General features: G+C 42.4%; 2 protein-coding genes across 2 annotated transcripts; both read left to right on the top strand.

Moving 5' to 3' along the window:
* Positions 1–33,086: 33,086 nt before the first annotated feature.
* On the top strand, positions 33,087–40,944 carry LOC115361906 (potassium voltage-gated channel subfamily A member 3). The gene is made up of 3 exons (XM_030055607.1): positions 33,087–36,132; positions 39,760–39,827; positions 39,965–40,944. Exon 1 carries the CDS (start codon positions 33,224–33,226, stop codon positions 34,799–34,801), a length of 1,578 nt encoding a protein of 525 aa, XP_029911467.1. The 5' UTR covers positions 33,087–33,223; the 3' UTR covers positions 34,802–36,132; positions 39,760–39,827; positions 39,965–40,944.
* An 8,882-nt stretch (positions 40,945–49,826) lies between these two features.
* On the top strand, positions 49,827–56,986 carry kcna2b (potassium voltage-gated channel, shaker-related subfamily, member 2b). The gene is made up of 2 exons (XM_030055608.1): positions 49,827–49,931; positions 50,990–56,986. The coding sequence occupies exon 2, from the start codon at positions 51,107–51,109 to the stop codon at positions 52,604–52,606; it is 1,500 nt and encodes a 499-aa protein (XP_029911468.1). The 5' UTR covers positions 49,827–49,931; positions 50,990–51,106; the 3' UTR covers positions 52,607–56,986.
* Positions 56,987–72,089: the final 15,103 nt, after the last annotated feature.

Genomic DNA, 72,089 nt, shown 5'->3' with positions numbered 1-72,089 from the left:
TTCCTTGTTCTTGGGGCTGTGGATAGTGTATGCCTGTATGCATGTGTGCATGTATGCGTTTTTTATCACCCCACCTTGTATGCAATGAGGGCCTCATTCAAAAAGACAGGGCCCTGGTCTTGTTGGTTGCAATCTGCAAACTGCCCGGGGATGTTTCATTTCAGTTTGAAGTGCTGTAAAAATCCTCCTGATCACACACTTAAAAGATCATGATTTCCTTTGCTGCACATCACAACATTGTACTTTGAGGCTAGACTTCAAAGGGCTTAAAAGTGTGGTTGTTAAATTATCTTGAACAATTATCGTAACTGAAACTGTAGGCTGTGTATTTAAGCTGGCATGACATAATAACCACATCCGTTATGGTCTGGTGTGTCAGAAAATGACAGGCGATTTTCGGTGGTAAAATTAAGGCACTGAAGAATGCATTTTGAAGGTGTTGAGAGGGGTTGGTTGGGAGGTTGCGTCATACATTGTCAAGTTCAACTCAGTGCTCCTTCCTGCTTTGCTAATCCCTCCATGAGCCTTTGTTCACCACACTAAAAACACAATGTTTTTAACCCCTGGCCCTGACTGATTGTGACCAGGTGGTCTTCATCGGCAGTCCACAGGAGGGAGCGTGTGTGTGTGTGTGTGTGTGCGTGTGTGTGTGTGTGGTTGCATATGGAGATGATTCACAGAAAATAATCACATGGAAAACCACCAACTCTCACTACATACACCCACACTGATAGAGCCAGATGTGATTTGAGCAGCTTAGAGGCAATATACAGTCCATATACAGTGCATGTACCGTATATATACGCGCGCATGTATGTGTGTGTGTGTGTGTGTGTGTGTGTGTGTGTGTGTTGGTAGGTGTGGACAAGGGTGTGTGTAGAGAAAGACAGAGAAAGAGGCCCAACATTGAAGTATTTACAGGTGTCTGCGGCAATTAACATGTTTATAGCCCTACCTCACACAAACTTATGGAAGTTTATTCCTGATGGATAGACAGCTATGGAAAATTACTGCAACAATGTTCCTGGATGGAGATCAGTTAAACACAGTCTAATAAGCGCTGTCATATACATCTAGAGTGATTAGTAACACTGAAATCAGAAATGTTGCCATACAGATCCACAGGTCCAGCACATTTCATTGTAGTATCGACCATATGTTATCCTACATATGACTCATTAACCAGACCTGGAAACTAAAAACTGGACAAATGTACAGCAGAACTGACAAAAAAATTGTTTCAGTGTAAACACATATTTGTCAAACATATTCCCATATTGACTGCATGGAAATTATTTTTTTATCAGCCAAGAACCCGAGGTGTTTATCCCTGAACTTGGGAGGATGGAGCGTTTGCACAGTTCTCCCCCTTGTTTCGTGTCTGGCCTGTTCGAAAGATGAAACTGGAACCACTGATTACAATTTAGATATGGTAATGGTTATAGTTATGTCAGAATGCCAGGCACGCTGGAGTCTTGAGAAGTGATTCAGCACGTACAGTATCCCTGTCTCTCTTGCTGAGGCCCTCGGGCCATGTCGTAAATTTGGAATTCCCCGTCTGACTGGCTGAAATGACATCAGTGTGGGCAATCCACACACGAGACCCCTTTGGCCCATTGGGTCTTGATTACGAACATCCTCATACAGAGCTCTGGGAGAATTTACAATACTGGGTTTTCCGATGCTCATCAGATATTCTGGTTGTAAAACACTGATTACTCCACAAGGAGATCTGCTGTCAAGGGATACAAGTTAAAGAGTCTGAGAAGGAGAAAGTAAAAGTGGAGTGAGGTGGCTGTGTGAGAGAGCGAGCGAGTGCAGCGAGAAAAGGGAGAAAATGGGACAAAAAGACAGAGGCAGTATACCTCTTAACTGTTGCAGAAACTTATGATGTCCTTATGGTTCGATAGTCAATTTCTTGACAGAGAATACATTGGGAGTGAATACATTTTCACGTAAATGCCCTTTTCACTGTCTGCATTCAACAAATGTGATATAAAATTAAGAATGTCTTTTTCTATTTGGATATATGTTTCTCTATCTTTCAAGTCAAAGGGCGTAAGTGCATTTTACAGCTGAAACATAAATGTAATGCAAACCACGAATGTAAACAGCACAGCAGGGCGCACAGTGATAATTTTATACTTCTGCACCGATATGCATGTCATTCAGTTCCTGTACATGGATACCTCCCTATGATCAACCAATCAGACTGTGCAATCTCTTGAAGACATGATGTGAAGTTGAGATTCTTGATCAGCTATGTGATACCTATACAGAGACCTTCTACAATCCCAAATACACATCAAATAGCGCTTTTTATGTACGGACCAATTTTCGTTGAAGAATAAATTGTGCTTTATTTAGCTAAACACAAGCTATACACTTTGGTGTAGATAAAATATTACCCGCTGCCAGAGTCTCTGTGTTAGTAATAGTAGGTCGAGTTCATCTGGCTAACGTGCAGCTTCTCTGTTATAATGACAGTTTCACTGGCTGATAAATCAGCATTTTTATGGATGATCAGAAAAGTATTGCAAGAGTGAAGAGTCAGAATCCTGTTAACATAAATGACATAAATGATCTTCATCCAAATGCTCAACTTGCCCCTAGCAACGTATTCGAAAATAACTGCTTTGACTTTTTAAAAAAAGTTTGAAAATGGTTACAGAAATAGAATAAACCAGTAACAGTAGGCAAGCATGTAGGTAAAAATGTTTAATGTTTGAAAACCTTGTGATAAACAGAGTTACTGATGCGATAATGTGAAATCCCATTCTCATTACGCATAGAGAAATATGATATGGAACCGTATGGCAATGCCTACATCGCGAAGGCTACAGGGACTACAGGGTCATGGCAAAAAGTAATATGGAGAAGCACACAGATCCCACCACACCCAGAGAGGTATATACCCACAGACAAACATCCATCAGAGTCGATTTTGAAGTGGATGGTGAGATAAACAAAGATCAGAGTTAATGTAACCCAGAAATTCCTCTCTGCCTAGATGTTTGGCCAGAGAGCACAGCTTTTACACCAAATGACTTCCTTTCTCAACTCAAGTCAGCTCACTGGAGGATTCCAGCCCTGATTACGCTGGTCAACATGTTGGTGAAGAATGTGCTTGTAAAGCACATTTATAGCCATGTTACATCTTGAATTAGTTTTATTTATATCTCTGGGAGGAGTGAGTATCAAATTTGAAAGCCTTCAGGTGATCTGCAAAATCTCCACGCCTATTCTGTTATCCTGTCAAGGGAAGCGTTATAATCTGCAGTCATAAATCGGAACAGTGTGTTTCAACCCAGACAGCACGCTGGTAGATGCAGATAGAGACTGCATGATAAATGGCTCCAATAAAATTGAACGTGCTTACTATAATTTGAATAAAATTGGTCTATATGGAGGAACCTCTGAACCACAAGGCCTGGCAGTGCACAGCGAGTGTGGCTGTGCTAGACAGACTCTAATAGGTGGTAATCGCCATGTTCCCCCCTTTATTTTTAATGATGTCAGGGTTATTACAAGAGAGCCATCCAAGCCTGGGGTTTTAGGTTGCATCACTGTGTCTCCGTGTTCAGATGAGTGTGACCGGGGGCAGTGACATGCGCTAAATAAAATATGCACATATGCACACAAACACAGTGATACACACACGCACATGAGGACATGGCAGCATGGTAGCACACACACAAACGCACACCCACACACACACACACCCACACATACACATAGGCACAAATGCACACACGCATGGACGGACACACACCCACTCACACCCACACCCCCACCCACACCCACACCCATACACACAGACGTCTATGAGTTTCTGCCACAGTAGACTGCCAAAGATCATCAGTCACGTTTGTAATAGGCTGTTGATTAGTGTTCCTTGCTGTTCCTTTAAACACACCAGGACATGCCCATATGACACACATATACACACGCGCGCACACACACACACACAACCACTTTGACACATGCTAAATAAAACATCAGACCCCAGTAAACTAATCCTGCCCACATATGCTGAGCACAGCATGGGCAGCGTGCGGCATTGTACTGCTATATGACATTCTAAGGGCTTGAGTTTCAATTTGGAAAACCATAACATAGGTCCTAGCGCAGAAGCGGACAGTGTTTTCCCAGCTAATCTAAATCACATGGAACACACATGGATTTTGTCGCCGCTGATTTTTGTGCCAGTGATGTTGCTGCTTGTGTTGAAAACCCCCTTTGACACAAGAAAGCCCATTTGGTGCAATCAGTCATTTGGCTTTGATAGCATGACTGAGTAGATGCTTTTGATATGCCAGGTGATGTGCTGCTGAGCTTGCATAAGAACTTGGAGTGCAGACTGAAGCACACCCTGTCCCATCTGGAGGAATGCAGCCAGAGATGAGGGGAGATGACAAGGGTTCAGAAGGCAGTATGGGAAATAAACAAGGCCTCTGCTGACAAATTATGAGTTTGTTTGTTTGAAGAGCAGCCCCGACCCTCCTCTTTGTTCTGCGTGGCCATGCAGTTACCTTTAATTGGGCAAACTGTTTATGAGGCATCATTATTCAACACCGTAAAACCCATAATGGAGACCAAGTGAGACGGATCGGTTTGTCCTTGTTGCTGCTCATTTTTTTTTAACCCTAAGTCACTCCAAGCAGCTTCAGTGAGCGCCCAGTCTGCCATGCGCTCACCTTTTGGCCTGTGTTCACGAGTAGCATGCAGTGAGTTTGTGGTGGCATTATAACACACTACACTGCTAATGACACAGAGGGGGTCTTGTAAAGCTACTGTTATGCCTGCTTAGCCGCAGCAACGCTATTAGTAAGCCACAGTGCTTGGCTAGTTGCAGGAATGTGAGGCCCTGTATTGTTAAACTGTGCAAAACCCAGCTGCTCCGTGGGTAATATACAAGAATCCAACAGTGGTGGAGCCTTACTGCTAAAACTGGGACATCCGAGCCCAGTATAAATTAGTATAATGCTAATGTAATTACTTGTAATGACAATATTGAAGTTGCTTGGTGTAGCAGATGAGGGTAATTGATGTAACATTATCCATATTTCCATTGTGTGAACCCTCTCACTGCATAATCACAGATAATTACCCATTTGTTTGAGAAGACATGCTACAAATGTGCAAGTGCATGTGTACGTGTATGTGTATGTGTATGTGTGTGTGTGTGTGTGTGCCTTTGTGTGCATGTGTGTGTTCACATGCATGCCCAGGTGGTGATAGTCTGCATGCATGTATGAGTGCATAAAGATGAAACAAAGGTCAAAAGATGAAAGAAGAGAGACCAAAGGTGCTAATTGCTGCTGACTAAACTCATGCGGTGTGAAAGCAAAGGTTTCACGAAATGAGCCAATCATTAATTTTCCTCATAAAGGAACAGGGAACAGACCACCATGAGTTTTGTAATTGAGCTTCACTGTGAGTCAGCTTCCTTTTGTAGTTAGCTCACTGAGCTGTTTATTGTACATTTCACATTCAAATGTGTGCAATTATTTTCTATACTTTTTTTTCCAGAATGTTATGAAGCCTGTAGAGCACTGTTCTGTTTGTTTTTGTGCTCTGTATTTTTATGTGGACTTAGGAACATTCAGTTTCTTTAGCAGGTATGACACTTTTTTGACTTTACAGCTGTGGATAGATTACAGACGCAGCTCCAGACACAGGTGTGTGTTTGGCGTCTCTGACTCTGTGACATAGTGGTGCAACCTGCCTCAGAGACACCTCTGGGTCTGACCCTGCACATGATTTACCACCCCAGCTAACACACACACACACACACACACACACACACACACACACATGCATGCATACACGGACATAGACACACACACACACACACACACACACACACACAGGCACAGACAGAGACGTAAAATCTTGCATCAGAGGTTTCCGTTGGATTACCGTCCAGATTTTTTATGAATGCCTGGTTGATTTAAGAGTCTAGAGGAAACATAGTGTCCCATATTTGCAATATCCCATTACATTCAGAGACCCAAATCCAAACACAGCACTTTAGCAATGGCCGTAATGGCCTCGTAGAGCAGTAACCTAGTCTATCATATGGCTCAATATATCATTTAGATGTGCATAGCATGCTTTGCTGTCTCTATCCTGATAGTTATGGGAGACAGTCTGTTTCTTTCATGTGTACTACAGAGAGCTAGATACTTGGACAGCAGAGATTAAGCTCTTCAGGATTTTTAGGACTCTTCATGCTCTTTTTAGGACTGTCGTCACGCCTACAAAGAAGATAGTTTATTAGAGACATAGTTTACTAGAATGGTAAACTATGCTCCACTGGCCTGGCCTTCAACATTACACCAAGTCACTGGCCTTCACCATTGCTTTATAAGGCCTGACAAGACAAGTTCAAGCCTTGTTACAGTAATGCTTTCAGCTTAGTGGTTGAGTGGGGGTACTAATAAATTCAGTGGAAATGCTTCCAAAATGTGTCTGAGATAAACTTGTTGAAGACCTAGAGAAACATTACCGCTCAAACAAGACTATTTCCCATTAGTTTTATTTGTAACATTGGGTTCCTGTGAAGTAAACAGCCCAATGACCTTTGAAACTGAGCCAACTTTTTTAAAATACATTGCAAAATTCTTCATATTTTTGATGTCATTGTCAAAATCAGCCAGTTCTTCTTCTGATGAGTTGTGCAATGCTGTCTGCACTGCACAACATTTTCGCTGTATGCTTGTGCACAATTTATGTTTGTGTCTGAATAGCGTTAATCATCTGTTTGACTGTCTGACACATGAAGCCAGCACTTTAGTGTCTTGGTTCGTGTTGAAAATCAGACTGAAGGTAGTGCTTTCGCATTCATAAAGCCTCCGTTGCTAAACAGGCGCATCCGCTGGCAGAAATTCCACCTGCTTGGAAGACGATTGGGTCTGTGTTTAAACTGTAAAAATTCCTTACCATTGCCTTAGAGCGCTTTAGGCCCCAAGGGTCCACGTTTACAACACTCACAACCTGACCTTGCTGTGACTTAAGAATTTCATTAAAAACACTTTATACACGCAACAAGAAATTGCTGACAGAGGGAAGGAGAGAGAGAGAGAGAAATAGAAAGAAGACAGCTTTATTTTTAATAAAAGAATTTGTTACTCCTGATAGACTGAGGACCTGAACTTGATGTTGGATTTCTAACTTGTGGAGGATTTGACATATGAGAGCACCCCCGCACTCTGCACTCCTAACTCCACCCTAACCCACCTGCAGCTTACCTGCCTGTCCATCTTTTGCCTGTCTGTTTTTGAAACAAGAACCAGGAGGGAGAAAGAAAGTGAGGGAGACAGAGACAGAGAAAGACAGAGGGAGGGGGATTACAATCCTGCCTACTCGTCTATTGAAAACCATGTACTCCTCTACCCACTGTCCTGCCCCCTGCCCACCCACTCCCCCACCCTTCACCTCACCCCTCTCACCCTGGGTGGGGATCAGGTGTCCCTCTTTGAAATCTGGGATGGGATCAAACAGGCCATAGGTATTCGATCGAGCAGCCCCACTGCCACCAGGACTCTTAATGGAGGAGTAGCATGACTGGGACCTGGGCCAAACGGTGTGTCTATGAGGAGAGAGAGAGAGAGAGAGAGAGAGAGAGAGAGAGAGAGAGAGAGTGTGTGTGTTTTGAGCATCAGGGTTGTATTTTAGAGTTAACAGGCTGAGATGGTAGCATGACAAGGTTGGTCTCTCTTCCCCAGCTAAACTGGTAGGGAGCAGACACACATCTGGAGCCTATTGGTTAATCGTGGATTTCACAGCTTAGAGTCGCCGTAGGAATGCATTCTAAGTGCAAAAGAGAGAAATAGAAAAGGGGCTAGCTGCAAAGTTAGAAACTTGAGAATTCCCTCATGACAAAAGAATTTTGAGTGTTTATACTGGATGTTGTTAATAATTTAATTTATTAGCAGCAAATTATAGTCTCTGTTATGAGCCCCAAAGCTTTCGTCCAGTCTACTCAGCTTTGTGGGCCAAACCAAATCAGTTCAGCTCTGCCTTAGGTTATGTAAATTCAATCCACCAATGGAATATGGGTGGTATGGCCACTTGCCAAAAAGCTAAACAACCATATATTGAAATGCACGTTGTTTCTCCTCTGGTCTCTCTGCTGCTTTCCTGCCCCCAGTAATTGTTTTCAGATTGGTGCTCTGGTCCTTTTCAAATATTTCTGCTGAACTAATGGTTCTGCTTGTCTAAGATGTAATTTAGTTATTGTTTTGTGGTCAATTACAGTGGCATGTTATGTTCTGAATTACGGTTGTGGAAAGATGAAGAGATACAGACAGATCATATTTTGTTTGTGTGTTTCATATTGAGGGATTATTTTATGCCTTAGGAGTACAGTACATGGAAAAAGATATATGGCGAATCTACGTGCAATGGCCAAACATCACCAATGATTAGTGTTATTTAATATTTCTTTAAGTACACTGATGCAGCATGCCTGAACACACACATATATACACACACTTTGGCAGACCATCAAAACAGGCAGGAAAAAAGATGGAAAGTGCCATGGCTGGTTGCCAAATAACCTAGAGGTGTTACCTCCGTTCCCTGCCGCCCTCTAACCCAGTTCACATTCATAAGATGTTTCCTCCTTTTGCACCTTAAACAACATTGAGAGGTTGAGAGAGTGCAAGATAGAAAGAGAGATAGGAGGGAGAGATAGGACAGCAGCAAAGTGCTGGTGGAGACAGGAGAGCTGTCATGTTTGGATTTTGATATGAAGTGAGCAGACTCAGCCTGTGATAGCTGGTGTATTATGTTCATGTGGTTGCCAGGAACAACGAATGTCTTTGTAGAAACAAGTCAGGTAAACTCTGTTTTAGACTGCACGCGCACACACACACACACACACACACACACACACACACACACACACACGCACACACACACACACATGCCTTGACTGTAATGGTGCCTTGGACTGCACACAAAGTGCAAGTCGCAGACAAGTTCTCACGTTTCCCAAATGCTTACATTCCACTTGCTGTCTCGTCTTAGCCGGATCCCAGTGTCAGTCCCCACAGTTTACACAGTCAGACAAGCAAGCCGAGGAAGCGCCAGCTATGACAAGGTGACATCCAAGGCTTTGCAGCCCTGATGGATGCTCTCACAGAGATGAATCAGGCGGGTATTTGTGTCTCCGGACAGGCACTTTACAAAGCTAAATCTCTCTGAGACAAACACCTTGGGCGAGCAGGGAGGGAGAGTTTAAGCCATCAAAGAGTCACAACAGAATTTACGTGTTTAGTTAAAGTGAATCCTCTCTACCGGCTCTGCGTCTGCCTCGGGATCATTGGATGAATTGGTTTCAATAAAGGTGAGAAGGACCAGTAACAGTGTTCCTGGGAATGCGTTCATTGCTTCCTGGGGACTGTGCACAGATCTGTTTCATAAAGATGACAAGTCTTTAATTCAGTGGAAGTATACACTGTAAGTACACATGTATCATAAATACCTCCACACCTAGCTATTAATGTTTATCTTTTTTGTCTGTGGCCTTTCAGCCTGTCATAAAACAAAATATTGCTTGCATTATGACTCTTTTGTTTGCTATTGAAGGGAAAGAGGAAACTATGGATCACTATTACAGTAAAAAGTGTACACACCAAACCATATCCGTGTGTGTGTGTGTGTGTGTGTGTGTGTGTGTGTGTGTGTGTGTGTGTGTGTGTGTGTGTGTGTTTACATCTATTCATCAACCTCAGCTTTTAATTGTTCCCTTGAACCTTGTGTGTTTACATGTGCGCTCCCTATGTCATCCCCTTTGCACTGAGAATGATGGTGACTGGTTCTGGTCTGTCAGTAGAATGTGTGTGTATGTGTGTTTGTGTGTGTGTTTGTATAGAACACAGTTTGAATAGCGCACACAGAGTGCAACTGTGTACATTTACACCGCTATGCTGGCTTGCTGTTTATTGCTCTTTGCCGATGTGTTTCTAAAACAATGATTAAAGCTCTTTTCTATTTACAAAAGAGAAAGAAATGTGTGTGTGTGCATGTGTGTGTGTGTGTGTGTGTGTGTGCACATGCACGTGCGAGCACTTCCCACTTGTTTGTAAATGCTTGTAACAGCGCTTACTTCTCAAACTATGGTAGTATGTAAATAAATAACCATTTCCATGATAATTTGCCGCTGATTAAGATTCATGAAAGGGCTTGTGTTTAAACACAATGCCAACAGTGTAGTATGCTGCCCCCTGGTGGTCAAATATAATACTAATAATAAAACTCAGCATATCAAACCTTCCACATTTCTCCCAGAAATTTTTACATGCAGTTTGTCATCAAGTGTCACTTTTCTCCTACAGTTTTTTTTTTTTTTTTTTTTTTTTTTTTAATTACTGTTTATTTATTGCTGCATTTAATATGTAAAGCCAAGTCTGGATACAACAAAACCCACAGTGAGCAGTTATCTGGAGATATTAAAATCCACTGTCTCCTCTCCTCCCTGTGTGCTACTTTGAGTCCAATTGTAGTTTGTTGCTATCTAGATCAAGCTCCACTACCTTCGCTGATCCCTGCCGCCGCTCCTTTTGCTCACTCAGTCCCCTGGCTCTCGCAGAGTCAGCCATGTTGCACATCTGATGAAGAGTGCTGGAAACCCAACCTCTCATTACCTCCCTCATTACTCCCTCATTACTCTGTGCTCCACAATGGGCACCTGTTTCCTTGCTTCACCCCCTACCCCAGAGAAACACACACACCTACACACCCAAATGCACCTCCTGCCCTCCTCCCTCCTCCCCCCGTGGGCCCCAGTGCTCTCTGAGGTCCAGGGCCCTGGTGATCAAGTATCTATAGCTCTTTGTGTGCTCTTTTGTATTGGAGCACAAAGGCAAGCTGTCTCTCACTACATCTCCCTTTTTTTCTTACTCTAATTCTCCCTACCGCACTCTCTCTATCTCTCCTCCTTCCCTTTTTAATGCCATCACACTTTCTTACACTCTTTTTTGTCTGCGTTGCTCCCTTTGCTCTCCACTCTTGCTCTCTCTCACGCTCTCGTCTTTTTGTCACTTTGTGAAGAAGCATACGTGCAGTGTTTTCCACTTGTGAGCTTCACGTGCTCCTGTTCAGTTCCCTTAACGGCCACTGGAGAGCAGCAGCGATTGTCACATCGATCTCAGTGGAAAATGGTGTCTGGAATAAAATTGGGGTGACAATTCATCTGAATGACTGCAGCATGTCAGTCGTACCCCTTGTGGTTTATGCAACCCAACATCGAGCTGTCACAGCAGTAAGATTTAGAGGTATAAATATAAGACCAACCTCAGCTCCCCAGACAGAGCTCATTATCTGTTTTAGTGTCGTGCTGTGTTTGGCTCACAGATTTTAAATGATCTGTACAGTATGCCGGGCGTCCTGTCACTGCATTTAAACTGCCAGTGTAACATGAGGTATGTTTTGTTTAGGAGGACTGAATGTGGTAGCTGAGCTGCTTAATGTGGGAACACACAGAGGTTGATCCCCCTGTAGTCACACTGAACTAATAAGTCCCTGTAATCTGAGAGGGCTGCTGTCTCAACCACGCTGTAAATCCATACACACCATGCAGCCACGTTCATGTGGTTTCCCAAAATGCCCAGGCTGTGTGTATGCGTGTGCGTCTATTTGTCTCTCTGTCTATATATAGGCATCTTTACAGAGGACACCCAAGGGAGTGTATATGAAAATGGAGCTGGTCCATAACTGGTGTGTATCATCGGGCTGAGTGCCAGCCATCTATATATGTTCAGCTGTGTTTCCCTTTTGTCAGAGCACCAGCCTTCACTTATGGCGCCTCATTGCCTTATTAGTGGCAAAATCTAGGTCTAACCTGGCATGCGCTGTGTTTTACTGCAAGAATTCAGCCATCAATGCAACAGTATTTATTTAAAAGTTGTTTCTGTACTTAACCTGAGCCCATATTGTTACAGCTGGTGGCAAACACTACATATAAAGGGTTATACAGTTTTTTTCATTCGCTTTTTCCAGTATAATGAAACTGGGATCCACTTTGTCGTCATCTTCACCTCCAAACCACAGCAGAAGTTTTCTTTTGCAAATGTGTTCATACCTTTTCATTGGATTCACACATTTTTCAGGCTCTTTTGCACAACACTTCTCACATGTGTCAATTACATGGCCCTGACTCCATTGACTTCACTGTGGTAGTCAAAAGCAAAACATCTGCTCACAGCTGATAGAAATGAGCTGCATCACTGTGAAATCACTAGTGCACCTGCACCACTACCCCTTCCACAAATCACCATTCACCAATCAATCAGTATGCACCTACAAAAAAGGGGCCTATAAATTGTATTCTGTATTTTTTTTTCTCAACTCCTTTGAGTTTTTCTGTGTAATACTGTATGTGACTTACCGTATTTCAGTTTTTCCCATCAATACAGTAAAATTTCACTTCAAAGTCTTTCTGAGTTTGGATGCAATTCTTTACTGTAAGTTCACATTTGAATGTGTAGCTCACAGGAGAACCTTGTTCAAACTGACAGCTGTATTTTGTATTCTGCTGTCAGCTGTGTTACAGTACAGTAGAGCTGATTGAAGGAATCTACTCATTTGGGCAGAAGTTGAGTTGTTTGAGGGAAATATTGGATTTCCCTACTTGCTTTACAATATGTAACTATGTAAATTGTCAAAAATATGACTGCAATACACACAGGAAAAAAGTAAGGTTGAACCTGCTCAGACTAAAAAAGGTGTGTTGCATTTTGGTGTTGAGTATGAAGTGAGTGAGTGGCTGGATTATGTCGCTTGACTGCAAGTTGTATTGGGCGGTGACAAAATGTGCTTTTGCTGCATGTTTGAAATGTTTTGTCATGGTAAGAGCCTTTTGCAAACAAAATGTGTTATTTTGGGAAGTGCACCTCTCATTAGGCCTATGGATTAACTGTTTTGATACCAGCATTTCTGAGTTGACAAAGGAGGTAAAGCGATTGAAAAAAACTGTAAAAGCACACTGAATCAAGCATGTGTTAAGTACGGTAACAATATGGAGGCTGAGCATATGCTTTCCTATAAATTCATTACCTCCCTTATGCTGATCCTGTAATAGGAGAGCAGCAATAGTTGCACTGCTTCTGTGGCAACGCAGGCTACCTTATCTGATTAGGAATCTTTTGATCTGAAACAGTGGCTCCTTGGAAAACAGGTAAATGACTGGAAGTGCATTATGAACCATGGTTCACGTGGAGATGACTGGAACCCGCTGATTCCACGCTGTAGCCAATCTGGAATCAGCATGTCAGAACATATTATACTTGTTTTATCCAGTCCTCATTCTGGCAAGGGAATTATTCACTTTCTTTGGGATATGTGGAAATGTGGCCAAAATCTAAATAGATGCTTCACATTTAAGCTTTAGCATAGCTGAATATTCAGTGTAGCATCTGTCATACCATCTCGCTCATTCCAACAGTATGTCTCTGTGCAGAAGCCAACAAAAACTATTTTGCGTGATTCAGTATGTATAAAAAAAAAAAAAAAAAAAAAAAAGCATCATACACTGTCCTGTCTGGCCAACTATTGTGCAATGGACTTTGGATGTGAGTCTCCTAATCTGCATACTGTGAGCTTGACATGGACGAATTTGATAGCTTCAGGCCCCTGTCTTCTCCTTCCAGCACCATGTTTCTTTGATGTTTGCATCACTCGCATTGCTTTCGGTTTTATTTGGATTCAGGCTCTGCATTAAGTTGCACCTGATGTTCAGTGCATGCTTCATAGGTTTGTTTTCCTTTAACACACACACAAACTCTGACAAATAGAAGGAAAGTATTTTTCATTTGCATTACGGGCATTTGCATTATTCTGATGTGACTGCTTAGCAGATTGGGCAGTGTTTATTTACAGCGATTAAAAAAAAATTGAATTATTTATTGTATATAGGAGTTCATAACAGCTATCTCAAGACCATTTTCATTTTAATGTATTTATGTTTTATTTAGCCTGCAGAGTCTCACTGAGATACAAGATCTCTTCTTCCATGGAAACTTTGTCAAGACGTAAAAAACAATTTCACATGATAGAATACATATAATCCATAAAAGCAACACAAGGGTACTAGTGAAGGAAGGGGGCATGCATGCTATACTGTTTAAATAAACCATCCTTTTTCCAGATAATATCAATCAAAAAACCACATTAGTAGCTTGATTCGTATATGATACTGGCTTTTGCATCAAGATTTGGGAGTTGGAAATTGTGTTATGTGAAGCATTACATACAGCAGTTGGCTCTGTTTTTTCCAGGAATGAAATTGATCTGTTTTTGCAAATAAACCCTCCACCCTTATCTGTTTTCCTTCTCCTTTCATTTTTTTCTCCCTCCTCAGGGTCTTCACCCCATCATCTCTCTTTTTCCTCTCTCCTTCACAGTCACTCTCCCCTCCTGCTGAAAAGTCTCCTGCTCCAGCAACCCACTAGTGCACAATGACATATGAAAAGGGAGGAATGAAGCAAATAGAGATAGGCATGTGGTGCGCATAACAATTTTAAAGGATCTGCACACTATTCTATTCTCAGTCTTGGGGAAAAAAAAAAAAAAAAAGCCTGCTGTCTGGTTCTTTATCTTGACTCAGACTTGACTAGGATGAGTCTTTGCCTTGCCTTGGGAGGTCTTGACTGCATGTCTGCATCCAACTCATTAGGTTTTCTGGCCCACTTCATCCAATTATATTTCTGAATGCATAATTCTGATAAGGTGGGAAATGGAGTTCTTTGTTGAAAGATGGGCTGCTGGATAGTTGGCCGCGTGGCCGGGCGGCCAGTCTGGAAAACTGAATGAATGGTGGGCTACAAAGATGAATTTGATGGTGTAGCTCTCACACTGAGAGGCTCCATCTGGTTGCCTGTGGCGTTATTCCACCATGTGTAATCACAACAAAAACAAAGCTCGGCAACATCTTACCACCCTCAGCATGCACGCACACACACTCACACACATACACACACACACACAGAGAAACACTCACACACAGGATGTTTGATCCAGCAGCATTCCATCATGGAGGATCGCCCTCAATCCTGGAAAAAAACAGTAAAGTGGGTCATGTAGGAAATACTGGAGAGTTGGTTTATCACAGCAGCACATGTGGGCTGGTTCGTTTTTCACAGGCATGCCGAGTTACATGTCAGTGCAGTATTAACCAGGGCCGCTTTCACTGCAAAGGCCATGTTACCTGGGCAAGATTTGAATGAAAACTAATGGAAACGTTGTATTTTTCCACTATATGTGTGTTCCTTATAGCTTGCTCCCGTTAACACCAGTTGTGTCCCAGTTGTTAGACCATCGCAACACTTAATAATAAATCTGACAACTTTTCAAAATGGATTTACAAAATGTTTCAGGTAAGCAAAAAATATAAGCAAATGTAGATATAAACAGTAGCGAAATAAAAAAGAATTCCATGCTTAAAGGCAAATGCTCAGAATAACGACAACAATTAAAACAAACTTCAAATCATAGATCGAAAAATCGTTTTTAATGGCATAAAGGAAGACCTGATATCTCTGATCAAGGACTTTTTTTTTTACTAATAGGTATGAATAAAGAGTTTTTTTTATTATTAATATTATTGTTTCTGTTCTGTTTGTTCTGTTTAAATCACAAAAAGACGAGAGCGTGAGAGAGAGCAAGAGTGGAGAGCAAAGGGAGCAACACAGACAAAAAAGAGTGCAAGAAAGTGTGATGGCATTAAATAGGGAAGGAGGAGAGATAGAGAGAGTGCGGTAGGGAGAATTAGAGTAAGAAAAAACACACAAAACTCCACTAACTTTAATATTTTGAGTACTAAAAGAAGTTGGTGAACTTTTAGCAGTAATTTAGCCCTCATATGAACAGAACCGTTTTTGCCAGTGGAAAATATAAAAACACAATCCCTGTGTGTATGTGTCAATGTGTGCATGCGCACATGTACATGTTTGTGTGGCACGTTTCCTTTTGTGCCACAGGCTTGTAATTACCAGCTTCTTCCCAACACAGCATTGCCTTGCTGGTATGAAGTGATCATATAAAGTCTATTTTTACATGAGCTGAATGTATTTAAGTCGCTAATTACGTCCTAATGATTAAAAGTTTGCCAGGAAGCCTAGTGTTGCAAGCATTGCTAATTGAAAGGGCAGGAAGTGGTGTATGTGTGTGTTTTGTTTGTGTGTGTGTGTGCATGTGTGTGGTGAATAGGAAAGAAAGCCTCATGGAATTTGTGATTGAATCTAATGAAAAGATCTCAACCATCTTTTTTTCCTTTCCTATCCTGTTGTGAAGATGTGATTCCTTGCACAAACATCTTTCTCTCTCTCTCGCTCTCTCCCTACACGCACACACACACACACACACACACACACACACACTGGCCCTGTGTGTCTTTACTGTATGGCTGTGTCATATGCCATTGTCCTATCATGTGTTTGCAGCTGCAGATCTGAATTCCATATAGTTGACTAGGAGATGACAAATTTAAGCACCTTTGTGTGTATGTGTGTGTATATATGTGTGTGTGTGTGTGTGTGAGTGTGTGAGTGTGTGTGTGTGTATGTGTATGTGTGTGTGTGTATTTCCAAGGGGGAAATATTGTGCAGTGCTGCTAATCAACACAGTGACGCAACATTACATTTTTAGCACAGAACAACAAGTTTAAAACACAGAGAAGTGAAAGCACAATGGTGCGTGTGTGTGTGTGTGTTTGTGTGTGTGTGTCTCAGCAGACTGTGACTGTACCATGACGGCTGCCTCCCTCCCTCTCTTTCCACCAGACTGCTACTTTGTCTTGAACCGTTTGAGATCATTGATGCCACAACACACTGCTCGTCCCTTTCCACCACGTGTTACATAACATGTGAATACCTTTCTTTCTTCTTTTCTTTCTCTCCGTCTCTCCACCTCCCCTTCAAGTCACATCACTCTCCTTTGTCAGACTCACCACACCTTTGTAGGTCTCTCTGGCTCTCTCTCTCTCTCTGTTCTAATCAGTGCCTGTGGTGAATAATTCACTCAGTGCAGTGGGGACTGAAGCTCTTTGATTGGCAGCTTTATTCTCTTGTCTGCTACATTATTAACGTGCCTCCATTGGGCATTGTTGCCATGGTAAAGGCCATTACAGGCCAGGGGCCAGTCAGCAGATTAATGGAATGACCCCCCCCCCCACCCCCCACCCCACCCCCCCACCCCCCCTATTCCTCCATCACTGGTCCCACCTCTCCTTTCTGTTCCTCTCTCTCTGTCTTTGTATTGTCCTCCTGAAGGTCACTGTGTGGTGGCGGCACATGGTGCTGAGCCTGTGAGATGTTTAAAGCAGCTGTTCGATGTTAGCAGCGTAGAGGGCTGTGCTCACACACACAGCTCCATATGTCTCGAAGGGCGCATGAAACTTCTTTCACACTGACCTAAAATCCTGTTACCACCGGGGACTTGAGCTCAGTGTAAAAGGGTTAACCAGCATTTTAGTCCTGCATTATGAATAAGACAACAGTCGAGGGTCATTTTTTAATTTAATCAAATTTATTTTATTTAACAGGGACAATGCACATTAATAAACATTTCTGTAAATGTGCCAGAATTAGTTTTCATCTGCAGTCCCTGGTCAGTTACTCACGCTGCCTAAATGTAAGAAGTAAAAAAAATAAAGATAAAAGACACAACACAGCAAAATTATGGAATTACCAAAGCATGCTGACCATTAGTACACTGACACTTGTTAAAATTTAAATTAAATTTCACATAGCTGAAATGATTTGGTCAAAAGTGTTGGACAGGATGACATTAAGCAGCATTAAGCAAACACTGGCATGCAGCCCAATGTGTACCATGAAGTATACAGCTTCATGGTGTTAATGTGTAGTAAATGTTAGTACAGTAACACCGGACAACATGGACAACTTGAACTGGTCAGGGCAACTTTCCATAGTGTAAGAAGACACTCGTTACGGGATATAGTTGAAAAACACAGTGCATAAAGCAAGCAGCATACTTGTAAAAACAGCATATAAATCCCAGTGAAGTTACACTCAAAAAAGAAGCTTCAGCTTCGATTGGCAGAGGCATAAATGGGTCACCCACTAACATGTGGTCCATGTAAGGCAGGATGTGTTCTACATTCTAGGAAGGCACTGCTAACCACAGTGTAACTTTAACTTGTAAAATGATAAATTACCAATAAATCAACATCTTTTGGATTGGACTGTGATTTGAGTTCACAGTATAGCTCTGAAGAGAGATGCCAAGGCTGAAATGTTAGAGAAAATGCTGCATTTTTGTTGGATGAATGTGTGTGACTCCAGTTAACCTGAAGGTGCAATATGCAGGTCAGGACAGGGTCGGATTTGTTTTTTAACAGGTTGTTTATAAAAACCCATGTAGTAAAAGCACCTGCTAGGTCAGGCTGAAAGTGTCACACAGCTGCAACTACTGCAGTGTGGTGAAATTACACTGAATGTACAAAATATCAGGGGCTGCAACTCAATATATCCTGGTATTGAGTTGCGGCCCCTTTTGCCCTGTCCATATCTCAAATGTCCTTCGCTAGTTCATCTGTTTCTCTTTATCTACCTCTTCTCCTTCGAGACTGGCATAAATTTAATAAGGGAAATAAAAAGGCATAATGGTTTTTCCCCTGGATTCACCCCAGAAGTGCGCCTCATGAAAACAGAGAGTGTCCTGAGTATTTTGTACATTAAGTGCACAGTTGAACAAGGAGGTGCTTCACCTGATTTCAACTCAAACCTGTTGGGATTCTTTTACACAGTTTACTTTTTCTATTTTTTCTATTTTTTTTTTTTTTCACTGTGTTCACTAATGGTACCCTTCCCACCCCTATGTCATCATGTAAATGAGTCCGGGCCGAGATATGACAGTGATAATTACAACTCTGGGGCCTCCGTTCCACAACACGCGTCTGAAATTACTTCCCCAAGAACAATCATGGTTCTGTGGCCTCAGTTCCCCTGTGACACAGATTGCTTTTTGAATATTTCAGACGTGGGTCTCCCCTAAGGAAAAACACCCATGAACACACACATGCACACATACAGATGCACAAATGCTCATGCACGCATCTGAAAGTGCCCACACAGACATACACAGAGAGCGAGAAAGATAGATTCAGGGTTTGGCTATGTTGAAAGAAATATGAGACGACAGAGTGGATTTAAGGGTGAATATGGAGGAGGATTGAAAGATTGAAAGATTGAGAGGGAGGGGAGGAAAAGGCAGGACTGAAGGAGGGAGGGTTTTGGGTGACGAGGTACACTGGAGGACGAAATGACGGTAAGTCTTGTAGAGATTAAGGACACCACAGATGCAGTGTAATTGAGATTTAAGTGTGCCAATGTCATTCTGTTTATGGGGATGTGTGGGTGAGTTGGTGTGTATGTGTGTGTGTGTGTGTGTGTGTCCGTGTGCACGTGTTCTCTGAAATTCAATTCACACTCTCTCACATCCTCTCGATGCCCGAGGAAGTCATCTGTCAAAGTGGGTGGCTTGGGAGGTTTGTATGTGTGTGTGTGTGTGTGTGTGAGAGAGAGAGACAGTGTGTGTCTACAGCATGTGTGTGTATGTATGCGTGTGCGTGTGTGTGTGTGTGTGCCTCTGTCTGTTTGTGGCAGTTTTTATTTGCTCTGATTCCTCCAGTTGCTCAGGCTGTCCATAGTCCCAGCATTATTAGCCCTTTGCCCTGGTCTGTGGGGAAAAACAGAACAAAAGCACCCTACATACTTAGTATAACCTCTTCTTCTCTTCTCTTCTCTTTTCTCCTCTCTTCTCTTCTCTTCTCTTCTCTTCTCTTCTCTTCTCTTCTCTTCACTTCTCTCTTCTCTTCTCCTGTCTTTTTGTTCCCTCTCTTCACTGCATAAAAAAAATAGCACGGGTTCCCAGGACAAAAGCCTTAAGAACACCAAAGTGCAGATGTGCTGACTTTGTAATCCCTGAATGACGACACTCAACAAAAACGGTATGCTGGACTCATTAGCTAATTATAGTTCTTTAAGGATGTACTTTGCAGGAGGGGCCCAGCTCTCCACAGATTCAGGTACTGAACCCTTTTAAGAAACAGATGGGAACTTTTTGGGATGGGATACATTTGGAACTATTCTGTCACAGCCCCATCATTAATACAGAAGGGGGTCCATGTAGCTCAAAGCCTTGACAGTGTAAAGCAAGACAGGTTTAGCTGCGTAACAAGAACAGTACATCCCTCCACACTAACAGGGGAATAACATGAAGCTAGAGATGGCAGTAGCTATAAGTCTGCATTACAGTTTGTGTATGCATGCATGAATGTGTGTGCATGTGTGTGTGTGTGTGTGCTTGAGATAATCATAGAATCAGCAGCCTTTTATGGGAAGCTTTGAGAAATTGGGTTAGTTCTTTCATCACATTGTCCTCTTGCTCTCACAACGGGGAACAGAAAGCTTATGTCTCTAATTAACAGGCGCACAATTACAGGGACACAATGCACCAAATCAAAGAGAAAGAGAGTGACAGAGGAACTGAGCGTGTGCTGTTTGTGTCTGAGAAAGCAGGTTGGTAATCTGTTGATAAGCGCGTATTTGTTGCAAAACTAACAAGGCATGGGCCGTAGGGTTAAGTTGCAGTGATTCACAGTGTATTGTTCTCTGGGAATAGCAACAAAGGATGTCGTATGTCTCTTTCCAAGCAGGGAAGTTGGAGACGTAGTCTACTGACAACGCTGGAGAGACAGTTCACTGAATAGGCAATGATTATATTCTGCTTGCATGCCACTCAGTTGGGAAAAAGACCAGTTTGACACATAAATCTGTGTGTGAGTGCCCACTTACCCCCACTGTTTGGAAGAGGTTGTAACACGTGCTGAGGGCTGGGCTTAGATGACACATGCATAAAAAGGTGTTTGTTGTCTCTGTCCACAGCAGCAGAGATTTCTGAATGCCAAAACTGAATAATTTATCATGGCAACACCTTTGAGAGAGTCTAGTGATGGGAGATGAAGAAGGATGGAGAGTGGATGAGTCTTATGAATGAGTGAGTGCAAAAATGATGGCGGAGAGAACGAGAGTGGAGTGTGTTTGTGTGTGTGTGTGTGTGTGCATCTGTATTGACATCTCAAGAGAAGAGCTGGTATTTGGAGGGGCTCATGGTGTTCATGAGTAAATCCACATGCATTTTAATCCACTTGCATTTTAATCTGCAGTAGTGGCGTGGCACTGATGGACGACACCACCGAACATATTCACACTCTCTGCTGTAAATGGCACGCACATGTAAACACACTGCCTGCTGGAAGGTGGACTGGAGTTTTCCCTCAAGATTTTCTCATCATTTTCTCTTTCTTTTCAAAAAACTTATGATATGATCTTCTTATTGTGTTATTTTTGTTAACGTGGGTGCAAATATATATTCATAGCTTTATTTTTCTGACATATTTGTGTTATAAAAAAAAAAATTAAAAAAGAAAGAAGAAAACCAGGTTCAACATGAAAAGAAGGACAGCAGTGGAAAAAAGTATATAGCCATAAAGGTGTGGCTGGGACATTACATAAATTGGTATTCATTTGGTATTCATGCATTTATTAAAACAGGCTAAAAGGTGACATGGTAATGACCATTCTTCAGAATAAATTCTGAAACTAGTGGGTAACCAGTTAATTGAGGCCCACATTAGGGTTATGAAAGTGAAAAGTCTTGTGATGCAGTTTAGGCAGCGATAAAGAGAGCTGCAGGGGTCCAGCAGAGAGGAAATAAAAATATGAATGACTTTCTATTGATAGCTGAACGGTACAAATAAATGACTCCACAACTACACATCAGAGGTACAATCAGCATCAAAGATAGCTTTATTCTCTGACAGCTGTATTTTTGATATTTTGTTTTGATTCAAGTGAAGGTTCATGAAAATAAACACTGATATTTGTCTTTATTGGTTTCATCAGTGAGGCATCTTTGTGGTTGTCATTTTGCCGCTCCAGAAAAGATCAAATTTCTCTGTGAATTCCAGGTCGATGATGATGCTGTACATTTGGATTTCAGCCAACTGAGAAGGAAGCGGTGCCAGGTAAATATGCAACAACCCCACAGCCAAGAACTGCAACAGGTTCCAAGCATCAGTACCCATTTCCCTGTTGCATCCAGCTCAGTTTGCAGTTGTGTAAATCTGCTGTGAGGACCTCTGACCTTTGCTTTTTGGTGGTGTTTGAGCCAGTGTGTTTGATGATGCTGGAACAGTTTTGTATGTCTGCTGTGAGATCTTGCAATATGTCCAAGCTGCATACTCCAGGGAAACAGCAGGCATGTGTCTGTCTGATCTTGAGGGCTGTTACTAAGTCAAACAGTGAGCTGGAGGACTTACAGCCGGGAGACCATCCCGGATTCTGTGAACTTTTTTTGTTTACCCACAGACTTAAAAGTTCCTCCCAGCATGCTCCTGGTAGCAGGAGGGGATCCATGCTGCTTGCTATAGCTAGGTCCTGTGGAGATAATCCTCACAGGCGTACACTGCAAAAACTATAAAAACAAATTCCCAAATCCTCAGGGCAGAGGTTCAAAATTTGTTTAAGTATCCAACTGCAAACACATTTACACCGAATGTGTGTAGAATATGACACAACAATGAAAAATATATGGTTCAATCTGCAATTTGCAGGTACCATGGATTCATAAACAGATTAGGTCACTTCACAATCCTGAATGGCATTTGATGCTGGTTTTTTGCAATAAATCCTCATATTTGGAATTAGCTTGCATTTAACTAACAGCCTCTGTGCACAGGTGTAACTTTCATCTTCTACACCGTCTATAGGCAGCCTTAACCTTGACTCTGGGGCAGTCAATCTGGGGTGTCAAGAGTGCTGCACCATCATGATAATTAGATCCAACAAAGTCCCCTGCTAAACCAATCAGCCAGCATTCAGCCTTGCAGGACGGAGCACTAGGTCTTCATGTGTGCTGTAATATGTTAATGAAAGTAAATGGTCATAAGGAGACTGCTGAATATGCATATGTGACCTTGTACTTGAGGGGACTAACAATTAGTGCATTGATTATTTTAATGTCCTCTAACACAAGCACATACGCTTGCACATTTGTTGTACGCATGGCATGTAAAGAACCGACTTCTAATAAAAAGGAGGAAAAAAACGTTCTCTATAATTCTTGGACAGTAAAAATGGATGAGACAGGAAGAATAATGGGAGGAGGTGTGACGGGATAGGAGGTGAAGAAGGGGAGGGAGCAATGACAGGAGCGAAAGGAGATGAAGTAAAGGAGAAAAGTGCATGTTCTTAGAGTTGCTGTTGGCAAAGACAGGCTGACCCACTTACCAAAGATGTACGGCCTGAGAGAGCGCACATGGAGGCCAGCGAGGCCACCAAGGAGTGTGGGTATGTGTGTGTGTGCGCCCGTGCATGTGTATGTGTATTCCTGTTCTATACTTCTGAGGACCAGATGTCCTGACAAGGAGAGCAAAATGAGGAATATCCTTCAAAATGAGGACATTTCAGTTGTTTCACTTATAAGGTTAGTTCTTGGATTTACATTTAAGGTTGGAAGTTGGATCAGTTTTAGGCTAAGGTAAAAAGGCATGCAGTGGAGAGGGTTAGGGCAGTGTTAGGGAATAAATGTGGGTCAAGTACAGTACCATAACATAAATGTCTGTGTGTTTGTGTGTGCATATGTGTGTATGTACAAGCACTTAGAGGGCGGGCTTTGACAAGGCACAGATCTCTCACGAGACTCACAGAACTCACACACACACACACACACACACACACACACACACAAGCTCCATACCCTGGAGCTTAAACACCTTCCTACTTCTCTTTCATCTTTCTGTAAAACACACAGCAGGAGAAAGCCACAGCAAAGAAAAATGGAAATGGTCTTGATGGGTGGCCTGCAGTGGAAGCCATCTTTGAAGTCCCACGTCATGCATTTGTACTTTTGGCAGCTGCTGCAAGCTATTTTTCTTTTTTCCTGCCCACCCAGTGTAGTAAAGTAGCACGTAGCAACAATACTGCACCAGAAAACTTGATTTGTATATCAAATGACTGGTTGACCTTTCTTTGTGCTGACAAGAAAACAAAGCTAGCTATTAGTTGATCCAGCTAGAAAGCTAGATTCTCCCAAGGAGTGGAAAAACAGTGTATGACAAAACATGCAGTGATATTAAGTATATTTACCTTCTGATGACAATATTCACCACATTTCTCAGTGCTTGTGTAGCCATAAATCAAGAGATAATTTAGGACACTTGTATTTCACTCTTAATCTATGTTGTTGCTTACAGGGGGAGACAGCAGTCATTGGTCCAAAAAATGTACGGCTCTTGTTTAAATGGAAGTCAATAGACCTTTTTTTTTACAGCAGCCATTTTGCCATCAATAGCAGGGCAAGCTTAGGTGCTACTAATGACATTAATTACCAGAAAGGCTGTAGTACACGTAAACGGACCTGAACCTTAATTAATGTCATTAGTAACACTTGTCTTTGCCCAGGTGTTTCATGTAAAAGTAAAAGTGGACACTGTGAGAAACGTCTGTGGAGTAGATGCCTTGGTGGACTTTACAATCAGTTCTTTTGAGAAAACGGTTTGTGACATCATGAATTGATCATGTTGCCGCTCATGCCCAACATGTTCCTCATGTACTGATAATTTGGGAGAAATATGTAATGTTGTCTGTTAATAAAACAAACAAACAAACAAACATGCAAACAAAAAACTTCTCTTCTGAGAGACTGCATCTTTTGAAGAAGTCCAGGACTTTTCGGATTGGCTTAAAATGGCGCCCAGCCAGTTTTTGTCAGAAACCAATAACTCCCCTCACTACATACAAAATGTTAAGATCTTCTGCCAGTTACCGCACTGTACTGACATCTGAAACTAATTTGGGTTAGGATGACTATATAGCATCTCAACAAGTGGGGTTGGAACACACTTCTCTGTTTATCTCTGTTTACTTTTATCACTAACTTTTGCAAACTTCTATATTCTCATTTTCTTGATATTATGTTTGCAGCTTGTAATTGTCTATCTAACCATAAAAAAAAAACAAAAAAACAAACAGCAAACACATCAACCCAAATCAACAAGGTTTTATTTACTTGGATTTATGTGCTAAATGTCATTCTCGTGTGCTAAGAGAGGATAAATTCTGCAATGTGGCGAGCCGTACATCCACGTTTCGCTGCTGTGTGTATCACACAACCATCTGGACCGACTGGGGACACGAGAGCTTCCCTCAACAGAGTCTTGGTCAACAGACAGAGAAGCAGACGGTGATGGAGAAAGGAACATGTAAAATTGAGATAAACTGCTGACACAGATGGGCAAAAATATGTTAAATCTACAAATAAAGTCAATAATTCCTTCAACAAATAAATCATTTTTAAATGCTTGCAGAAACAAATATATTCAGTTAAATTTCAACATTTAAATATTGCCAAATAAACTAGTTGAGATGATTTTCAAAATAAAGAAATGGTTCACTTTTTTTTTTTTTTTTGGAAACAGCGACAGCCAAATATCTTTGCATACACAAAATCCCACTTGCTTAAATGGCTTAAACAGCCTACAAAATAGCCAGTGGTTGGTTGAATCTGTTTGTTTGTTTGTTTGTTTGTCAGTGTTCTTCCACACCATGATCGCAGTTGTTCTCAAGTGATGTTTTGGGCTTGGCGCTAATAGTTTTGGGACCGAACAGGCTCAATGCATTCTCTACCTTGTGAAGTTTATTAAGCTCAGAATTTAATCTAACTCCTAAATCATAAACATGAGAAACCTGGACAAATGAAACTCAGGAAATGGAGCACATGGTTTATTTAGCAGCTTAATAACTAAATTACTGGGTGTGTTGCATATGTGCCTACAGCCACAGCCAAACCTGGTTCTTTCTTAACCATTTTAACAGCTGATGTAGCATAACTCTGAGACTGGAGAAATAACTTATTAAAGATATAAATTTCTCCTTCAAAAGTACGATATAAGCCGCAAAGTGTTTGTATCGTTGTATAAATTACACTTGACAAGTCATACACAAATTGCACCAAGATAATATAACATTATTATAATTATTAATATGGAAAAACACCACTGTCTCTTCCCAAAGATGTATACTGCATTCATGGAAGCAGCAAAAGGATATCAAACAACGCAGACATGGAAAAACATCTAAAGCTGAAGGCAAAGCAAAAGAGGAAGAAAGAGCTTGCCTCAAAAGTGAGGTGAGGAAAGAAAATAAAAGAAAAGTATTAGGGCAGATGAAAAGGAGATGGAGAGGTGTTGAAAGGGAAGGAGCAGAGGTGACAGACAGGGAGGGAGAAGATGAACTGAGAAATTAGAGTGTGAGCAATGTAAATAGGCAGAGGATGAGGGGGGTGAAGAGGAGAGGCAGTGATGGGGTTCTCATGCTTCGGCTGTTTTGATCGTGAGACTCCTGGCAGCAGAGCTTCTCCACCACTCTCCGCTCTTCAGAGAGAGGGCAGGGGCTCTTCTTAATGTTTCATGGATTGATTTGAATGAACTGTCATGTAATGCAATTGTTCAGCAGCTGTTCTCATGGTTATGTCTCTTCCTTCTGATTCACTAGTCTGAGAAAAATTTGGTTTCTAAGTAGGACAGAACACAGAGACAAACACTCTAATTAATAGATAATTACAAGGCTTTATAATTCATCAAAGTCCTGCGTGGCCTCCAGAGCTTTAATATGGATAGCATGTTAGAGTCCTCAGTTCAATCAACTTCAGCCTTGCAGTATTTTCTCATGTGAATGTGAAAGCACAACACTGGAGCCTGGACTTTTTCCATTTCAGCCCTTATTCTGTGTATTAATGGTCATATATGAAGCAGGGAAGCCCCTCTCTCTGCCTGCTCCAGCTGACATGCTTCGGTAGAGCTCAGGGGAGACAGGAGCTATATCCATTATGCATACATATCGCCTGCTACTACATCTTCATATTTATGACACTCAAGTCATGCTGGAGCTCTCCAGAACCCTTTGCTGGATGAAATACACCCTGAAAAGCCTTAAAGCAGAGATGGAGGATTCAAGATGGTGGATAACTGTTACGTTTTTATTTGCCATCAAGTGGATATGTAAATTTGGCAACATGTTGGTGTGTGCATGTGTATGCATTGGTGTGTGTGTGTGTGTGTGTGTGTGTGTGTGTTCTTCCCTACATGTTTTTATGCACATGCATGCTTTGCCTGTGCATCCAGCATTTGTTTATGTGTTTCTCTCTACCCAGTCAGGATGGAGAGATGGTCATTAGGCTCACACAATAACAAAGTGCCACGGCCAGCCGAGCTACAGCCGTGCTTCTCCCTCTCCCCTCTCCCCTCTCCCCACTCCCTTCCTGCTCCATCCCTTGCTCCGTTGCCGGGTTACAGCGGGGCCTGATGCAGCTACTGGCCAGCCAGGCTTTGTTCTACAGATGGCCTTGTCCTCTCTCCCTGTCTTCCTCCCTTCCTGTCCTCCTCTCCTCCTTCCTCCTCCCTCTGTGTCTCTGTCATGTACAGCTGTACCCCTGCATCAATATCTATAGTTATGGTAATACAAGTGGCTGATTAATTGGTTCACACACACACAGGTGCTTTGTCCATATGGACCTCCTCTTCATTTATGAATATTCAGATTACAGCACCCCTGTGTGCTTTTACTGGCAGTGTGTGTGAGTACGAAGATGTGGGGGGGAGTGGTGTGGGGGTTGGGGGGGGGGGGGGGGGGGGGTTGCTGGGGGTGAGGACAAGTCATTTACTGAGTAACAGGAGGAAGTAAAAGTGGAGTGATTAGAATCTGGATCTGATTAATCATATAGATTACCGCCGGAATTAATGAGTTGTCTGAGAGAGGGAGGGAGGGAGGGAGAGAGAGATGGAGTGAGAGACAGAGAAAGAGAATTAATGAGAAAGAGTCATGACTATTGTTGGTATTACATCTCAGAATAGTAGTCATTGCATAAGCTAACGGCAAATTATAAATTATCTTTCTTATAGAGCGAAACAGTTATCATTGGAGTAGCAACAGTAAAATGAGAAAGGTTACCAATTTTTTTCCAATGTAAAACCTTTTAAAAGGCTCAACAGCATGACTCAGACCCCATATAAATTAGGCTGCCACTGCCTTTCCCTTGTGAATAAAAAATCAGTCAGTCAGTCTATCTGTCTGTCTCACTCTCTCTTTCTCTGACATTAGTCCCCTGACATTCCCCAAGGCTTCTCCAAGGGAATATAACCAGAGAAGCACTTAAACTTTCTCTGCACCTCAGAGAAGATGTGATTAAACTACATTTTAACCAGAGCCACATTGTCAGTGTATCTCAGTCACCACTATCCCATCACAACCTTGATAGACTGAGCCCATCATATAACAAAATTCATCTTTTAGATCTATTTGTTCACACATGCCCAGAGGTATCATTCGCTGACTGACTATTTGATTCTTCTTCACTCACATAATGGAGAAAACCCATAAAAGCGCATAACAGCGGTTACAACATGATAATAATTTTACTCAGTATGATCAGACACCAAATGGGAGCCACTTTTATTACAAGTACATGTAGGTCAGAAGGAATGTGACTTGTGACACACTGAAAAACAGTTGAACAGTATGGGGCTGACACACAAGGTAAAGAACATAGTGCACACAAGACATATGCCACATTATGAAAAAAGGCCAAAAGTTTCTGAAATTCAAAGGAAAAAAATGTTCCATTAACAGTGGAATTGTTGGTAACAGTAGTGAGGTGCATAGTGATTAGTCAAGCACTGGAATTTCATGAGGCCGTGGCCTGAAATCAAACAGCACATTTCCCTGAGAGGAATGAAGCAGGAGCTATGACCACACAGCAGCTCATGGTGGACTGGTGGACAAAATAAAAAAAAAAAATAGGTTTTTAGGTCTGTGATTCCCACCCCATTTTTTCCATTTCAATAAATTAATTTCTGCTTAAGCCAGGAAACAACGTGTGAGTGGAGGTTGCTGCGCATCCTGTGCAGAAGATCCCAACCAGCCCATTTTCTCAAGTGCAACCAGATGTCCATGACCTCAGCCAGCTGAGCTGTGCTTCCTGCAAAATGACCCACTTCCCACCAAGAACATGCTCTTTGGGCTTGTTTCAATGCCTTTCAGCCAAGCCACATTCCAATTTAAGGCATTCAAGTGCAATGTGCAAGGTAGCCTAATTTCTTAGGTTAATAAGGGAGTTGGGTTGTGCCTATATTTAGCGGGGAGAGTGGAAACCACATTAAAAGGCCCTTTGGCTGTCCCTGAGCTCTTTCCCTATGGACTGACTGGCCCTTTTAATACAAGGCAGCTTCAATGTGGCCTCAATAGGAAAATGAGCTCTGCTCTGAACATATCGCATGTACAGTTCTTTCTGATTACTGTTGTTTTGCATATAAACTGTTTTCTGGATCACTTTGAATGTGTCTATGTGAATATTCATATAGGTGTATGCGTAAGGCTGTGTGTCTAAGATCTGGTGTTGCTACACATCATCCATGGTGATGGCAGGCTTCTTGGGAAAGTCCAGTCATCCAATGCCCATTTAATTTAATCTAAAGGAAGCAGATGTTCACTAGAAGCAAACAAAGCCATCTCTCACAATTAGCCCAAGGTCCCTTCCCTCCTTTCCTCCCTACTTCCATTTGCTCTTTTGTTCCTTCCACTTGTTGATGTATGGGTGTGTGTGTGTGCATGCAGGTGGTTGGTTGGGTGGGTGGTTGTGTGTGTGTGTGTGTGTGTGTGTGTGTGTGTGTGTGTGTGTGTGTGTGTAGTGAAGGTAAGTAGGAGTATGAAAGTAGAATACAAAGTGTGTGAACATTCACAAGGTCAACTCCATCTCTCGCAGACGCCAGCGCAGCAGACTGAAAGAGAGATATTGAAAAAGTGTGGATAATAGTTCGACTCATGGACTTGGTATTTATGATATTGCTTTGTTGCACAGATTCTGCTTAGTAACTGCTTAGTAACCAGCAAACTTTCATGCTTTCTCTGTCATTGTCATGCTAAGCTCTCACACCACCTACTGTCTGTGCAAAAAGACACACACACACACACACACACACACACACACACACACACACACACACACACGTGCACACTTGTAATACATTACTAGGCTTGAAGAGTCCGTTGACTGCATTGATTCCCTAATCCCTAACTCTTTGTACAAGTAAAGACTGGTAAAACTTCCTAATGTTGGGAGATTTTCATCTTGTCCCTCTTGTGAAGACATTTGGTCATCATAAGGAAAGAAACACAATACACACGCATACACAAACTCTCGGTCCCTCACACAGAGCTCAGCCTTCAATACACTTTCCTGCCAGGTGTACTTTGCTGAAAAGCTTTCTTTATCTCTAGCTGTAAGACAAAGAAAAAAAAAACTGAATAACAAAACAATGCCCAACCTTGTCCACCAAATTTAAAGGACGTAACCAGGGATTTTACATGCTTAGCGTAATATCTGTAAAATGTACATACTTCAACTTCCTATCAGTTCTGTGGTTTATGGACGGCAACAACTTTGTTTGACACAGAAGCAGAACATTATAAGATGGGTGTTTCGCCCAAATATTCAAAACTGAAAACAGTGGGACTGTTGTTATGTGTTGTGAAATATTTAGTAGTCCTGCATGATTGGCAAAATGGTTAGTTGCAATATAAATTATTATTGTTATTGTTATCATTCGTTTTGTATTTTTTATTATCTCTCTCTCTCTCTCTCTCTCTCTCTCTCTCTCTCTCTCTCTATATATATATATATATATATATATATATATATATATAATCTACAGCTGAATAATGACACTCTCATCCCAAACAGATAGCAATATGAGACTTGACATCTCAGTTACAGCACAAAAAGCCAGAAAAAACACATCAATATTTTAGATCTGTAGCGTTCCTTTAGTTTCAGTCAGTCTCTATATTGTGTGAAATCGATGAAACACGATCCCATCCTATCAATGAAGTGGATAAGCAGTAGAAAATGTCTGCTGCTTTATTGAGCAAATACTGAAACTTAAAAAAAAAAAAAAAAAAAAAAAAAAGGACAAACTGTGAGGTGTTGACTCAGCACTGGACGGGTTGTGCCCGGTGGATATTTACATCATTGTTGTATTTCAAAGCCACCAAGTCGGAGGGCTAGAAGCGACTGCACTGGAACTTAAATCAACATGGCAGTAATAATAAATAAATAAATAAATAAATAAATAAATAAATAAATAAATAAATATTTACTCATGATAATCGGTCGCCCAGCAGGTTAGATAACTTAGGCTACTGTGACTTACTGGAACTCCATTACACTAGCTAGATAACTTTGAGTATGGTTTATATTGCATTTTGTAAATTTAACTCCTGCCCACTGATGTTTGACTTCACAAATCAAATAATTTCTGTGTTCAGAGCCTCTCGGCCCCCGAGAAACGTTTGTATGGACTCTACTCAGCGTAGCCCCTGGTAACTTTGAGGAGCTCTTCCTTTCAGCACCTCGGACAGCACCCCCGGGACTCCCCGCCCCGCACGATGCCCGGGGGCGTCGAGGTACTAATATTATTTGACACCAAAACCTCTGAAACCAGCATGTATAATTAGGCTAATGCAGTCAGGTGCAGCCGTGACTGATGACTAAAAGTGTAGTTATTTTGGTCAATGTGATAGCCTAAATTAAAGTATTTGCTAGGTCACCATACAGTTTAGCACAGAATTAGCCTACACGGGCTATTATAGGTCCCACGCTCCCCTGATGTTTACCCCCTTTCCAAATAAGTTTAAGGTTGTTCTTGTTTGACTATTGTTCTGTAAAACTATAAGATCAAACTTCACTTGAGCTAAAACAGTGTCTCATGATAAAATAGGTCTTTTGATCTCGGGAGGAAACATTTGATATTAGGCACAACAGTTTTAAAGTATAAACATTACTGATGTGCACCATGGCGCCGGTAATCCGCGAGAGTAAAAGCCAGACACGTTTCAAGTGGGAAAGACAGAGATTATTCCCATCTCTCTCTCTCTCTCTCTCTCTCTCTCTCTCTCTCTCCCTCTCTCTCTCTCTCTCTCTCTCTCTCTCACACACACACACACACACACACACACACGCTCGCGCAGACACTCATGCACGTGCGCGCGCGCAGCCCCCTTCTCTTTGTCTTTGTGCCTCTCTCTGAATACCAGTGTGATGATGGGATCAAATCTGTAACACAGGACAGGCAATGTTTTGCGCACACAGTGACGCTGCTCTCTAAAAGTCACCTGCCATGTCAGTCCTTTAATATGCTATAGTGATCCTATGGTTCACCATTTCTCATAGTCTCCGGCGGCTCTGTGATGATTCTCTAAATTATTTTAGTGGGTTATTTTACACGGTTGTACATACACTTTCTGTTATATATTTGTAGTGTTCTTCAAAAAATGTTACTGTAATGCTCCTTTTCGTGTTAGAGCGCACTCTCTTCTCGCGCATCGACCTGTTAGATCTCTTCTTTCTTTGCCAGCCCGCCCTCCCCTGTCCGCGCTTCACTTTCACACATAACCTCTCCACGTTTCCTTGGGAAGCAGAGTGCAGATAGGATGACAAAAATAAGACTTTCCTATATTTGTATTCCCTGAAGATATGTAGAATTAATAGAGACTCAGATATTTATTTTCCAAATGTCCTTAACTGACTTTGACCATGGCACACAGTGTTTCATGTCTGTGGATGAAGAAAAGCTCATGCTCTCCTAAAAGAGTGTCCTGTGGATTATCCTTAGTGGTTTTAATGTACCTTTTATGATTAGCCTATCTCTAAATGCCCTATAAGTGGGAAGTGACCTTGTTAGAAAAGGAGGACTATTTTGACACGCCCATGTGTGTGAGTCCGTGCGCGTGTGTCTCTGAGAAGGGGAGAGAGGCGGGCACGCCCAAAGGATGGTGTTGAATGACGCCCGTCTGTTGCTTCTTGTTTATGTCGGTGCGGTCTGCGATTGGCGGAGGAGACAGAAAGGTACCCATCTCAGGCGCGCCATGGGCGGGTGGAGCGCCTGTTTATAAACCCATATCTCTCCCCGTGGGCGGGAACACCAACAGTGGGGAGTGAAAGTGAAGAGAGGAAGACAGTGAGATAGTGAGAGGGACAGTGGAGGAAACGAAGCTGTGGCGGTGGCTGTGGTTGACCGGGGTTCGCGGAGGGGGCGCGGCGGCCGCCCCTGTATGCGTCTCCATCCCGACGGGCGCGCATGGACGACCACCTCAGCCTCCTGCAATCCCCTCCGCCGAGCGTAACCAAAACCCGGGGCGACACCCTGGTGAACCACGGATACACCGAGACAGAGGCCGACGTGATGACGGTGGTGGCGTGTGACAACATGCTGGAGGAGTCGGCGGCTCTCCCGGGCCACCACTCTCTGGACCGCTATGAACCGGACCACGAATGCTGCGAGAGGGTGGTCATCAACATCTCGGGTTTACGCTTCGAGACGCAGCTCAAGACCCTCTCCCAGTTTCCAGAGACCCTGCTGGGCGACCCAAAGAAGAGGATGAGGTACTTTGATCCTCTCAGGAACGAATACTTTTTCGATCGGAACCGACCAAGTTTTGATGCTATTCTATATTACTACCAGTCCGGTGGGCGCATTAGAAGACCTGTCAATGTGCCCATTGATATTTTTTCCGAGGAGATCCGGTTTTACGAGCTGGGAGAGGAGGCTATGGAGAAGTTCAGGGAGGATGAGGGCTTCATAAAGGAGGAGGAGCGGCCCCTGCCAGAGAATGAGTTTCAAAGACAGGTGTGGCTGCTCTTTGAATACCCAGAGAGCTCGGGTCCCGCCCGGGGCATAGCGATAGTGTCTGTGCTGGTCATCCTCATCTCCATTGTCATATTCTGCTTAGAGACATTGCCAGAGTTCAGGGATGAGAACAGGGATCCGATCACCGTTGCGCCCGTGATAAATGGCACACTCCCGTATCTCACCAGCCCCTTCTCAGACCCATTCTTCGTGGTGGAGACGTTGTGCATTATCTGGTTCTCATTCGAGCTGCTGGTGCGCTTCTTTGCATGCCCGAGCAAGGCCACGTTCTCCAAAAACATAATGAACATCATTGACATTGTGGCCATCATTCCATATTTCATCACCCTGGGCACAGAGCTAGCAGAGAGGCAGGGCAACGGCCAGCAGGCCATGTCATTGGCCATCCTGCGCGTGATCAGGCTCGTCCGGGTATTCCGCATCTTCAAACTCTCACGTCACTCCAAGGGGTTACAGATTCTGGGACAAACTCTGAAGGCCAGTATGCGTGAGCTGGGCCTGCTCATCTTCTTCCTGTTCATCGGAGTCATCCTCTTCTCTAGCGCCGTCTACTTTGCTGAAGCCGACGACCCTGATTCGGGTTTCAACAGCATACCTGACGCATTCTGGTGGGCTGTTGTCACAATGACCACCGTGGGCTATGGGGACATGCACCCCGTGACAATCGGGGGGAAAATTGTTGGCTCTCTGTGCGCCATTGCCGGTGTGTTGACCATTGCCCTCCCTGTACCTGTCATTGTCTCCAACTTCAACTACTTCTACCACAGAGAGACGGAGGGTGAGGAGCAGGCACAGTACCTGCACGTGGGCAGTTGTCAGCCTTTGGCAGACACAGAGGAGCTGAGGAAGACCCGTTCCTCTTCCTCACTGAGCAAGAGCGAGTATATGGTGATAGAGGAGCACGGGATCAACAGCGCCTTCAAACAGCAGCCAAACTTCCCCACCACCACGCAAAACAACTCGCAGAATTGTGTGAACATCAACAAAAAGATTTTCACCGATGTGTAGCCTATTTAGTGCTGTGGCCCTGAACACAAGAGGGTGTGTGATGTGTCAACATGCAGCTGGTACTGTCATTACGCACCAGTGTGGAAGCAGCGGTAGATCAGAGAAAGAAAGAAGAGAGAGCTAACCCTGTCTGTTCAGAGATGCTGTGTTATGCTCCATTCAAAGAATCAGAATTTGTCATTTCAGTGCTCTGAATTCATAATTCTTTATGGTTCCATTCGCGCTTGGAGAGAGAGAGAGCTCTCATAAAGTTATAGGCCTGTTCTTCTCTGGGCGACTTTTTCTGCTATTCCGGGGGAATATACCTGTTGTGTATTGTGCAATAGCCATTACATTATCACAACAGGCATAAATAGAAGCTTTTTAACTGTGAAAGATAAATGCAACTGTATTACTCGAAGGGCACTCACATTGTATTAACATGCGTTATGAGTCGTGATTCGTCAATCATAGCCTATGCATGATATTCAGATTCATTTAAATATGTGTGTGTGTTTAAACACATGTAATGTCTGAAGAACACAGTTCAGCTTATATTATCTCAATTTGACCGTTATGTGCTTTGCCTTTATTGTGCGTTTAAAGTCTAGTCAAAAATGCTACAGTCTTTAAAGAAATAATCCCCTATAATTTATTGATATGAACTATCCTAGTAGGCTATTATTGCGTAAATGGCACAACGAAAACACAGGAGACAGCCGATTGTCAGTGTCTCATTATCGGTGCAAGACTCACGCGTGAGAGAGGAAAGGAAACACACATATTTTCTCTCTCACGCACACATACGGCGATCAAAGATGGAGCGTGCTTCTCTTTGGATGCCTCAAATATCACCCGCTGTGATGCAGTCTCCATGGCGACGGTCGTTTCCTCGGTAACCCCAGTCACCGTTGCCATGGCATCCCTGTTTCCACAGTAACCTTCCAGATGGCTTGGAAGCTATATTGAAGATTCTCATCTAAAAGGCTCGTCTTCGGTGTCTAATAAGACTGCTTTTTCATCACGCTGTGCGTGCGTAAAATGTCGGACCAAGCATACCCAGTGCAACTACTGTTAACCAACAAACCTACTCAGCAAGTTTGTCAGTGACTTTGACATTGGCGTAAGAGCAGATTTTGAGGACGGAAGTCTCTTTTCAAACTGTCATCATGAACTGCCCCCCAAACCAACCAGGCAGACCCTGAGCAGAGAGGTGCCATGAAAGACCTGGGAAGGAAGGAGGCAGCGCGCGAGGAATTATGAATGGACTGGGAGTACGACGTGCCTGGTTGTCCTGGGTGCGCTACCTTGGCCGCTCAGCAGAGGCTGCTGTTCTCCCACGAATGGAGCTGGTAAGTTTGGAGCACGTCTCAGGGGTGGGAGCACGGTCATGCCCCTGTCTGTCCTTATGAATTATTCCTTTGCCTCTAGTCATAAAACCAGTGTTTTTACTGTTTGTAGATTTATGCAAGCGTTTTTATAGCCTTGTCAATTCAGGCAGCCTCAACCCGTGACTTGTTCCCTAATGCAGAGAACTGGTGTCTCTCAAGAGAATGATAGCTCATTTCAATCACTGGCTCCACACTGAGGTGCAGGTCATATTGGATGCATTACATTACGCTTCAGGCCTTTCTGTTTAAATTTACTGCAATACCATTCTTCATTGATTTTCCTTTAGCAGGGAGTCTTCACTAATTGAGATTGTGAGTTAGTGAGTGTCTGTCTTGTATTTCTGTATTCATGTGAAGTTTACCCATGTTTAAGAATCACAAAGATACCCACTCACCCCATAAAATGTCTATCTGTGTGTGTCATATGTATATTTACACCTACATAAGCTTGAGTGTCTATTTATGTGCAAGTGTTCAATGGGCATGCAGCTCTCACTTTATGCCCCACTTGTCGTTCACCTTCAGCTGACTTTGTCTTACTGAATTTGGGCAGCAGCAATGACATCCATCCATCCAGCCTGCCTGTCTCAGTGCTGCCCCCTAGTGGCGTCCATGTCCTACTGAGAGGACAGGTGGCTAGACCAGTAACCCCGTCTTTTTCTGCCATTGGCCTAGCAGAGACAGGCAAATTAACCGTGAGGTACTAAACTTGAAGAATAAAGAGGATGGATGAATCCAGTTTACTATATTTATTAACCCTGCTTTTAACCCTATGATATGATACGATGTGATATGATGTGATATGATATGGGCATATGTTGTTGGAAGCATATGTTCTGGTAATGTCTGATTTAAATTTTTCTTATAGCCTAGACCTAAATTAAATTAAATATTGAATGCTTGAAAATGTGCACCACTAATCTGAATATTTGAAATGATTTTATGTTTTGGATGAATACCAAACTCCATATTTTTCTAGTTTGTCAGAACTGGGTTGTAGAATCCATTGAAAAAAATCCTTGAATACAATGTGTGCTGCAGCCTTGTTTTTTTTTTTTTTTTTTTTTTTCCCCCAGTCACATTGCTTTGTATATTTTTCCCTTTGAAACAGCCGCTGCTCAGCCATCCTTGTAGATGTGGGCCTAGATTTATGTGCAGTGTCTTCTCTGACTGTGATTACTACACCAGAGGAACACAAGAGAAAGAGAGAAGAAAGGAGGAATGGGGAACCTATCACACAACCATGCTATGAGTCTGTTCACTGTTCCCTTCTGTCCCCTTTTCTGCTTTGTGTAACTGTTTGTTTGACTGTATGTGTGTGTTTACTAGGGTTGGGTACGATACACCGATACGACCGGATAACCGATTTTACGGGCGAGAGATACGGCTGTATCGGTAGCAGACTCCTCAATCGATACGAAATCCGCTATGAATCCTTAGATGAATCGATTGTAGAGTTGTGGATCGGATATCGTGAGACTATGAATCGGTTGCCTGAGGCTTTACCGTTTTCATCTCTAAACAACGCGAGAGCTCACGAAAGGACTCTCCCGCATGCTCCGTAACGTTAAGGGGCTTTCACATAGCACGTGCTCGGCGCAGACCTCGGCCACCGCAGCCGTTCATTGTGTATGTGATCATGGGACGTGAGGGCGCACCGGTCCGCGCCGAGAAGGGCGCAGCGCGTAGCTGGTTGGCGCCCTGTAAGGTCAAATCTGGTTGGCACAACCCCTCCAGTCTTTTCACCTGCACCTGCACCACCAAGAAAAAAATTTACAACAACTGCACCAGCACCATACAAGTCCAAAAGGCAGAGAAACTTTCCAGGCTACAGCAGCGCACTGACATAGATTGTGTAACAAAGCGAAGAAGTGCCACTCTGCTGTATTTTCACTGGCTAACAGCAGCACACTGGCTTAGCTTGTCTATTCAGAGAAGAGGTATCACTTTGGCTTATTTTTCATATTCATGTTATCACAGGAATGCTCCTGCTCATTTATTGTTGAATTGTTAGGTCTGTTTGATAAGTAATTTACATTTTTAAAACAAATAATAATTTAACATATTGTTAAATTATTTAACATATTGTTAAATTATTGGAGTCAAACTTACTGGTAAACATCTACTCCTTCAAGATAATGTATTATGTTCTACAACTCATAATCATACACTAACACTAAATAGCGAGTGTTTGAGAAGCATATTTCCTCTGTGCTACAAAAGATCTGAAGTAAAAAGTGCTCTCTTGTTGTCATGGGTCTGGACAGAACCGCCACTGGTTCCATGCCCGGAACCCGGTCCATCATTTGGTGATGCCCAGTCTACATCAACAAATGTTAACTATCGTATTGTTTTTAGGGTTGTATCGAATCGTATCGTTCTTAAACCGTATCGAATCGTATCGTTCTTAAACCGTATCGAATCGTATCGTTCTTAAACCGTATCAAATCATATCGTTCTTAAACTGTATCGAATCGTACCAAATCGTTCTCTATTAAAAATATATAGTTTCTGAATCGAATCGTAACCCGTGTATCTAGATATGTATCGAATCGGCCTCATGCCAGAGATTCCCAACCCTAGTGTTTACCAGCAAGTTTGAATGCAAGTGACGTTATTAATCTATATACCTCTCATGGTTGCCTGCTAGTCTGCATCTTTGGAGCACTCTCATTAGGTAGCTGACCTCAAAGGCCAAACTGGGAGGTCCCACAGAACCACCTCTTCATTGATTATTTCATTTCCATTTTGACCCCTCGCCTCGATCTGTGACATTAATTTTTAAGTGAAAACCACCATATCAATCATTACTTAAGTGGGTTGTTCATTTCTCAGATCACACAAAAGCTCCTGAGAGGAGAAACAATCTATTGATCAGGAAGTGGGATCTATTATGGAGGAGATGAAAGCTACCTGTTTATCATCTGGTCTGGCTAGAAGCTTTTCTCAAGGGAATGGGCAGGACGGCCTGGCAAAGAGACAAAAACACAGACGTGATATAACACGGCGCACACACGTCTTTGAAATTCTTACCCTGCTCATTTCTGCTAATGCGCTTCTCCACTCAGCTCACTCGAGATTTAAGTTTGTTTCTCTTACTTAATCTGCTTTCCTCACCTCGTCTCATCCCCTCTAGCCCCTCATTTCGTTTATATTTTGGCATTTAATTGCTCTTATGCTCTTACGACTTTCAGTGAGTGAGTGAGTAGATAGGAAGTTTAGTGCCTTGCTCACAAACATTTCAGCAGGGCATGTGGCTGTTGATCCATCTCTTTGAGAGGAAACTTTGACCTCATTTGGGACAATCTTCCTCATCACTAGACCATGGTATTTTCTCTCCTCTCCTCTCCTCTCCTCTCCTCTCCTCTCCTCTCCTCTCCTCAAACTGACAGTGTTTACAGTCTGCTGTATGCATGAGTGGTAATGAGACAGGAGGGAGAAGAGGAGCAGCCTTGCGTTGTTACTAAGACTATTGAGCTGTGTGACAGGGCTGCCTACACTTGTGTGCCCTCTTATGATCTTTTTTTTTTTTTTTTTTTTTTTTTTTAAATTATTTCCTTCTCTCTTCCTCCTCTTTCTCTCTTTCAGGTATAGGTGCTTGAATTGTTAGCTTAGACCTCCCCCGACGACAGACAATTAGACTGCCCCCCATTTAGGTAAGTAGATTATTTCTAATCAGAAGTGTCAGTATATTTTGGTTAGAATAATAATCACACATCAAGTGTTTCTGTTACTATTTGTTAACGTTGCATTGGTGACATATTAACCTGCAGTGGTACTTCTCTTCCTCTAGGGGCGTAGTGACTCTGGTCTTCCTGTCGGGGCCAGACAGGCCAAAGATGAAAACTGAAACATGACCCCCTTTGGATCAATTCCTTCGCCCTGCCCTCCTCCTTAACCCCTACACTTCCTGCCTGACTGTGTGCCCTCCAACCCAGGACTTGCGATGAATGAATGGTGCATTGTCCGGGGCATCCTAGCACCTCTCCTCTCCGGTGGACCACCACTCAGAAAACCCCCAAAACATCAAACTGCAACTGCAACAGTGAGAGAAGCTAAAAGAATAATGTATTCCACATGCAGTTTTATCCAGCTGCAGTTTTGCGACGGCCTCCGTTCTGGAGTAAACACGCTACCAACTACAACTGGAACTATCACAAGAGCAAAAGGATGTGATTCAGACAGTGACAAGACAGGGAACTGTGTGATGGATTGTATCAGAGCTCCACATTGTTCTCTGTGGGAAATTTCAAAAGGACAGATTTGGGAAACAACAACCAGCTTCACAAAGCACACTCTGTTCCTAAAACTCAAAGGGATTTTTAGCCTCTGTCGTCATGTTTCTGGAAAGTGCTATAGAATGCAGACTATCACTGGCAAACACAGCTTATGCTTCGAGTCAGAAGCGGCCATAGTTGAGGCCAACAGTGAATTGCTAATATGAAATTGTGATACAAAAATCAAGGACTGTTAGCCATATGCCTTTGTTAGCTCTGTGTGCTCTGTATCGCTAATATGTGAAACACACTCATATGCTGGTTGCTGAGATTCCCCTGATCCACATATGCAGAATAATACATTGGCACACATGTAACAAAACACACACACATACACACACATATGCACACACATGCACACATGCACACACATACACTTATGACAGGCTTTGTTTTGTCCCATGGTGCATAGGTGTTATTTGGAAAGGTGCAGAATGTGTCAGGGGAAGGTTGTGTATGCCAGTATTTGTTATGTGTTATTGCGTTGTGCTGTCTTAAACATGACCCATATAAACAGATTACAAAGTGTGCTGTCTTTATTTGAGAGGAGCCACAGCTTACGTTTCTGCCACAAATGAGAGAACATCGCTCACTGTCCACTGTGTACAACTGGGAGAACATCAAGGTGCAAATTATAAACCCTGTTTTTTACACTGAACACTGTATACTTCAATGGTTTGACTGGCAAAGGCTTAACGTGCATAAACCCTTGCAGTGTGTGCAGCTCATGCATGTGTGGACTGACTCGTCTGGTTGTTTCATTCATTCCAATGTCATTTTTCAAACAGACTGAGCACATTAGTCCATTTTTTGCTTGATTATTTTTGATTAATTTGTGTTTGATTACACACAGCAAAAAAATCTCCATCATAATACATTTTAGTGTCATATTCAGTGTTAAAATCTTATTAAAACAAGTGAACAAATCTGCCAGTGTGGTGAGATAATCCCACTTGATTCCAATGCTGATCAACTTGTTTCCAGAATTTTCTTGAATGAAGTAAAATTTTTCTTGTTGCGGCATAGAATGTATTTATATTTGTTCCTGGAAAAAATCCTGAAACAAGTGATACTGCATTGGACACAAGTAGCAATTATCTCATCCCACTGGCAGAGTTTATTACTTGTTTCTAGAAGAACTAAATTTTAACACTGAATGTGAGACCAAATTTTTGCAGTGAAACAAGGGACCAAGAAGCTACAGTATCAGTGATCTGACTTTATGTATCATGTCAAAATTACTGTAATAAGGTATTTTTAACAGTCACACCATTTCATGTTCCCTGGTTTTAATTTGAATTTAATTGGAGCATTGGCATCTGGGATAATGAGGCTGTTGCGTCAGAGTTCAATTAGTATTTCCCGTGCAGAGCCTCACACAGTGACAGGGTTGTAGTTGTGAACAATAGTGGCTGGCTGGCAGCCACTTAGAGGAAACAGCAAAACATTTCCAGTCATACAACAGAAGTGTCTTTATTGTAGGTCTGCCGAACACAGAGAACAAGGCTCTCTCTTTGTAATAGGGCGACAAGGCCAGTCCTTTATAAGATAATCTTCAAAAGCCAGAGAGGGTGCGTAATATCTCTATTAAGTGACAGTCAAAAGCTCAAATACTTATTTGTCCCAGTTGATGAAAACAGAGGCAAATGACAAATATCCCAAAAAATTTTGTCTGACAACACAGCAGCACCAAATACTAATGCAGGAAACAGAGATGGTCATTCCTGGATGGTAATTCCTGTAATATGAGAACATTATCCAATTTGGCTGGACCTGGCCAGGACTAACAAAGTTTTGCGCTGTGTCTGTGTCCAGTGGAAAACTTCATCTCATCTCTCAGCTGAGGAGGTAAATATTAACATTCTAGCAGAGGTTTACTGCCTTCGCACTGTCATGCTGTGTATGAGCAAGTGTGCTTTATTGCCACAGTGAGACCACCAGCTGTCTAATAACTCTTCCATCTCCCTGGACTATTGTAGGGCCAGGAATACCAAATCGAAACTACCTGTCTGTACAAGGCATATTGGCAATGTGAGAGTACACGAGCGCATAATGCTTATCAATACTACAATACGATAATGTATGACTGTCCCTTAACCGCTCTCTTTCTCTCTGTCCCTCTCTCTTTCTCTTTCTCTCTATCTCCGTTCTCTTTAATTCTAAAATATATTAGTGAAATATATCCCACGGTGTCTGAGATCACTAAAATATCTGTGATGTCATCAAAGTGCACCACCAGCCATGACGCTCCAGCAGGAAATCTCCATAGCAACAAGGGAGGGTTCGGTAAAAGATGAGAGAATTGGTGTAGCAATACAGTCCTTAGACTGCCGCAGTATAGAGCAGATACAGCCTCCTGCATGCGACTTACATGAATCATCGTTTAAGCTGTCTATTTCAGCATCAACTGGTGTGGTGTTTATGCCAATAAAGCTTCAAAGATGGCTGAGCATGGAGGGTGCGTGGGGTGGAAGGGTCAGTGTGTTTGTGTGTGCGTGTGTGTGTGTCTGGCAGAGCATCAGCAGCAAGTTGCCCCAAAGACAGATTGGATCTCACCAGGCAGGGACTCCTTTTGGACAGCAGGTCTAAGTGGAATTAAAACAATGCCAGCACTACTGATGCAATTGCCAACTTCAGATCGCACGCAGTCACAGTGGAATAATATGTTGTTTGCCTGATTGAACATCAGTGAAAAAAATATTAGAAATTTGGCATCACCTCTTGCAAACAAAATGATTTACAACTCAAACTTTAGAAATCATCAGTGTGCATATTCTAAAGGGTCTCTTTTTGTGTTGCAGATACTGTAGGTGACAAGGCCACAGGTTTTTGTTGCCCTGTGAGTCTGCTGCTGATGCCTATGACACTTAATAGCTTCATGCAAGGCTGAGGTATAGGCTATACAGTAATGAAACAAAACACACTGCATGCACAAACATTAAAGTAGACATACACAGACGTGAATGCAAATGCATGATTATCTCTTAAAAAACTCTTTTTTGCATAATAATGAACCCTTTCACATATATAATATTTAAACCTGCCAGATTCACACATGACATTTTATATGGACGTTGATCCAGGTGGCTTTTCACCCTTGTGACATTTCCACAAATCCCTGTGGCACACACCAGCTGAGCCGCACCATTGGTGGAACATGGAGGGCTGGTTGCTAAGGGTGATGATGCTGTTGCCGGTGCTTCCAGAGCGATTGGATTCCTTCTGCATGTTCATTGGCTGATCAGTGCCCGTTTTCAGCCACACACGCATCAGCCAAGATGGAACTCCCTACACACATGTACTGTACATGCAAGGATACACACACTCACACAAACACACACGCACACGTTCAAAATAGCCCTGATGTTCACAACCAGATGTCGTGACACACATTTAACATCGAGTTAGTCTGTGCTAATGATGCAAAAAAAAAAAAAAAAAAATCTCCATTTTAAGTCTTTTAGTCTCATATTCAGTACTAAAATCTTTTTTTAAGTGGAAAAAAGTATGATGAGAAAAAAGTGTCATGAAATGTGGGATGAGATAATTCCACTTCCAATGCAGTTTTACTCGTTTCAGGAAACGCTCTGGGAACTAGAATAAATATAGTGAAAAAGGAAGTGTATTTAAAGCAGATCAGCACTGGAAACAAGAAGGATTATCTCATCCTCCTGGCATATTTTTTTACTTGTTTTAAGGACAGCAAGCTTTAACGCTGAATATGAGACTAAAAGAGACTTGTCAAAATGGCAACTTTTTGCAGTGCGATCTACTGCCAGTTATCTCCATTTGTTGCTGTGTCCAAGGAAGCAGACAGATGGTGACAAGGGTGAAAGTGTAGGTAGACAGGTAGAGAGATGCTGTGTGTTCTACCAGATGATTCATCACGCTGTCACTGTGACCTTTAGCTCTCACCTCTGCTCCTTTCCTCCACCTTTTTCTACCTTTCCACCCCCCCCTTACAGTTTCACTTTCTGCTCACCTCTAACTGTATTCCTGCTGACACTCTCTCTCCTCTCTTCCTCTCCTCGTTGCGCTCTTGGCACTTTCTCATATTCTCTGTGACGTACACTTTATCCTCTCCCTGATATCATTTCTACCTTCCCCTCTCTTTCTTTCTTCTTTTTTCTCCTTGCCTCTCATCACTGTCTCTGCTCAGAGGTCAGGTGCTGTCTATCTGGTGGAGTGTCTCCAATGTTGGCATGCTCTGACACTGTTTTTCCTTGCTGTGACAAGTCACAGTCACATAAAACAAACACACAAGACAAAATGTTAGCAAATGGTTGTGGCTGCCAGATTGTAGCTCTTATACATTAACTGTTGATTTGATCAAACCGGGCAGACAGACAGCACTGAAGCACAGTAAGCAGTGTGGGGAAACCTGGGTGAGATTTCCTAGTGTCACTTCACATATTGCACTATAGAAGCACGGTCAGGCTGCCAAGCTGTGAATTTGTTTACTGCATGTAATGCTTTCTGGGAGTTTTGTGGGTAGATGCGAGCATGGTGATGTATATGCATGTGGCGCTGACATAAACCACACCTCCAGTGCAGTAAGGCCATTGATTTTTCCGGGTTTGCTAAAGCTGAGAGAATAATAGAAAGTGAAACCACATCCACAATCGATGGTGGAGTACTCTACTCTGTAGAAAAGGGCATATCTCATCATAGAGAGCAGAGATCATCAGCCTGGCTGCTCTCTGCAGGTAGGTAGAGTACTTCCAAGGTCAAGCTCTAAATATAGTGGGACTCCAGAGGGAGACATGCAGAGATAACAAGGGGTGAGGGGACACAATTGGCAGAAAAAGGGATGAAAGGGTGAGATTAGCAGACAGGGCAATTAAGCTATTTGTCACAGAGGAGCAGCATCACTCCCTAACAATGCTGCATGACTGTTGAATGGAGTCTTGTTAGGGAGTGATTCATGCATGCCAAAAATTATTGAGAACAAACAGAGGATTCAGCATGTCCACACAGAAGTTAAAGGCTAGAACAGCAAATTCATTTGAAATTTAAGAACATCACACTTATAACTGAGTGTATGATCATTGATGTGAATGTGTGCATGTGTGTATTTGCATGTGTTCAGTTTAGGTATGCGAGTATATGTACTTGATTTAGCTTCCTATCTACATTCAAGAAGCATACACTTGGATTAGAGGAAAAAAAGAAAGCACTTTCATTGGTGTGACACTGCTCAGTATGTGTGTTTGTGTGTGTGTGTATGTGTGTGTCATAATTTAGAACTGAGCAGTCACCTGCTGCAGCGCAAGCAGAGGTCGGGTGGGACAAAGCTCCTCCCCTGCAGTCTGCTGCCATAAGTTGAGTAAACACTTTGCCCTTTCCTTCGTTCGCTCTCCTCCTTACTCGCCCCCTCCCTCTCTCCCCTCCACATGTCCTGCTGCATACAGAGAGAAGGGTGGAGATTTGAGGTGTACAGTAGGAGGTTTTGCTGACTCACATAGCTAAGCAGATGCACAACTTGTAAATATGCTTATCATCTCAAAGTATATCTCAACTGAGCTACCTGTGTCAGCATACCCAATGTAAGCAACTAAATTTAAATGAGGAGGGGTCAAATTCATTGTGTTTGCTCACCAAGGGTGTAGCTGAGTCCCCTTACACTTTTCTCTTGCCCGTACACATCCATTTTTCCACCTGCTACTTAACAAACATTTATTTCTTCCACAACTCAAACACACCTCCACACATTCCTTTACTAATCAATTATCAAACACACACACTGAAATTATGTGTTTGGGGCTACAGCCCGCGCTCAAAATCTCTGTTTTTAGCCTGCAAGGCAAAAACCCTGCCGAATTTCTGTGTCCAGTTTTATGGGTTTTTACCAAATTCTGCTTCAAAATCAGGACAATATGAAATAAATGTAAAGCATAGTCATAAATATAACTTGGAGCCCTGGGTAGACAATCAATACCTCTATTCTTTCCAAACAACTAGCTCATTCCGTGAACAGGATGGTAATCAAGAGCACAGGAAATTGCTAAAAACTGTCTGGTTCCCTCAAAAAAAAGTTCTGCACAAAGGAAATAGAACATTAAATAGAGTACATTCACTCTATATCTGCTTCCAGGGCCGTCTTCGGACATGCTGAAGTAGATTATGCTCAAAACAATGACCTTGTTATGATTTACTGACCCTGGGAGCAGATATATAGTTTGCTGATTATTTATTCTTTCTCATCTACTGTAGTTTAATTCTTGCTTCTGTTGTTATTTTGGGATGTGCTAGCTTTCTTGGACTTTTCCACACAGAAGAAAATACAACTCTGCGACTGCAACCCCTGGGCGTGGTTCCTGCAGTCACGTTGCAGAGAGTGATTAGCACTCTGCCCATTGACAGAGATAGAAAGCTTTCTAACGTTTCTCCATGAGGTTCCATCTGGTCTGCTCGACTGAACAGAAACAGAATCAATGGTGCCTGGCAGAACATGAAGGTGAGAGAGAATTGGAGACAGAATTGACAATTTGACCTGACTGGGAGTTAATGGCATTTGTACCTCTGAGTGTGCCAGTAATGTAAGATCATTTTTACAAGAAAGAATGGGGAGAGAGTGAGGTGAGAGAGGGACACGACACAAAGAAGTTATAAAGAATACCTTGAAGAGAGACAATGTATGCAGCTAATCTAGGGTATGATTCAGAGCAACTCCCCCCACACCCGCCCCACCCCAACACACACACACACACACACACACACACACCCATCCCCACAAACCCAATCCTATATCATATTTTCAGTATGTGCCCTTTCCCCTCCTAGTAAAACTGGGTTATGGATAATTACTGCAAATGCGGTGGTGGATGATGAATCATCACACTGCTGACACTCAGGATAGGGTCTCAGTGGCTGGGCGCTAGGCTGGCCACCATTTCATAATGGCCCCCCTCATTTACATTCATTGTCAATGCAGATTTAAGAGTTTTTGGCTATCCATCAGGCTGCTTATGTAAAAGTGTCAATACCTCTTCCTAGAGACCTTCAACTGGCGGGGCTTTCTGGTTACCAGCTCTGTGCAGAATGAGCTATCACACCAGTCCTGTTGTCCCATGACATCATCTTAATCAGTTTTTACAACTGGATTGGAAAAGTACTGTGTGAACGTGTCCTTGAGCAGCAGAGAACAGTGGAGGAGCATGAGTAAGGGAGGACAAGTGATGTTCCTCATGATGTCTAGGGAATTGTGGAGTCTCTCTTTCTCTTCCTTGCGCCATCCCCTCTCACTCTGATTGCAGACATATCTGGGTTTTCACCTGGCCCACTTTCAAGCTCCAGGCCGGAAACAAGGGCAGGGAAGACTGAGCTCAGCAAGACTTCCCTGCACAAGTTAACAGAACAATGTAATAGTTGCAGTTTGTGATAGCAGTAAGATGTAAGCATTACTTTGTGTGTGTGTGTGTGTGTGTGTGTGTGTGTGTGTGTGAGAGAGAGAGAGAGAGAGAGAGAGAGAGAGAGAGAGAGAGAGAGAGAGAGAGTGTGTGTGTGTGTGTGTGTGTGTGTGTTTGTTAATAGGTCAGGTCAGTAATTACCCATGTGTAACAGCCTGCCTCTGCATTATGCATACATTAAAGACCTCACAGGTGGCATGCAGTTTATAGGTGCCCTAGAACCAATACACTTGACTCTACTATCGCCCATGGGCACAAATTTTGTTATCCCATTGGGCCCCAAGGCAAGCATGTATAAGGTTTCCTACACTGCCAGCAGTCACTATTCAACCCTGTGCCCCCTGCATCAAGCACCCACCCAGTGAAGTGCCAACTCAATGGGATATAACAATACTAAAACCTGATTACCAGAGATATTTATGTGAGAGGACAAATTTAAAATTTAATTGCAAATTTGTGTATGGGTAAATCTGAGTTTCAGGTCCCTTGGTGGTCTTAATGGCATAAGGCAAGCCACAGCCAGATCAGCCGTTTGGACCGAGTCATTTTTAAGACTTTTTGGGAACCAATTATAATTACATGTCTCATTAAGTGATTAAATGATCTCTCTCATTGTTGATTTAACTTAGGTCATCCAAGAAGATCAAAATGGGTTTTCCTGAAAAGGGTTCCACCCTTTGGTGGACGACGCGTCCCCTTTAATGTGCAGCAATGAGGATAGGAGTGTCGGGAAAAGGGGAGCGCACAGGGATGGGGCGAGGCGCGCAAGGGGCTCTTTGTATGCGCTGCAATGCCCAACTGCAGCCCACGCATCTTAACGTCAACCGGCTGAATTATGGTGAAATATGAGAGACATGCCAAGAGCCAGCGGCACAAAAACAGGTGGTCGTGATGAGATGAGACAGCCATTGGAAAGATTGTTCAGATAAGAGAGAAATGAAGGACTGGACTCACAAGCTTAATCTGATGCACTTTCTGCGTGGAGACAAACTGGATAGGAATACATGCGTCTGAGCACCAAGTGACACAGGGTGAATTTCTGCATTGTGCATGTCCTTATCTGAAATGTTGTAGTCCTACAGAGAGTGCTATGCTGCTTTGTCTGATGCATGGAATCTGTTGTTTGTCTATGATCCACACAAGAGAGGGTTGCAAATGGCTTGAGCATGTCTGGCACCTGCCACTCCAAACTAACTCACCCACTGCGCTTGCCAACCAACTACAACACCGGCTTTTAATGACTGAATAACCCAATGCATGAACTTGGTTGCTTTGTCTCAATTTGATGAAAAATAGTGTTTCACCCATTAAGACCATAAAAAGACTGCGTTATTCCATGGAATGGGTTCTGAGTGTAAGACTCGAATTGTTTTTACTGATGTGCATCATCGGTGTATTCATATGGATATTCCCCATCAGAAAAAGATGGTGGAATTTTCAAGGGGACATATTACAAAATAATATTTTACCGACCTAAAACACATATGCAAATCCTTCCTACGGAATACGGACCTGTTTGGGATCAAACAGGTGATTCGCCTTAGATGAAATCTGCAGAAGCATGGGTGCATCCGAATTGAAACACTGACAGAAACGCCTCCCGCAACCTCCCATCCTTCTGTCTCTGCAGATATCAGACTAGAGGATTGCCTTTACTGCTGTTGCAAGCGGCGTCATATTGTTCTGAAGAGGGGGCGTCATATTTTGCTGATGCCAGCATTTTAAGATTGCTGTAAGAAAATCACAGTGTTCCCACCACAACATGATCTCCCCCTGCCAGCTCCACCCTATACATCAGAGAGTGTATCTACTGGTGGCTGAGGCAGGGGAGGTAAGTGGGAGGTGAAGAGGGGCTCCGTTGCATCCTCACCCCTTGTCCCCTCTTACTCTCCCTCTGCTGGGTTGCTGCAGAGCCGGGTCGTCGGGTGATGTATGGCGGGCTGACAGGAGTTGCAAGTCGCTGGCCGTGGGAGCTGACTTACAACCGGACACTTCTCCACCGGGCCCATTGCGCATTACAGCAGAGGACAACGCTAAAACTGTAAACAACCCTTGCAAGTGCCCGTGTAAATAGGTATGATTCATACCTCTAACTCACACATGTATTTTAATGCTAGTTGAAATCTGCTGGCTGGGTCTTATGAGAAAGTACAAATATTGTGGTCTAGTGTAATATCAAAGGCTCTCTTTTTCTCAGTAAATCTGAAGATCTGATCTTCTAGCGTTTGTGCAATTGCCTATTAAGTGAGGGCTATCCTATTTTATGAGTGCAGATTTCACACAGAGCTCATAAGCTCTTCAGTAATGCAGTGTGGTTCCACTTTGCTAAAATTGTCCTACCTGCATTAAATATAGCCATCTAATCTACTGATCAACTATTGATGGTTTAAAGGTTTGATTGAACTAGGGCTCATATATCTCTCATGTGTTTTTCCAAGGCTAATAAAGCATGTGGAGATTGGGCATATCACAGATGGAGAGAGGAATCCATCTCACTGAGATTGTATGGAGCACTCAGTATATAATCAAATTTGTTGGTTGTAATTGCACCATATGAGAGCTGATACAGTATTACTGGGAAGCATATTGATCTTGCAGTGTGGTCATATGAGAGAGAACTCATAACCTAATACACAGAGACACAGTGGAGCCTAGGCGCTCAAATGGTCCTGCCCCTCTCCTTGTTAATTTCAGCTGCCCTGCTCATGCTGGTTTGCAGGCAGGTCCTGAAATAATCAAGCCTAAAGGCACTACCAGTATTTGGGCTTTACTTTGTGGCATCAACTAATAAGTGTGAACAAGAAAAAATGTCTTTATAAAAAAAAAAAAAGTGAATTGAATTAGGAAACTGTGTACTTAGCAAATTATATGAATTGGATTAGGAAACCATGTATGTAGCTCATTTATTTTCAAAGTTATGGAACAGCACTATGTGCTTGTCAGTACTGGATGTTTAATGTTTATGAGCTCAATTGATTGTATGCATGCTTAAAATGGAAAATATTTTATCAAAGTGAAAATATCAATTCTCAGTAACATTAAATTCTAACATCTGCTGATATGATGAAATGCAAAGCAGTCATTTTAACACTGTAGTCGTTTTTTTTCTCTGCTTTCTGTCCTCTCCTGCAGGTTATCACAGGCAGTTCTGTCTGCATCTCAAACCACGAGTGTTTGGAGCCTTTATCTCCCTGTAGCCTGAGGTGGCCCAACTCTGTCTGAAAGCTCAAGGTGTCATCTCCCTCCAGCATGACGGTTGCTACAGGCGACCCTGTGGATGAGGCAGCAGCACATCCAGGCCAGCCACATGATCATTATGACCCAGAGCCGGACCATGAGTGCTGCGAGAGGGTGGTCATCAACATCTCGGGCTTACGCTTCGAGACCCAGCTCAAGACCCTCTCCCAGTTCCCAGAGACCCTGCTGGGCGACCCCAAGAAAAGGATGAGGTATTTTGATCCTCTCAGGAACGAGTATTTTTTTGACAGGAATCGGCCAAGTTTCGATGCTATTCTGTATTACTACCAGTCAGGTGGGAGACTGCGCCGGCCCGTTAATGTGACCCTGGACATTTTTTCTGAGGAGATAAGGTTCTATGAACTAGGTGAGGAGGCTATAGAAATCTTCAGGGAAGATGAAGGCTTCATAAAGGAAGAGGAGCGGCCTTTGCCAGAAAATGAGTTTCAGAGACAAGTGTGGTTGCTCTTTGAATACCCGGAGAGTTCAGGTCCTGCTCGTATCATTGCCATCATCTCTGTCATGGTGATTCTTATTTCTATTGTCAGCTTCTGTCTGGAGACACTGCCAATCTTTCGAAATGATGAAGAGGAGATGTACAATTATTACCCAACCATGTCCAACTCCACCTCTACCACTTACACCTCTACATATTTTACTGATCCCTTCTTCATCTTGGAGACCCTGTGCATCATCTGGTTCTCTTTTGAGTTCCTTGTCCGATTCTTTGCATGTCCCAGTAAAGCTGGATTTTTTGGCAACATCATGAACATCATTGACATTGTGGCTATCATCCCCTACTTCATCACCCTGGGCACAGAGCTGGCAGAGAGGCCAGAGGACGGCCAAGCAGGCCAGCAGGCCATGTCTTTGGCCATTCTCCGTGTCATCCGTTTAGTCAGAGTGTTTCGTATCTTCAAACTCTCACGTCACTCCAAAGGGCTTCAGATTCTGGGACAGACTCTGAAGGCCAGTATGCGTGAGCTGGGCTTGCTCATCTTCTTCCTGTTCATTGGTGTCATCCTCTTCTCCAGTGCTGTCTACTTTGCTGAGGCAGATGAACCAGATTCGCAGTTTAGCAGCATTCCTGAGGCCTTTTGGTGGGCAGTGGTTTCCATGACCACCGTGGGGTACGGCGATATGGTCCCCACCACCATCGGGGGAAAGATTGTGGGATCTCTGTGTGCCATTGCCGGTGTGCTTACCATTGCCCTGCCTGTACCTGTCATTGTGTCCAACTTCAACTACTTCTATCACAGAGAGACGGAGGGTGAGGAACAGGCACAGTATCTGAACGTCCCCAGTGTGCCTAAAGCTAACTCAGCGGAGGATCTGAAGAAGAGTGGTCGGAGCGGCAGTGGATCCACTCTCAGTAAATCTGACTACATGGAGATCCAGGAGGCGGGGAACCATAGCACTGAGGATTTTCGGCCTGAGAGCATGAAAACAGGCAACTGCACCCTGGCCAACACTAACTATGTAAACATCACCAAGATGCGTACAGATGTATAACCTGAGTGCAGCTGTCAACATCAGATGGAATGTAAAAGGTCTATAACGGGGGGATACAAGAATGACTCCCTGTGTTGACCAACATATGGGGCCGAGTGTGGGAGTCCAGAGCAGATAAGTAAGATTGACTGGGAGAAAAGTTCAGTAGAGAGAACTTCATAATCTCCCATTTCATATGGACCTATTAACACCAATAAGAACTGCCATCCTATCTTATTTGGGACATTTTCAGTGTCTGCATGGAGTTAGTCTTACCTGTGTGACTGTTACGTAGATGTCCTGCTCACAACAGTAGCCAAATAGTAGCCTAACCAGTAATAATCAACATTAACAGCATAAAGGGATTACTAATTGCTACCTTCCTGCTCTAACTGCCCTTTGGAAAAAGTTGCACGCTAATAATTTTGAATCAGCATTAGTTTCATTTTTAAATGTAACTGTACCCTCATTTACTAACTTAAAAGTGATGAAAAACAGACCACAATATTATCAGCACTCAGGAGCGACTTTAATCTAGTGCTCCAACTGCCAACGTTCTGACTCAGAGAAATCAAAGCAGCATCACAGAGATCACATCTGTCCTGTGAGAAGAAAACTGAAAGGGGCTGTTGTCTGATTTCAGTCAGATATTGTCCTGCTGCCGTCTTGGCCAGACAAAAGTGCCCCATTTGAAGGACCCAGCTACACTAACATTCCTCCCTTGCCCCTCACTGGACAGGCTAGTGGCCTCTCTGACGGCCAGTAGAAAGGTGAAAGTGCTGCAATTCCAAACTACAATAGCACAACACCTTTTTCTCTTAATGAACTTCAAGTTGATCTAAGTACAAACTGTCCAAGTCGCTGCCTTTGTCATGCTTAGCACATGCAGGGCTAGCAGGTGGATGGAGGGAAGATCTCTCTTAACAGAGTGAGTGGCTTGTTTATTTAGGTGCAGTGTGTACATTTTATCTGTTATTGGTCTAAATGTGCATTTTGCAGCTTTCTTGGGGTTGCGTGCCTACATTTGTTAGTGGTTACAACACCTGATGTGAGGATGGTGATGCTGAATATCATCTCTGTAGGTTTGTGGGTGAGTGCCTATTCCTCTATCCTCTTCACAATACCCTCAAGTGTCTCTGTAGCCCCCACCCAGGCCCACTCTGACAGTGATACACTGTGAACACTGTTAAAGTCACAACACTGCCCAGCAAACACTGTCCTTTTTTCTACTTCATAGCATTCCATGTTTGTAGTAATAGATAAATGGAGATTGAGAATTATACAAGGGTGAGAATTTAGTTTGTTGGTTTTGTCAGCAGCTAGTTTCACAGAGTTTAATGTTTATGTATGCAATGTTCACTAGTTTGATATAGAGTTAATTAAAGCTTATAGTGTATTAACCCTAAAATGTTAAAATTGCAGACCTCTCCTCTCTTTGGAAGAGACAAGCACTAACCCAGAATCAGTATGTAAGCTCCACTGGGCAACTGAAATTAATTTATGAGGCCTCTCCAGCTATTCTATCGTACCAGCAATGGCAGCTTTGCATTTTCCAATCTGACCTGTTAATTGGAAAGAAGCAACAATAACATTTCACGTTAGGCTTGTGTAAAAGCTTGCTTGTGACATCCAAAAGCTTCTTAGCAATTCTGTTTAAGTTAATTGCTCTTCAGTAATCAAATTGGTAAAGAACAAATTATACAGCCCTACCAATCATTGTTATTTGGCCATTTCAGCCCATGTATTTCTGCCCTTAAGCAACAAATCAAAATTATTAAGTGTTGCCTGTCTTGGGAACAAGTTAATGACAAAAAATTCATCTATGAATATTTATAAAATCATTTACAGAGTTACGCAAGTGCTGCTTGCTCAATTATCAGGTCATCGAAGACAACTTTACTGTCACATGATCTCTTTTTGAATTGTAAAAGAGATTATTTTTTGTCTCAAGTGTTCCACAATTATTTTATACCTATCCTGCTTGAAGAGTGATTTCTTTGGTGCACTTTGACCACAGTGTAATGCAGGACAAAATGCGGGGGGACCTGTATAGGCTATGCTTCCTTCATCAGCTTTTTATCAATGGTACTATTCTATAGCTGCATGACCTATGAAATATTAATTGTAGCATGCATATGTTATAATTAATACTTAAAAAAGCAAAATTCAGTTGAATATATTCCTGTATCTATATTTTTCTTGGTGAGATACTGGCGATATGTGCAATATATGAAAGACAAGTCATATAACGTTTGACAAATAGTATGCATTCTCTGAACTATGTTCTTAGAAATACTGTTGAGTCACACATCTTGTAAAGTGGTGACCCTGAGAGGGTTGTGTGTCTGTGAGAAGATTGTCTCTGATGAGGATAAAGGAGGTCAGAGTAGGTATGAGAGAAAATAGGAATATCATTGTGAAGTTTAGGAAAGGACAGGAAGGCGTGCGCAAATAAGAGACATGAAGAGAATGCCAAAACTGACTCAAGAATAGAGATAGCTAAGCCTAAGATCCACAGTTCAGCTACAAGACTTAAAGCGGCATCCCACTTTTTGCGGCTAGTCTCAGTATTCCAGTTACAGTCACAACCCACTGACTGTGGCTCATAGTGAGGCCGATGTACTGGAAGCACAACAACAGATACTGTCTGCTGCCGGCCCAGTGGGTGAAGAGGGATTCAAACAGTTGGCCAGTCTGGCTTTTTGCTCAGTGGAGTGTATCATAATGCTCCAGGGGCCTGTCTGAGTGCACCTATCTCTGAGATGTAGGTCTGTAGTTGTCACTGTGGGGTGTTGTGTATGCACTGTATGTGTGTGTGTGTGTGATAGAAAGAGAGAGATGGAGAGAATGTGTGTATGAGAGAGAGAGCTTTTAGATGCCCACAGGCTGAGCGTGTAGCTCTTAGAGACAACTTGCCAGCAGTTGTCTAAAATGCTGCTCTTTCGTCTCCAGGCCATAAACAACCCCAAGAAAGAATATGGAGAATATTCTTTTCCGGCCAGTACGATGCTCAGAGCCTGTATGTGTGCATTTATCTGTGAATATGTGGGTGCGTGTGTGGTAACTTTTTCACTGAATGCAGAGGGTAAGACATTGTTTCAGGGGAAATGAATGCCTTGCTGCTTTTGCTAGGGTTGAGATTGCTGAGTATGTGTTGACTTGTATGACAATGCAGCCCTCTGATCTAGGCAGTCTGTATAAGACCAGGATGAATCAACCACAGAGATGACCTGCAGTGCAAAGACCAATTTAACACATTTTATATTGTAAACTGAAGGAAACTGTAAAGGATAGGGAGGATAAATTTGGAAGTTAGATACTGGAAGTTAGATTAACACTGCCCACAACCTCCTTACACTCCGCTTTACTTATTAGTCCAGTGTGTACTTGTATCTCTTCAGCCAGCTTTCTCCTGCTGGAACACCTGTGTGACTTAATGTGGCCTGAAAGCTTCATCTGGACCAACCTTTTTCCACTGTCTTTGCCCACTGTCTGGGCAAAAACATCCTCATGGAGTTAGCACAGAAACCATCAAAATAGATCAGCAGAATCATCTGGACCAAGGAAAACACACCTTCTGTGCTGTGCTTCACAACAAAGACCAGAGGACACTTACCTACCCACTTACCTGCACACAAACACACACACACATACACACAGACACCCACACACACACACACTTGAGCACACATACACACCTTATTCTTGGACAATGACAACTGTAGGTGCTGTCTGTTTATCCTTCTGTCCCCGTCCACAGTCTGAACACACGACTGTGGTTCTCTGGAACTCAACGGCCACAAAGTGAATGGACTATAACCCACTGCCAGGGGTAAAAACACGTAGCCATGTAAACAATGTATCTAAGAATTTAAGCTGCTTTAAATGATGTCTTAAAATGCCTAAAGCTTCAGCTTTAAAAATGAGCTTCTGCCATGTACAGATTCCTGTGTAGCAGGGAATCCAAGTGTATGCTTCTTGAAGTAATCCAAGAAACTAAACTGAGTATTGTAGATGAAGTATCTATTAGGTTTTGTATGCTCCAAACACAAAGGATGGAGGTATATATACATAACAAAAAAAAACAGTGGAAATCATAATTTCTGTGGGAACTCTGACTGCTTATTTTGTCTTTGCAGATACTGTAGTCTGTAATTAATGTTTTTTTTTGTTTTGTTTTTTCCACTCTGTTTTGTTGTTTGCTTACTGAATGTCATCTTGGCTCACCTTTGAGCTTCACGCAGTGTAGGAGCTGAGGTATGACTAACACGCACGTACACACACATTCTGTGGCCTTGGTCCAATAAGACCCCCTTTAGTTTTGTAATTCCTCTACTTAGATTCCCTCTCTCCTTACTCTTTCTCAGCTGCTTTTTCAAGGTCCAACTGTGTGTGTGTGTGTGTGTGTGTGTGTGTGTGTGTGTGTGTGTGTGTGTGTGTGTGTGTGTGTGTGTGTGCGTGAGTGTGTGTGTGTGTGTGTGTGTGTGTGTGTGTGTGTGTGTGTGTGTGTGTGTGTGTGTGTGTGCGTGCGTGCGTGCGTGTGCGTGCGCGTGTGCGTGTGTGCGGTTCTCAGCTCCTTCACTGGCTAATCAGTGGTAGCCTATACTCAGATATCTGTACAAAGCCTGTGTGTTTTCTACTATTGTATGGAAAACAAGAAGCAAACAAGAAGCTCTCCATTGTTACACACAAAGGAACTCTGCATCTGAATGCTTGACAAGGACTTCAAACTGATACACATTTACAGAGATCTATGGAGAAGAGAGTGACAATGATTCAGAATGTCATCATCCAAATGATTATAGCTGTTGGAAAGTTACTATGGATAACAATGTTCTTGATGAAAATACTAATAATAACATCATTATATTAACTTCAAAACAGTGTTGTATGTGTATTTTTCATGTGAAGCAACATCTGTAACATGGGGCCTTGAAGAATTGTACAGTGCTCATGCGGTAGTGTTACCATTTTTTTTTTTTTTTTTTATGGATGTTGCAGTCTGGGCTCAGACAATCTAACAGACAAGGAATAAAAATCAGAGGAAAATAATGAGGTATGACACTTACATGGCACTATAAAAAAAAAAAAAAAAACAGAGCTCTGATCAAGTGTGGCACTTGCTCTGTTATATTATGGCACAGCACTTGCATTATAAAAAAATATTTTTAGCTCATGTTTTTCTGTAGAGCAAGTGTTGTGCGTGCCTTTTTTCTCTGCTTTGCATTTTTAGAGAGGATATATGTCAGTTTGTTGCATAACTTATTATGAAGCTCAAATTATGATGCAAGCCCCAATTAGTGTTTTCACTGGTACAAACATGGGCCAGTGAGTTTTTCATAAAGTTTCTACATTAGTGTCCTGAATGCAAAGTGCACAGCATCTTGGTGCTATTCTAAATCTAATTCATTCACTGCGATTCCCAAGTAACCCACTGACTTATATCCTGTGTTAAAACTGTGCGTGACCTCCCTAGACATATGTGACAGCCTCCGTTCTTATTCTCTCAAAACAAAAGACTACCGTCAAGGAGAAGTAAACCTCAGAGTGCCATATATAAAGAGATGAAAATACCGTTGGAGAAAGGCTTTTCTGCTGTTGGCCACTCTCGTGTCCATTACTTCGTGAAAATACGTTTGAATAGAGTATGGCCCTTCATCTTGTAGATGGTTTTGTGTCCTGCTTCTCCTCCTAAGTGAATCATATGCTCTCTGTGGTTAACTGAGAAAGCAAAGTAGTCTATTTATAAAGCCAGGGAGGGGAAGAGTGAGGTAGAAGGTAGGCAGAGGAGAAAGAGAAAGGAAGAGCAGAGAGCAAAAGGCTCTTGACTCCCGGTTCAAGAGAGAGTGGGACAAGTACAAACACCCTCTACACCAGCACCATTCAGCAGTGTCAAATGCTTCCTTCCTCTAGAAGCCGAGGGTGGGTGGAAAACCCTGTTTTATCCCTTTTGCTGTCATTGCTGCAGCTTCTCTTTACTCTTAGGATCCCACCCTATTATATGCGCCTCTAATGTTTCATCTCCACACATTTCCTCTCTCCTTCAGCGCTCCATCTCTCACTCTAAGCACCCACAGTAATGCACAGTGGGTGATCTGATTGTCCTCCAAGACATATATTAGCGGCAGCGTAATGCTCCCTCCAGCCGTCTCAGCTGACTGGGTTCCGGTATGTGGCTGAGGGCAGCGGCCCAGGCAGCCTTCCAGATAACTGATGGGTATTGATCCACTGATTGCTGTTTGATTATTAGGCCAGTGTTAAAAGGGAGCTTTGCTCAAGTCCTCTCCAATATGGAAACAACAGAAGCCAGACAAACAGCCAATACATCACAAATCTGTGGTTTGGCATCCTGTCTTACAATGTGTTTGAGGTTGCTGGCTGTTGTCCTGACTGAATTTTCATCCCTGTAGAACAGGTTTTTGTCATTTTATTGTGGGTAGCCAGAGGAAAATAATAATAAAAAAAAAAAAAACAGTGCTGTCGCATGTCTTAAAAAGGCATATTATTTATTTTGAGTTAAAATGCAACAACAGTGACTTTTTCAACCCCATTTTCTCATGTGAGGCTGATTGCTTTGATGGAATTCATGTGTGCATGTGTGTTGTGTGCGACTATACCCTGTGGACCACATGACAAACTCTTACACTCGAACACACAAGCATTTCCCCATTGCTGTGCGGGCTGATTTATAACCTAATACACAGCTCGCTTTATAGCCTGTCAACTGGAACTTTCTTTATGGCAGACTAGGTTCCATAGGAGAGGCCTGTGTAAGTCCAAATCTGTTTGTGTGTGTGTGTGCATGCAAGGTGAGCAGGGGAAGCCCTCTGTTTATAGATAGTGGGAACCCCCTATATTTATACCTATACTTGATAGTGCAAAGGATTTCCTTGTTCTATATGAATACATGAGGAAAAACTCCTGGTTTTAAATAGGTATTGGACTGTGTGAGTATAGGAAAGAGGTTTATGCTAAGCAGACAGGAAGACAGTAAACAGTTTACATGATTTACTGTAGACTGACAATTGATGTTGCTGAATTGCATAGAGAGAATGATGCTGAGGAGATATGAAGGTTGGAGGAGGAGAGCTGCATAATGGAGGGGGTGGGAGAGAGGTTGTAGTCTCGAGTGAGAAGGAGCTGGAGGTATGAGAAAAGAAGAACACCACTGGGGAACCCCGGCCTGTCAATGTAATTAATGAGTAGTATGGATTTATGGGTTTGCCCTACATACTGAAGGCTGCTCTCTATCATATACTTTTACTTACAGCCAACCAGAGCATCACAAGGGTCTTCAACACGTGTTTAGCTGTATAGGCATTTTGAAAAAAATAAAACTGATTTTTCTTACTGAATTTAACCTATTTTGTTCTAATGACTCATAAATTACTATGCTAATATATTTTCTATGTGACTGTCACTTGAAGACCTCCTTTGCTGCACTTGAAACTGATGCTGACCATCAAGGGCTCCCTGTTTTAAGAAATGTGTAAATCTTTTGCCATATGTCTGTAAAAACACACTATTCATTTTTAAATTGCTGTGAATACTGACAGGAAAACAAAATTACCTTTGAGGATTATTGCTGTTCTACGCTAAAAATTTCCAGTATCCTATGCCAAATAAAATGTTTGGATGTCCCATCAGAGCAGAAGGTCCCCAATCAGTTGATCACTGGACAGAATTATAAATTAGTGACAAATTCAGCAGACTGTATTAAACTAGTCAGACTTATAAATACCTTTAAAAGTACTTAGAGTAAAGTAAAGACATCAGTAAAGTATAGTAAAGTACAGTAAAGATAATACATTTTTCAAAATTTCCTTCCTTTTCAAATCCTTATGTTTTTTCTTCTTCCTTGTTTGTTTGTTTTGTTTTTGTTTTGAGCTTTCTCCCTGTTAAAGTGATGAAATATCCACCTGCCTCCATCATGTAAAATACACATAAATCGTAGGCCACCAGTGCCACAGACTGCAATAGTATTAGATTTAGTGCAGACGATTTTAAAATTTTCATCATATTGTGCCTGCTGAGGGATGAATGTCTTATGAGCAGACAAAATCAATGAATGCACTAGGCTATTGTGAAAATCAAGCAAGTCACACTGAAATGAAACTAAACAAGGAATAACCAAAAATGGGTATTTATCTACATTAAGAAGAGACATTCTGTGCTATCTGTAGGTCTCTCTGTCTCTTTGTCACATTGCATTAATAAACTAGTGAAATCCTTCATCAATAAGTCCAAAGAAACCTCTTGATGTATGCTCCGCTGACAGACTTTGGTGTATGAGAGAAGAAAGAAAGAAAGAAAGAAAGAAAGAAAGAAAGAAAGAAAGAAAGAAAGAACAAAGACACAGGACAAGGTGCAACATTTGTAGTTCTTGTTTATATATATATATATATATATATATACAGTACAGGCCAAAAGTTTGGACACACCTTCTCATTCAATGTGGAGTGGAGTTATGTACTTAACAAAAAAAGGTGAAATAACTCAAAACATGTTTTATATTCTAGTTTCTTCAAAATAGCCACCCTGTGCTCTGATTACTGCTTTGCACACTCTTGGCATTCTCTCGATGAGCTTCAAGAGGTAGTCACCTGAAATGATTTTCACTTCACAGGTGTGCCTTATCAGGGTTAATTAGTGGAATTTCCTGCTTTATCAATGGGGTTGGGACCATCAGTTGTGTTGTGCAGAAGTCAGGTTACTACACAGCCGACAGCCCTATTGGACAACTGTTAAAATTCATATTATGGCAAGAACCAATCAGCTAACTAAAGAAAAAGGAGTGGCCATCATTACTTTAAGAAATGAAGGTCAGTCAGTCCGGAAAATTGCAAAAACTTTAAATGTGTCCTCAAGTGGAGTCGCAAAAACCATCAAGCGCTACGAAACTGGCACACATGAGGACCGACCCAGGAAAGGAAGACCAAGAGTCACCTCTGCTTCTGAGGACAAGTTCATCTGAGTCACCAGCCTCAGAAATCGCAAGTTAACAGCAGCTCAGATCAGAGACCAGATAAATGCCACACAGAGTTCCAGCAGCAGACCCATCTCTAGAACAACTGTTAAGAGGAGACTGCGTGAATCAGGCCTTCATGGTCAAATAGCTGCTAGGAAACCACTGCTAAGGAGAGGCAACAAGCAGAAGAGATTTGTTTGGGCCAAGAAAAACAAGGAATGGACATTCGACCAGTGGAAATCTGTGCTTTGGTCTGATGAGTCCAAATTTGAGATCTTTGGTTCCAACCGCCGTGTCTTTGTGAGACGCAGAAAAGGTGAACGGATGGATTCCACATGCCTGGTTCCCACTGTGAAGCATGGAGGAGGAGGTGTGATGGTGTGGGGGTGTTTTGCTGGTGACACTGTTGGGGATTTATTCAAAATTGAAGGCACACTGAACCAGCATGGCTACCACAGCATCCTGCAGCGACATGCCATCCCATCCGGTTTGCGTTTAGTTGGACGATCATTTGTTTTCCAACAGGACAATGACCCCAAACACACCTCCAGGCTGTGTAAGGGCTATTTGACCAAGAAGGAGAGTGATGGAGTGCTATGGCAGAAGACCTGGCCTCCACAGTCACCGGACCTGAACCCAATCCAGATGGTTTGGGGTGAGCTGGACCGCAGAGTGAAGGCAAAGGGGCCAACAAGTGCTAAACACCTCTGGGAACTCCTTCAAGACTGTTGGAAAACCATTTCAGGTGACTACCTCTTGAAGCTCATCGAGAGAATGCCAAGAGTGTGCAAAGCAGTAATCAGAGCAAAGGGTGGCTATTTTGAAGAAACTAGAATATAAAACATGTTTTGAGTTATTTCACCTTTTTTTATTAAGTACATAACTCCACGTGTTCATTCATAGTTTTGATTCCTTCAGTTAGAATCTACAATGTAAATAGTCATGAAAATAAATAAAACGCATTGAATGAGAAGGTGTGTCCAAACTTTTGGCCTGTACTATATATATATATATATATATATATATACACTATATTACCAAAAGTATTCGCTCACCCATTCAAATGATCAGAATCAGGTGTCCTAATCACTTGGCCTGGCCACAGGTGTATAAAATCAAGCACTCAGGCATGCAGACTGTGAAACAAGACATTTGTGAAAGAATGGGCCGCTCTCAGGAGCTCAGTGAATTCCAGCGTGGAACTGTCATAGGATGCCACCTGTGCAACAAATCCAGTCGTGAAATTTCCTCGCTCCTAAATATTCCACAGTCAACTGTCAGCTCTATTATAACAAAATGGAAGCGTTTGGGAACAACAGCAACTCAGCCACGAAGTGGTAGGCCACGTAAAGTGACGGAGAGGGGTCAGCGGATGCTGAAGCGCATAGTGCAAAGAGGTCGCCGACTTTCTGCACAGTCAGTTGCTACAGAGCTACAAACTTCATGTGACCTTCAGATTAGCCCAAGTACAGTACGCAGAGAGCTTCATGGAATGGGTTTCCATGGCCGAGCAGCTGCAGCCAAGCCACACATCACCAAGTGCAATGCAAAGCGTCGGATGCAATGGTGTAAAGCACGCCGCCACTGGCCTCTAGAGCAGTGGAGACGCGTTCTCTGGAGTAATGAATCACGCTTTTCCATCTGGCAATCTGATGGACGAGTCTGGGTTTGGAGGTTGCCAGGAGAACAGTACATTTCAGACTGCATTGTGCTGACTGTGAAATTTGGTGGAGGAGGAATTATGGTGTGGGGTTGTTTTTCAGGAGCTGGGCTTCGCTCCTTAGTTCCAGTGAAAGGAACTTTGAATGCTTCAGGATACCAAAACATTTTGGACAATTCCATGCTCCCAACCTTGTGGGAACAGTTTGGAGCGGGCCCCTTCCTCTTCCAACATGACTGTGCACCAGTGCACAAAGCAAGGTCCATAAAGACATGGATGACAGAGTCTGGTGTGGATGAACTTGACTGGCCTGCACAGAGTCCTGACCTGAACCCGATAGAACACCTTTGGGATGAATTAGAGCGGAGACTGAGAGCCAGGCCTTCTCGACCAACATCAGTGTGTGACCTCACCAATGCGCTTTTGGAAGAATGGTCAAAAATTCCTATAAGTTTTTGGACACCCCTTGCATTTGTGAAACGTAAAATATAAATACTAAACAAATCCTAAAAAAGTCATTACATTACATTACATTACATTAATTGATTGGTTCCATAAAAATACATAAGAAATTTTGAGTATTGGGTCATTTTGGTACCAGTGAGGAAGGTCGTTCTTTTTATTAAAAGACACAATTTTTGTTGCCAAGCTTCGTGTCTATATAAAGCCAGCACATCTGAAAGTTCTTCAGACACAAAAATGGCTAAAACAAGGAACCTAACGCAGGAAACACGCCTGAAGATAAAGATTACACTGTCAACTATTTAGTTTTGTTAGTTTTTCTTGTAAACAATAAACAAAAAAATATAATTTGTATTTGTGTGTATCTGTCTAATGCAGCCACACCTTTTGAAACCTTTTGAAAAAAGTTTTTTCCACAAATATTTCATGATAATATTTGAGATTGTGAGATTGTGTAAAAATTTAAGGGTGTCTGAAAACTTTTTTCCACCACTATCTATATATATATATATATATATATATATATATATATTGTGTGTGTGTGTGTGTGAGACTCAGTACAATGATATTCACTATGGTGAGGAAACAGGCGTATGATACCCACTTCCTCTCCTCCTCTCTGCACCTCCACCCACTCATTGCTCACAGACAGGATATGGGGGGCTTAAAATATCCCACCCGCATAAATAATTCATAAACTGACAGAACCGTGTTCTACAATCCCTCCTGGTCTCCATTTCTCTTTCTTTGCATCTCCCTTGTTCCTTTTGTTCCTTTTGGGTATGTTCCCTGTCTCTCCAGGTGTCTGCACTCTTCTCTGATGCTACTTTTCTATTTTACTGTAGCTTTTTTTTTTTTTTTTTTTTTTTTTAGCTGAACTTACCCCTACAGCTGGCTTTATTTCCTCTCTGAATCTGTCATCTTTTTCCTCCATGCACAAGCCTACTGTAAACAGCAAGAGTCACAGATATGTTCGCATGGGCATGTTCAACACACTCACAAACACAAACACACACACTCTATTCAGCTCATTGTTTTCTGTCTTCATACCTCTTAGTGCATCGATCAAGTGTGCATCAGAAGTGGATTTCATAATAGGGTGGTGACTGGAGAGCATTAGCAGCTGATGGTTACTTAGCTTTGGTAATTGTCTGAAATTCAAGGGTGCTCAACCTCAGTGATTTTGTGCGTGCACTCACTTACGCACACTCTCTTCTTCATCTCTCTGTCCCTCCTCTTTTACAAAGTGTAGCATCGCTCTCAGGTAACAGCGACTGCACATTTGTGGCAATCATCTACTTCACGTATACCTTATAAATGGATGAACTCTCGTGTAAGTCAGTGTTCCAGTGTTTTCCATATAGATAATAAGAAGTTTGATGGCTGTCAATGTGAGTTCCCTCTCTCTGATTAAAATAAAGCTCAGGTGAGTTATGGTTCAGGGCTCATTTAAAGACACCATGAAATAGCATTTCTACTTCCTTGATTTTATGTATTCCCTGATATAACAGGACGCTGGGGCAGGGAACTATTCACAAGTGTAAACCAAGTGAAAGTCAGTTTGATTTGGTGGGATATGTGAAGGGCCAGGATTGTGCTCGCAAGGGCAGCACAAGGTCAACATTAATGACTTTCTGCTTTCAAGGAGATAGAAGGGAGGTCATTGCTTGATGTCTTTAAACCTAAGATTAACTTGCTTTTCAATTAATCAAATCAAAGAGAAATGAAAATCCACCAAAGGATATAACTGATGGCTTCAGAGTGGAGTAGCCCAGGCATTTCACCCTCCACCTGTTTGATCACTCTTCACTAATCAGCATCAAGCAGCAAAGAGGAGGCTTGAAACCCCACCAATCAAATCAGCTTGTGACTGGGTGAGCCCTTGGGCGAGGAGTATTAGCTGGAACACTAGTTACTGGACTAAGGACAAGTGTGGTGAGCGAATAGATTTTTATTCCCCTGACCAAGAAGGATAATATTAGCCAAAAGCAAACTTGTTTGACTCTAAACACCAAGACAAAACTGAAAAGCTATTTTTTCAGACTTTCCCAAAAGAGCTTCACCGTCCTCCCGACATCCCTTCCTCCCTCTTTTCCTCTCTCCAGCTTTTCCTTTGTAGTCGCCCACCCCTTCTGTCTTTGGCCTATTTCTGTGGCTCTGATGGGAAAGCAGAACAGAGCAGCACGCTGGCAGCAACAGCTCCGAGAGGGAAAGTAAAACAGAGAAGTGTGAGTGAGCGAGAGGAGAGCAGGAGATCAGGCCTGCTGAGACATGCAGTCTAGGCTTCCTGGAAGAAGATGAGCTGGAGGTACTCATGAATATGGATGGAGATAGTGGAAACACACACATTTGCAGACTTGTGTAGGTCTGTAACCTGGAAATCTACAGTAGAGATGCATATAATGTATGAAAGATGCAACATAGTATGCCTGATCTACATAACACATCATTGGAGGCTGGTAACTTGAAAACTTGGACAGGCCTTTGTGCAATGTAGGGTGCAAAAGGGTGTGACCCAAAAACATACGACAATTAAAGTTTACTGCCTTTAGCGACTAGAGTTGAAAAACAGGAATGTAACATCCTCCCCATCCTCCATGGACCAGGCTCCCTGCAAGTGTGTACAGGCATCTCGTTCACACTACAACTGAAAGTGGGAAACTTATGTTTTTAGATGTGAAAATAAATAAAAAACAACCTCAAATTCAATTCATGATAAAGTCTGCACTGCCCATTTGTAAATAATAAGCAGATAAGCAGATCACTGTTGTCATAAATCTACTTCCACTTCACTGAAAAAAAAAAAAAAGAACACACATCATGGAGGACATCAACTCAAGCACCCTGTGGAAAGACAGTGAGGTCACCGATTTAATTAGCATGTGGGGAGTCGCCTTCATGCAGACAGAGCTATGGGGGACATTGTTTTTCAAAACAGTTCCTCCACAGGATTAGTGCATGAGTTCAAGTTCAAGTTTGTTTATAGTCCTTAATCACTGTATGCAGTCTCAAAGAGCTCTACAAGCCTACAGTTTATAGAAAACAAAACAACATCTCCTGATCTGGCAGGCAAGAAAATTGCCGAAAGAAAGACAGAAAGAAAGAAAGAAAGAAAGAAAGAAAGAAAGAAAGAAAGAAAGAAAGAAAGAAAGAAAGAAAGAAAGAAAGTGTGCCCCAAGCAGGCAATTATTAGTGGTTATTATTAGTAATTATTATTGTAAGTAAATTATGACAGACTTGATGAACAAATTAACAGAACAAAGATAATGGATTGTTATTTTCTTCAGGTAAAAAATTAATTGAAAAATTAATATGCAATTAATACATATTTGTTCAAATAAATAATTAAATACATTTGTACTGAACAGTATTGGTGAATGTAGCCTTGGTGAACATGCAACTGTTGGAGGTTGTGTGTGTGTGTGTATGTGTGTGTGTGTGTGTGTGTGTGTGTGTGTGTGTGTGTGTGTGTGTGTGTGTGTGTGTGTGTGTGTGTGGGTGTGTGGGTGTGTGTGTGTGTGTGTGCCAGACTGCAGTGCTGCCACAGGCCTGCAGAGGGAAACCTACTCCAACTGTCCGGTATCCCCGCGGGAGAGCATCCTCCTCCCTCAGCCAGGCGCCAGACTCCGCAGCCTGCATGCTGGTGCAGGGGTCAGCCGGCCAGCCAGCTGAAGCACCTGCACACATCCATTTCATTTGGACAGTGATGATGCGAGATTAATAGGACAATAAACCATGCGGTGAATTTTGCTCAGACTTATTTGACCATGGGGAGTTAACCCTTGTGACCTGGCAGCACTTCCATATATAATGCATTGGGAAGTCTAGCTACTTATCCATGATGGGGATATTGAATAGGCCCATACAGCAAAGTGGGGCAGAAGAACCTGCACACTGGCAAGAGAGCTGGGAGTTGTCAAGCGGCTATAAAGACAATATTGAAGTCAATAATTGAATGCAAGGCTGAAAATGTAATAGGCAAGTTTTATTATTAAAAGCAACGAGAACGGGGCAGAGATGACTGATGTGGCTTTAGTCATCTGAGTTAAGGCACCCTTGAAGGGGTCAGGAAGCAGCCCCCTTAATCTCCTCTCTCTCTCTCTCTCTCTCTCTCTCTCTCTCTCTCTCTCTCTCTCTCTCTCTCTCTCTCTCTCTCTCTCCTTTCTGGATAAAGCGACATGGCTTTGGAGGACGAAGAAAAACAAGGATTTTTCAAGCGGGGAATTGGCCAAATTAAACGTAACCATGTTGTTGTTGTTATGTCACCCTCACATCTGTCCTGTGGGTGATTGGCTGGGCCACCTCCGCTGTGCCTGCTGTCGGCGCGGTAAGCTCGGGGGCGAGAGGCTATGTGGAGTGGTCCGTCGGCACAGTGCGCACTAACCATGCCTCCGGCACGGCCCGGAGCCGAAAACTTTCGTCCACAACGCCAGGAAGTTTGTAGGATCAAGCTTGACGGCGCTGAAGGTAGGCCCATTTTCGCTCTCCTTAAACCTAAACGTGAAAGGGCACAAGAGCAGGTTCCTTCATGTAAATCTGTGCAAGTGAAATCTGACACTCTCCGCCATGCGTTTTTTCCCCCTCCAACCAGCTGTTGCACAGTTGGAGATGAGCGGTGCTCTTGTGCAACAGCGGTTTTATGGTTCTTACTCTGGAACAATTGTGGAATGACAGACGGAGCTTACTTACCACAGTCTGTAAACAATGGGAAAAAGGCACATTGCACATGTACACAAACACTGCGTAAGAGAAATCAAACACAGACGTCTGGATATTATGGACCACGATAAACTCCACCATAGCCTTTATTTTTTAAATATTTTTCACACAATACAATACTATTTGGAGTATGGATTTGGTATTTAAAAGCTAAAATTTTGACAAGTATTTTTTCTGATGCTGTAATGTGATTTATTCTTTATTTGGCCGAGTACTTTTCTTGTGCATTTGTAATTAGAAGATTCTTATGACTACTACTACTACTAAAAAAAAGAAAAGAAAGAAAAACCTGCTGTCCTCTAACCACTTTGACTCCTGCTGAAGGCTTTTATGTTGATATCCTCCTGGTAGTGTGGTCTTTATGGCACTACTGGTACACAGTGTTGACCATGCATATGATATGTGAGAGCTCATAAATTGGTTTATTGTAATTTAAAGTCAAAAATATTCTATTGCATTAAAATCAAGGGGCTAAATGAAATTCTAACAGCATCACACTGACATTAAACACAGTGCACCTTGCCCCATGCTGTCACTACTGAATATGAGTCCCATGTAACCCTCTGCTTGTGTCAACACCATAGTCCCACTTAATGGTCCTTTACTCTGTTTTGAGCACCCCTATTCTCTAAACTTGAGATTCTCACCTCCTGTTGCATTACACCTTGTAACACCTTAATATCTAAGTATAATTAAAGAAAAGATATATCTAGCCCATGTTTAACTTAAACAGTTTCACTTATTTTTAAGGGGGAAAAAAACACACAGCTGGGTAATTAGAATCAGTATAGGTACGACAAGAGGAAACTATGATGATTTATTATCACAGCCTGTAATGTATCAGTGTTTAGTCATGATCCTAATTTTGAAACTGTGCCATACCCTATGTGTGCCCCCACATGATGACATCTTTTGTGCTTCTGGTGTATTTGAGGCAGAGACTATACGTAGATGTGCTGCCCCTCACTAAAAATTGTGAATATGATGTTTGTGTATGTGTGTTTGTGTGTGTGCTCTGATGCCTATAGTGTGGAAGATGTCATGAAGCCTTATGGAAAGATGAAGAATGAAGATAAAGATGAAGCCTTATGGCAAGTTTCTTTTATTTGATTTGACAAATTAACCACATTTCAGACAGAAAAAAATGGCAATTGGTCAGATCGGATGTAACACAACCAGAGGGATAAACAACAAGACCAGCCATTCTCTGGCTCCTGCAACCAGTACCGAATATCACGTCCCACACCCCCTGCCCCAAAACACACACACAGGTGCTCCATACGGTCACTCATCAACACTTGACACACTTATCGGACAGGTATATATTTTTGTTTGTTTGTTTGTTTTTTGCAAATATTAGCAAGTGTGCTTTTTTTGTTTTTCAAGCACTGCCTCTGCTGTTCTGCTTGTTATGGTGGGTAAGTGTTTGTTTTTATATCTGTTTGAATGTAAAGTGCACTGCAGAATCTTGAAGTTAACATTGCACTCAGATTGAACATATAAATACAAATGTGCACTGTCACGTTGCTACATTCGGTAATGCAGGCTTGGGTAAAGCTATCCCTAAATTCTGTTTCCAGGCAGGCATTAATTTTCATGTCAGTTTATTATTAATAATATATACTTTGGTAACTAGTGTCAAATTGATGATAGAGTCTTCCGGGGGAAAACACATCAGTTCTTCTCTGAAAAAAAAAAAATGCTAACAATGGTGGTTGTTATTCTTGTGATAACCACTGACTAAACTGACTGACTAAATGGCTGTTAGTAGTGGGTTTGTTCCTATAAATTAGCCATATTTTGATGGTAAGTTGTTATGCTATGAAGGGGGGTGGGGGGTAGGGGGCTATTGCACTGGGCATGAACTTTATGTATTTATTTATCTATTTATCTACTTTATATCCAGATGTGTAGATGTGATTAGTGCCATTTATAGTGTGGGTGAGTAGCATCAAGTGGGTTTTGGTCTCAAACCTCTGTGTGTGTGTGTGTGTGTGTGTGTGTGTGTGTGTGTGTGTGTGTGTGAATATGTGTGAGTGAGTGTGTGTGTGTGTGTGTGTGTGTGCACGCGTGTGTGTGCACACTACCTATGATTAGTAATATGTAATGGAGAACCAGACCGACCCTCTGACCAGATGGCCATATTTTCCCCGGCTGGATGTGGTGCAAAAAAAAAAAAAAAAAAAAAGCCTTCTAAAAAATAATGTAATATTTCTGTAAATGAGACAGGCTTAATCCTCACTGTGGGGGTGGATCAGCAGGGGAGGGAGGCAGGGGTGTGGGTGGGGTTGTTGTGGGAAGGGTGTGTGTGTGTGGGGTGGGGGGGGGGGGGGGGGGGGGTAATATCAGGAAGATATTCTCAGAGAGGGATGAGAGTGCTTGTGTTCCCCTTGTTTCTGCAAGAGAATAAAGTAATAATATTGAACATGCTGGCTGTATTTGTAGAGGGAGAAACCTTTTAAGCTGGTGTGATGGTAGGTCGCAGTCATGTTACAATCAAAATTTCATGTAGAGATAACAGACATTTGTGAGAAGCTGTTAAAGGGAATTTGTGAGCTACATGGCAGCCACAGCAAAATATCATGCCTGAGGGGAAAAAAAATCTGATTATAGGCTTATTCAAAGTACACTATATAGCCCTATGGTTCAAAAATAGGTTATTCTATTGTGGCTGGCTGTCTGGCCTAAACAAAAGACAGAATAAAAATGCCTGTGTTTGTATATTATTAATAAAATACATCCATAGTGACACAGAACTTTTCGAGCTGATGAGTTGCAGGATAAACTCGAGTGTGGGTTACAGGTGAAAATGTTGGAGGGGCGTTATGAAGGCTTGCTTTTGTTATGGATATACACAGTTTGGCTTCACGTGTGTGAGTGTGTGTACATGTGGGTGAGTGTAACAGATGTCTGTTCATTCAAACTACAGACAGCCATACACACACTGGCACATCAAGCTATTTGTGACCCTCTGTGCCAGCTTCCCCTGAGGATGCATTTCTTTCCAAGCGTAGTTGACTCATTCTCTCTCTTGTTTTCTTTTTTTTTCTTCTTCTTAATTTCTGTGGAGTCGTACACCAAATGACAACAGTCACCGTATTTCCATGTTTAATTTCCTGTCCATGTAGAATGAATGGTAAATGAAAGTGTTGCTAATAGTCACTGTGCTTTGGCCTTGATAAGAATTTTTTTTCTTTGCAAGTGAGACAGAAATCGCTGCATGAGGCCTCAATAAGGATTTCTGCTTTCACTACAATGCTTTTTGTTTATTCATCACCGTCTCATTGCTTTGTGCATGTGTATACATATGCGCAAATATATATGTGATGTGTGTCTTCGGTTGCACTGGGTGCATCCGAAGACACGTTTTGTAAGTATTAGTGAAGTGTTTTTTTTTTTGTTTTTTTTTTTTGTCATCTATGAGTTAACTTCCTCCCCCCACAGTGATTAGACTCTCTGCTCATTTTCTGTACTTTGTTGGTGAAAGGGATCATTCTTTAGCTTAGGGGAGCGACAGCAAGAGCAGCAGGCCATGGCAACCATCCAGACAAAGCATCATTTTGGAATTAACTCTGACCCTAATTTTTTATACTGCTTGTTTGTTCTCTGATTTCATCTGTAACGCACAATATGTGCAGAATTAGACAGCCAAAAAAACTGATGCTCTATGTGATTCTGGAGGTTTGACGTAGGGA

The sequence above is a fragment of the Myripristis murdjan genome, chromosome 7 (genome assembly GCF_902150065.1).
Source record: "Myripristis murdjan chromosome 7, fMyrMur1.1, whole genome shotgun sequence".
NCBI lineage: Eukaryota > Metazoa > Chordata > Actinopteri > Holocentriformes > Holocentridae > Myripristis > Myripristis murdjan.
This window is presented reverse-complemented; position numbering and strand designations above follow the sequence as displayed.

What these genes read in the sequence shown, in the direction of transcription:
- LOC115361906 (XM_030055607.1), top strand. Translation starts at nt 33,224, where the DNA reads ATGGACGACCACCTCAGCCTCCTGCAATCCCCTCCGCCGAGCGTAACC.
- kcna2b (XM_030055608.1), top strand. Translation starts at nt 51,107, where the DNA reads ATGACGGTTGCTACAGGCGACCCTGTGGATGAGGCAGCAGCACATCCA.